The sequence below is a fragment of the Papaver somniferum genome, chromosome 4, assembly GCF_003573695.1.
Source record: "Papaver somniferum cultivar HN1 chromosome 4, ASM357369v1, whole genome shotgun sequence".
NCBI lineage: Eukaryota > Viridiplantae > Streptophyta > Magnoliopsida > Ranunculales > Papaveraceae > Papaver > Papaver somniferum.
In genome coordinates this window covers 104,803,248-104,875,336 of record NC_039361.1, presented here as the reverse complement: position 1 = coordinate 104,875,336, position 72,089 = coordinate 104,803,248, and the positions used below count along the sequence as shown (strand labels likewise).

General features: G+C 37.7%; 3 protein-coding genes across 3 annotated transcripts; all 3 read left to right on the top strand.

Annotated features, from left to right (window-relative positions):
* The first annotated feature begins 28,783 nt into the window (after positions 1-28,783).
* On the top strand, positions 28,784-29,497 carry LOC113272930. The gene has a single exon (XM_026522715.1). The coding sequence runs from the start codon at positions 28,784-28,786 to the stop codon at positions 29,495-29,497; it is 714 nt and encodes a 237-aa protein (XP_026378500.1).
* A 1,923-nt stretch (positions 29,498-31,420) lies between these two features.
* Positions 31,421-38,140, top strand: LOC113276240 (ABC transporter B family member 28). The gene is made up of 16 exons (XM_026525817.1): positions 31,421-31,944; positions 32,022-32,209; positions 32,788-32,811; positions 33,927-34,028; positions 34,142-34,232; positions 34,805-34,905; positions 35,061-35,111; positions 35,191-35,319; positions 35,459-35,521; positions 35,595-35,874; positions 36,387-36,535; positions 36,624-36,713; positions 36,848-36,982; positions 37,063-37,119; positions 37,200-37,256; positions 37,525-38,140. The coding sequence occupies exons 1-16, from the start codon at positions 31,521-31,523 to the stop codon at positions 37,762-37,764; spliced, it is 2,181 nt and encodes a 726-aa protein (XP_026381602.1). The 5' UTR covers positions 31,421-31,520; the 3' UTR covers positions 37,765-38,140.
* A 1,331-nt stretch (positions 38,141-39,471) lies between these two features.
* LOC113274134 (ABC transporter B family member 28-like) lies at positions 39,472-44,279 on the top strand. The gene is made up of 12 exons (XM_026523617.1): positions 39,472-39,839; positions 40,647-40,670; positions 40,799-40,900; positions 41,016-41,106; positions 41,368-41,468; positions 41,605-41,655; positions 41,735-41,863; positions 42,005-42,067; positions 42,141-42,420; positions 42,962-43,110; positions 43,199-43,288; positions 43,416-44,279. Exons 1-12 carry the CDS (start codon positions 39,813-39,815, stop codon positions 43,509-43,511), a joined length of 1,203 nt encoding a protein of 400 aa, XP_026379402.1. The 5' UTR covers positions 39,472-39,812; the 3' UTR covers positions 43,512-44,279.
* The last annotated feature ends 27,810 nt before the right edge of the window (positions 44,280-72,089 follow it).

Below are 72,089 nucleotides of genomic sequence, written 5' to 3'. Positions count from 1 at the left end.
TCCTCTTACGAACCAATTCTTCAGCAGTCGGTTCCCTAATCACAGTAGGACGAGCCCAACCCAAGTACCACCTCATGTATTTCTCACTAGCTTCATGACCAGTGGTCACCTCGTCCAAAAGACTCACATCGATTTTACATCCACGTCTGTTGTCCCAATGTTGTTGAACTGGCGCTGGATCGTAAGAGACGTTAATAGTTTTTTGGGACGTGGTGCATTCATCCATGTTCACAGTAAAGAACGACTTTTCTTCATCGAAATGAGGTTCTTCTTGGACGTAACCCAATTGTCGGATTACCCGATGTGGATCGTACATTGAATATCCATCATACATAGTCATCAAGGGTCCATAGTATAATGCAACTTCATCTCTCCTTTGGATTAAACCTTGATTTCTAGCATATCGATACGGATCAAATAACACATCATCCGCAGTCAATTTTTCGATGGCGATTCGGAGTTTGATAAGATTTTGCGGCATGTCCTTATCCTGAGTACCTTTAAAACTGTACCTTTGCGCTCTTGGCTTATGAATCGCAACATTCACATCCACTTTGACGTAGGAGTTGGCTTTGAACAAGGAAAGGAAGTGCTCATATATCCAAACCTATGCAAAAAATAAAAAGTTTAGTAAAAATCTTATCTTACGAGAATTTTGCAAATATAAATGATTTAGACAATAAAATTACCTGGAAGAGACATGTATTTTCGTTAACTTGCTTAGTGGGTGACCTAGAACATTTTGTCAACTCATTGTTCAAGAAGGCGACCACCGCAATACCCCAAGAATACTCACGCATCTTATCTAAGGGATCCAATAGTTGCAAGTAACTGGCCTCGACCAAGCTTCCGGAACTGTCGGGGAAGATACATTTGCCTAGGACGTGTATCAAATAAGCTGACGCGGTAGCATTGATTCGCACCGGATTCACCCTTCCTTCCTTATGAAATATTTTCTTTGTCTACCATAATTTGTCCCTCAACTTCTTCAGATTAAACTTCTTGCTTAGACGACCATCCTTCATCTCAAGAACAGACTCCGTCTCAATCTGATTCCAACCGAACAATTTCTGGCTCAATGCGTAAATATCCTTGAAATGAAACTTATTATCGAATCCCTAACTGACTGTTTTTCCCTCAACCTCGAGGCCTAGAATTTTATGAGCATCATCGGGAGTTACCGCCATCTCACCGAATGGGAATAACATTGTATCAGTCTCTCCGTAGAACCTCTCACAGAATGCAGATACGGTAACTTTATCATGCTCAATATTCGAACTCTCCACCATAGACCACAACCCGGAGTTCTTGACAATCACATTCACCTCCTCATATTCCTTGTCAAGATCCCAAGTATTAGTCACTGAACACGAATCTTGGCGCCTCATGAGACGGACCGCATGCTTGTGATCCTGAATACCAAAAATACAAAATGAAAAGAAATACAAACACTTGAAGCAAATTTAAGATAGTTACACACTTGAATAAAGAACAAAGACGGATTGAGATTACTTACCATAGTATTATGGATCGTACATGCCCATGAGTCTTTGTATCCAAAAAGAACTTTTCCACCATCTCTTGGGGTCCCCCTTGGAAGCTCACCCTTTTTCAGTGTAAGTATCAAGTGACGGGGAGGCATGTGAGAATCAGTTGGTTTAGTGATCACCCTCTTCTTTGTTCCGGTTTCAGTTGAAGTTGAAGCTTCGGTTTGTTGAACAATAGATAGAGTTTGTTCTCCTTCTTCTTCTTCTTCCACTGCCTCTTTAATAATTTCTTCTTCGATTTCCTTACCTTTATCTCCATTACCATCATCATCATCATCATCATCATCATCACCTCCTCTAACATTAGGCATGTCTTGATCACCATCATCATCATCATTGTTACCTCCTCCAGCAGCCGGAGTGCTTTCATCAACATCATCATCATCACCTCTTCTACCAGATGAAATTGATTGGTCTTCATCTGGAATCTCGTCTGAACCACTGGGTTCCGATGGTGGTCCAGAATCATTAGGTACACGAATCAAAAGCGTTCCCGGCACAACATATGCTCCTCGATGTGTTGAAGTCAAGAGCTTATCACCAACACGAGGAGGTCTTGAAGGAGGACTAAGAGCTTTCATATCTTTCTTGTTTTCCTTTTCCAACCTGAACAATTAAGGAAAAAAAATTACAGGTCGGCAGGGTCGACATATATAACCTATCCGGCGGAACAATGGCCAGAAGGTTCGATATCTAAATTACATGTTTGCTAAAGAGCAGTCGGCAGGGTAGCATTCAAATAGCCTGCCAGCTTATAACAAATATACTACACAGGAGATACAAAGATTTTCCACATTACAGGTCGGCAAGGTACATTACCCATACATTTACGGCCAACCAACAGCCGGCATGGTTGTATCCAAACACCATTCCGGTTTTAAAAAATTCAAGGCATCAGGAACCAATGCTTCCAAAACAAGTTATAACATGCCGGCAGGGTAAAAAATAATAACATGCCGGCTTCATTAAACAAAAACTGCCGCCGGCAAGGTTGCAGGTTGAATAACCTGCAGACCCTGTGGAAGCAGTTACAAATATTAAACGGCCGGCAAGATATTCAACCTAAGATTTTGCCGGCAAAACCCAAACTATGAAAAGCCGGCAAGGTCGATAACATAATACCTTGCCGGCGTCGCAACTGCCAATTCATATTTTCGATTTTTCTGACCTAATTTGACATGCAAACATCAAATAGAAGTACTATAGTGAGTTTAAATAAGCCCTTACTTTCTTAAGCGCACCATTTCTCGTGTTTCAGCGGCTGCGAATTCTCCTTCTTCGACAGTTATTTTCTTCACTTTCTTTTGAACCAAACTTGCAATTCCAGGGTTATACTCATTGGATTTTCGATTAGCTTCTGTCATATGAGTTCTCTTCTGCCGTGGTGGATCCATTGATGAAGATTAATCGGAGTTTTCGAATCGACGATTTCAATGACCCCTCACTGATTTTACCCCAATTAATCTGGGTATACCCCAATCTCGCCATGCTTAAAAAGTCTTGGTCTTTTGGGGGCTTTCTAGTGTCACCAAATAGTAATTGAGACACCCCCATCAAATATTTATATAAATACTAATATGACCCCTCACTGATTTTAGATAATAAACTTGATTAATAGCACTAATCATGATTAGCTAATCAACACTAATTCATTTCTTTAAGTTAAGTGTTGAAGATGAAAATAATTCATTTCTTTAAGTTAAGTGTTGAAGATGAAAATCAAAACCAAAAAATCAGAGGGAAGAGAAGAAGAAGAAGAAGAAGAAGAGGAAAAAAAATGAAAATCAGTGATTCAAGAAAAACTTTTGATGTAGGTGAACCCTCATCTTCAAAATACGATAACATATTATTATCCATCAACAACGATCAGTTCTTTGCTGATTTTTCAAAAAATCATGAAATTATTTCACAAACTCAAAATGACCCTTATGAACCTTACAATGATTTCGAAGGACCAACCCAAGAAGAACAAGAAATCGAAGAAACAATTGCTCAAGATTACCAGGTATACCTCTATTCTAACTCTTATTTCAGTTTGTAAGCTCAGAGTTACAAGAAGTTTTGATTTTTTCCTTCCTAAAACCCTAGGTTTCCAGCCGCCAGGTCCAATCACGGCTGGGAAACCATGAACTCCCATCCGTTAGTCATTATAACGACTCACTATCGATGAACGCCTAGCCGTTATTAGCATGTTACGGATGGGACGATAAATACTCCTGGCCGTAAATAAAAAATTACGGCCAGGTTTTTTCTACGTGCATGGGAAGCATTTAATACTGTCGGTGGTGGTTAAGTTTCCTGTCCGAAAATATTAAATGCTATTTAATGTTGTCGGCGCCGGTTGGGTTACCCATCCGTAAATTGTTTTACCGCTCGTTTTTTAGGTCGTAAGCTGACTCATCCAGTTACAGGACAATTTACGTCCTGCAATTCCTGGAGGTAACCATTTTAAGGTTAGGAGTAATACTTTTCGACCCAGCCGTTGTTGTTATGACGACTGGAATATCACTTGTCGACCCAGCCGTATACTATTTGACGGATGGAATATCACTTGTAGAACCAGCCGTATACTCCTTGTCGGATGAAATATCACTCGTAGACCCAGCCGTTTCTATGTGTTTAAATTTCTATTGTGAATAATTATGTGACATTTTTCATTCTATTATAGATTGTACCGTACATTCCAGTGGAAGACCAAGAGGTGGTTATTGAAGAGCAAGACGAGTTTATGCAAGATCAACCCCAACCTGTGCAAGTTTCCGAGGGCACAAGTGCTCACTATGTAAACAACTATGAGTGGAAAGATAAGGAAGATGCAAAGAAGTGGGCTCAATCACAATGGCTGAAAAAGATGTGCATCTTAGCACAAAATAAACAAGTTATATTCAATAGCTTTCAAATGGTTTGCGAGCGTAGTGGAAAGTATGAGAGCCACTGGAAAAAGGGTAGTGAGTATAAACCAAAAACCGCGAGGAAGAAGGGAGTATATAATACAAAGAAGACCGGGTGCCCTTTTAAGCTTAAATTTAAATTTAATGACGACAAGAAAATGTGGTATATGGAAAAAGTCATCTCGGGTTATCATAATCACCCTATTCCGGAGAGTTTGATCAACCATCCATATTAGGCAAGACTCAACCCTTTAGAAAAGGATTTAGTACGCGTGTTGAGTAAAAGACGCACAAGACCTATTGATATTCTTAGTGGCGTGAAGGTGTTAAACCCCCAAAACTCATCCTCATTGTCAACTATCTATAACGAAAGAGAAAAATTTAGAAAAGAGTCGTGGGAAGAGAGAGTGCTTATGCAACAATTATTGTTTTTGTTTGAGGAGGCAAAGTACTCTACTGCCTATGAAACGAATGAAGAAAATGAAGTGGAATATCTTTTCGTCCCGAATCCGGAATGTGTACAATTGGCAAGATGCTTTCATCAAATTCTCTTTATGGATTGCACGTATAAAACTAACAAGTACAACATGCCGATATTGAACTTTGTTGGGAAAACGTCTACCTAGTCGAAATTTACCGTTGTGTTTTGTTTCTTGAAAGACGAGACGAAGGAAAGTTATTTGTGGGCATTGCAAAAGGTGAAGTTATTGTATCAAGAAGGTTATACTCCACAGGTGTTGATTACGGATAAGGAGCAAGCATTGATGTGGGACATACCACGTGTTTTCCCCTACGCACGTTTCATAAATGGAACAATGTGCAAACTAATTGCAAGATGGTTATATGGCCAGCAAAGAAGACCGAGATGGAGAGGATTAAAAATCTACCGTTTGAGATACAACAAGAAGAGAAAGAAAAGTTTGAGATCAATGACAATAGCCGAGGTGCTTTGGACGGATTTTCAAGGTTATTGGGAAAAACTAATATGGTCGCTCACGGAACCATCATATTTCCTAAGGGAGCGTTTTGTAATGAAAAATGGCCAACCTACCCGGATGTTATAACATATTTGAAGAACGAGTCATTGGATTCCCACAATCAAAAGTTTGTTAATGCATGGGTAAATCGTTATGGATATTATGACAATCAAGCCACAAGCACGGTGGATTCGGCTCACTATCGATTCAAGAGTAAGTTAAATGGTTGTGATGGTGGATTCGTTGTTGTTTTTGAAGATATGGTTGAGTATTTCAAGCGTGATCTCGATAAAATTAAAGGGGATTTTGAAAAGAGCCGATCTAGACTCGTTACCGACTACCGGGATAGCCCTTGGCTCCGGGGAATAAGTTTATATGTTTCTCAATGGGCAATCCTAAAAAATATAACGGAAGTGGAGGCTTGGGAGGAACACAATTTTCCACCGAGAATGATATGTAATTGTCCCATTAAGTGGGCTTTGGGGCTCCCATGTAGGGATGCGGTAGCAAATTATCCCACGAGGATGATTCCGATTGAAGATATAGATCCATTTTGGAAACAACTAACACTTAAAGATTCATCACCAAATCAAGGACTTGGGGAAGTGTTTTGCGACACGGAGGTACACAAGGAACTTTTTGATAAGTATGCTTCTTTACTACCGGCGCAAAGACAACTTTGGTTGTATGAATTGCGGAGATTCAACCGTCCATTCACTAGAGAAGATATTTTAGAACCTAATAAGGGGCTGGGAAAGGGTAGGACTTCGAACAAAACAAAAAAGAAACATGAAAGGGCAGAAGCTAAGAGAAAGGTTCAAGAAGGTCCACAATTGACTCCTTCAATGCGAAGAGATCCTTCGGCTTATGAGAAGTTGAACGAATTTAACAAACTTAAACGAAAGGAAATGTAAAAAGGCGGACCAAGTGGAGCTAGTGAAATTAAGGGAAAACGCTGCAAGAAGAATGTGGTTGTTGCATCCCAAGAAAGTTCAAAAAGAAAAGTTGATAGTGGAGTCAAAATCAAAGACCCGGTTGTTCCATTACAACAAGGTTCAACAACAAAAGAAGCTAGTAGTGTCCAAAGAAAAGTTGGTGGTGCGGTTGGTATTAAGCAATTAGCGAGAAGCCGAGGTAATGATGTCAAAGGAAAAGCACAGATAGTCGAACCATCGCTAATCACCCCACAAAGAGTTTTTAGTAACCTTGATGGTGAGAAAGAGACGGTCTTCTTGGATGTAGGTACGATGAAATCACCCCCTACAGATGAGGAAAGTAATTATATCCGACCTACTTACACGATATACAAAAATTACATGCACTTTTTACCACATCTTATTCATAACTACGTCAAGTCCACCGACGATCTTGAGGGCGACGGAAATTGTGGTTACCATGTGTTCGTAGATCAACTTGGACCTTTTGAGAAGGCAAAAGAATGGGGTGACGACCAAATTACTCATGTTAGGCAAAAGTGTTTACTTGAACTACGTGGTTTCCCCGATTTCTACAAACCAATGATGATATTCGAAAGAAATGACACGGAGGCGATGCTAAACGAGGAGTTCAAAGCATTTGAACGGCGTTTAATGGGAAACAAGTGTTTGACAAGTGAATATTGGATGAGAATTCCAATATGTGGATATCTACTCGCCAACACATTCCATTGGTTATTCATTCCATCTCATATGCAGATAGTGTTACATACGCACCAATAAGACGTGTTTTTACCGAAGAATAATCTACGAAGATAGTCATCATGGGGTTCGTGAACATGAACCATTATATCGGCCTCCAATTGAAAGATGGATGCCCATTACCTCCATTAAGGAAGGTAGACAGATGTGACGGCGAAATACCAATGAGTTGGTGTCATAGGTTCGAGGAAAGATTTCAATTGTGTGATGCATTACAGTTACCGATGGATGGCCCATTATGTGTACTAATGAGTTCCGATGAGGATGAGTATGAGTAAATATGGTGTGAAGGTATATGATAACAATGTTTTTGTAGGGTGGTGATTAAATGATAATATGATAACAATGTGGTGAACCTATGTATTTTGAATCATTCATTATGTATGAAGAATCTAGTTTTACTCTTATATGGGTTTGTAATGAAAATATGATAAAGTTATGTGGTTATTTAGAGGTATTTACGGCCAGGTCATACACTGACGTGACCTAGACGTAATGACCCAAGTGAGCTATTCGTAGAATCCAATCTGGGAAACCTAACCGAAAACCCGGTAACGGCTAGGAATGCAACCCATATTTTGGGTAATGTAAAATTTACGAATCGTAATCCTGGCCGTAACTCTTCCTATAATACCAGTTTCAGATTTTACTAAGTTACGGCTGAGACACCAAACCGTAAAACCGATTTCGGATAGGTTTCCTGCCCGTAATTCTGGGTACTGTCAGTTTTACGGCTGGTAATCCTGGCCGTAACTACTCATGTAATATCAGTTTCAGATATTACTTAGTTACGGCTGAGACACCAAACCGTAAAGCTGATTTCGGCTGGGATTCCTTCCCGTAATTCTGGGTACGGCTGGTAATCCTGGCCGTTAACACAACTTATGGATGATAATCCTAGTCGTTAAAAAGTTAGCACAACTTACGGCTGGTAATCCTGGCCGTAATTTTCCCTGGAATGTTAGTATCTTAAACAAGAATCTGATAAATTAAGAAAGAATTAAAACACTATTATCCATTCATTCAAGGTTAATGAAAAGTAACTCTGAAAAGTAAATCACCAAATCTATAACCTTAAACATGCTAAAAGTCTGCATAAACATAAGATGGAATGACTTAAACAAGTACATAACCTACAATCATCCACTACGACCAACAATCGAAGGAACATCTTCAGAAGATGATGAAGAACTGTCGGGAGTTTAGGAAAGACTAATCCAATCATCCTCGTTGTTAGTATAGAGATCATCCTTCGCTGGATTATGTAACTCCATAAGCCTGAGAATCAGTGTTCTTTGTTCCTCGCAATACAAACATAAAACCTCCTCAATATTACGTCTCAGTCCCCTGGCAATCCACTTAGCTCTCTTGACCTATTTTCACATCATTCAATTAATAGTGGTACATAATTTGTGAAACGTATACCAAAAAAAGAATCATATACTTAGCCTACGTACCATCATCGTAGCAATATCACACATTGGTAGTTCCTGGGGTTCTTTCTCCTTTTCAGGGATCCTAAAAATGATGAAAAACACATCAGAAGATATGATTACGGATTGGAAATAACAGATAACCCATCCGTTATAAACTTTATCGGCTGGGAAAGTGATACCCCATAACCGTAAAAATAGCCTCGGCTTAGAAATATGCGGACGACCGAACCGTAAATAAAGTATCGGCTAGAAAATACAAATAACGGTTAGGAAAATTTATTTACGGTTAGGAAACTCCCAACCGAAACACTCATAACTCAATTTTACTCTGTAAACACAGGACGACTTAAGGCTGGGAAAGTCTCGTCAGTAATGTATTTCACGGTTGGCTTCTCAAATTTTCCTAACCGCAAGAGACAATAACGGCTGGGAGTTCTTGATGTCCCAACCGTTAGGTAAACATTACGGCCAGGACGATATGATATCCCAGCCGTAAACGCTTCAGAAAACCATTTTTGGAAACCCTAAATCGATGATCAAACCTATTTTTTCAATCTAATGGAAAAATAACTGCTGGGTTTTTCGATTCTTACCTAGTAGGAGTCATTTTTGGAGGATTCACGGGTGTTTGAACAGATTGGTTCATAGCAGGATTCGAAGGTGTTTGAAGAGATTGGTTCACCACATCAACATGAAAAGGAACATCAATAACTTATCCTGATTCAGAATCTGAGTTCAATTGGCCCGATCTTGTCACTCTTGATCTTGCTGCCATCTTGAGAATCAATGGGGAAGAGAGGGAGGTATTATTAGGTTTTTGAGAGTTTTTTGAGAAGAAGAAGAATAGAGAAAATGAATGGATTTTGATGTTTGGTTTTGATTTAAGATTAAGATTAGGATTATGTTTTGATTTTAAATTATTTATTTACAAAGGGAAAATTTGATCTTTCAATCACTTAAGTCTCCCCTTGTCTATAATTTTCCTACCCAAAGCAATTAAGCCCCCAAAAAGGTCAACCCTTTAAGCCCCAACAATAGGGTTCTTTTATAATTTTATACTCAAGCTGAATTTTGAAGTCAAAAAGACATGATGACTATAAGACGGTGTTATGATATATACAAGAATCAGGGATAAAATGGCATGATTCCTATTAGGGGTACCTACTAGGGAGAGTAATTTCGGATAAGGCAAACAAAAAAGTGTATTGTCTCCAATTTGTTGCTTAGCAAAATAGGTTTGAAAATAGCAATATTACAAACAAAAAAAGTTTGCTTTTGTTGCTTCCTGGAACCAATCTCCAATTTGTTGTCAACCTAACTTATAACATATCTGGAGAAAGACTTTAATAAACAAATTTGTATCACACAGAAAAGTCTACAAAGATAGATAAATCTGTCTCCCACAGATAAACCTAAAAGTTTTGTTCTGTATTTTGATAAAAATCAAGGTGAACAAGAACCAATTGATAAACCGGACTTATATTCCCGAAGAACAACCTAGTATTATCAATCACCTCACAATAATCTAAATCGTATGGTAGCGAAACTAGATATTGCGGAATCACAAATGATGAGACGAAGATATTTGTGATTTGTTTTTATCTTGCCCTGTCGGAGATATAATCTCAAGTCAATTATTCCAGTTGAACTCGTATGATAGAAAATGGTAAGATCAGATCGCTCAACTACAAGAGAAGTAGTTTCATCTAGCTTCACAATCCCAATGAAGTCTTCCAGTCGTTAATCGACAGGGTCTCGAGAAGAAACCTACGATTAAAGGAGAATCGACTCTAGCAAACCAACTAGTATCACACATGAGGTGTGGGGATTATTTTTGCACAGTTGCTAGACGTCTCCTTATTTAGTTTTCAAATCAGGGTTTGCAATCCAAGTTACCTTGGTAACAAAGCATTCAATAGTCATTGTTAGATGAAAAACCTAATTTATCCAAGATAATATCTTTCAACCGTTAGATCGAAACTTAGCTTGTCATACACACAAATGAAATGTATTCATTTAGGTTTGATTAACCGTACCTAAACGTGTACATTGGTTGGTTCACAAATGGTTGACCGATGGTTAGCCATATGAGTGCTTTCATATCAACCGTATTCATCTTTCTCATAACTAGTTCAAATGACCCATAAGAACTAGTTCAAGAGATGTTCAATTGCTTAGGTCTTTATACATAGACACAATTGAAATAAAATCGTTTTGATTCATTTGAATCAGTTCATGAACAATATACCCACGGTTTGCAAAGATTGCATTCCTTATAATTTATTGTTTTAAGTCCATGAACTACCGATTTGAGAAATAACCAACTTCGGTATGCGCACGGGTATGCGTACCTTAGCTACCGGATTTTGAGTTGGTTTTAGTTTCCAAACTCAGCAGACTTTTTCGGGTGAAAAAGTTATGTCAGTACGCGTACGGGTACACGTACCTAAGGTTACTGGTTTTTGAGTTCGTAAACTTCAAACCCAGCAGAATTTCACGGACGTGAACTTCCGCCAGTATGCGTATAGGTACGCATACCCAACCTGTCTCCTTAACCAATACCACATGCACACATATGCACGCACTTGGTTTCCGGCACATGGATTTATACACTAATGTGCGAACACACTAAATGCTTACATCCATAGATGGTTACATATTCTCAACTCTACATTTCAATCATTGAAACATTCTTCTATAGTGTTATAACAGTCGTTAGACATAAAGAATCGACTATCGTCATCAAAGCTATTTTCAAGATTGAAACGTCATCATGACTTCCGTCACGGGTAAAGATGAAGATGGTTAAAGAAAAATCTTGCCAACACGTCTAGATGTCCTTAGCTATGAGCCAAACATCCTGACTGTTGATCCCAAAGAAGACTTTAAAATTAGTTAATAGTGTTTTTTCCAGAACTGAACCAGACTTACTTGTCACTGGTGAATTAACTCTCACACAACAAAGGTGTATTCTACAAAAAGTTTTTAATATTGAAAGATCTTCTATTTATAGTGTTATCAGCAAGGCTTGTATGGTAAACAAGAAAACCAATTTCGAAAGTGCTCAAAGATATGCAATTAATACAATTCCGGAAATTGATATGTTTTCGATTAAATTAACACACAATGTTCTAATAAAATCTTTAAAATATATTCCAATTAATAATATATGAGAAATCCTATTAGTAGAAAACTAATATCAGGTTCGAAAATGTACATTGCTAAATTAGAAATAAACTAGTTGTTTGCAATCTTCTGGGAAAGAAAAGCACATCAGGTTCGAAAATGTTTCTCAAGATATTAATTAGGATCTAGTCTTTAGTATCAAATGAATAAATACGAACAATAATATGTTTGAGTTATGGAACTTTCCATTCAACTTGCTCACCTTTCGAAATCTAAATATACATAGTGCAAAATGGATATTTCGGAATCCAACCTGGATCCTTTTAAAGTCTGAAATTACCACTATATATGCATATCTAGTTTCTCGAAATTTCAACTATAATCTATGACAAGAGTTATATTAGTATTATGTCGAACTGCAAATGAATAGGAAAGTATACTATGTAAATTAATAGAATAAGGTGTAGAAACAACTAATGTATATCCTTCATTTGTCTCTCAGATTATAAGAATTATCAAGTTATATAAACAACTAAAGCCACGTAAAACAAACTTCGTGTGTTATGTTTTCTGATACGTATTGATCTATGTACCTTAGTGACTATTATTATAGAGGCGAAATTCAAAATTATAATAGACGAAAACTAGAAAAAAACACACACTAGAAACCAGATTCGAAGAAAATATCTTCTCTAGATTATGAACAGTTGGAGATGCTTGTGAATAATCTTTCATACCCTACACCTATTTCAGAACTTTAGCGTTTCTTGCCGCAGTAGTGGCGGAGCAGGGACGTAAACGGTTTAAGTCTATTTATAAATCATGTTGCATGATGAACAAACTTTAGCCTCTGTTTTCTTGCTTTAGTTTGTTGCCTTAATTATGTAAGATTGCGTCTTACTTTTCGAAAAATGTATACTTAGTATACACTCTCTAAAAAGTCCCAAATGTCTTGAGAGTGTGGCGTTTGAGGCGATTGAGAGTTTCGAATTCTAAGAAAAGGTAATTTACAAGAACAACTAATGTGGAAGCACTTCCATGGATGTGAATCACACCGTGTTGGTTACGGAATATGTCGTTAAAAATAATAGAATGCAACATTAGATGATCAAGAATTCCTGGGGAGACAAAGGGAATTTTAAACTGGAGATAGGAAGGAACATGTGTGGTATTGCCACTTGTTCATCCTACTGTATTGTTGCTTAGACAATCAAATCTCCTGCTCCTAAGAGAGCTTAGAAGCTTACTTATGTATAGTCAGATGTTTGTAGAGAATAATGTACAACTCCATGTTTGGCAAAATATTTAAAAAAAATGTTCGTATAACTTGACGATTACTTCATTGTGAGTTGATGGTCAATCACCCTCAATAAATTCTCTCACCGGGATATCATTTTTAGAATAAACTATTTCCTATATGGTGTAATTGTTTTGTGTTTTTCTTTTAAGTTTTTAAATCATATATCGTTTTGGTTTCGCATATGATTTTATTTTATTTTATCTTTAATCTTTTTTTTTTCTAATTTATTTCTTATTAATGTTTCATTGATGTATGACCGATATCAATTTTTCATTCATGCTAATATATTGGTGGTAGAAAGATATGATAAATTAATGTACATTGTGGTAGTTTTGTTCCAATTAAGATTGTCAATCGTAGAATCCTCTTAAAACTTATTTTGACGGTAAAATGTATGTCTGAAAATCTATTTCATATGTGTATATATATATATACACAGGTGTGTGTGAGTAAAACTAATATGTGATACATGTGATATCACATATAAAAATACAAGCTTTCTAGTTGTTAAATAGTCTAGAATAACCTTTAGTTATATGATATTCTAGAGAGAATCTAAAAATACGAGCATTAATCAAATCAAGAATTTGATTCTAAAAATACAGAATCGAAAATTTCAACAATGAGCATCTAAATATAGATTTCATTGCACAATCACAAATTTCATTCTAAATAGAAAAAAGTAATAAAACAATAAATTGTATACCTTTATATTATTTCTTGGAAAGTATGAGTTTCCAGTTTCCTGAATCTTTCTTTCTTCTCTCTATGGCGTTCATGTTGTGTTATGTGAGGACCACAAGAATTCAGTTAAAAAATCAATGCAAAACAAAGACAAAGACAAGAGAAGAAAGCAGAAGAAGAAAGAGAAATAGATAAAAAGGAAAAAGAAAAAGATAAAGTTATGTTCCTGACTCACTTAGTGTTTTTTCTTGTCCGTCGTCATTTTCATTTCAATGGACACTAGTTTTTTATCGAGATTGCTAGAGGTCTACCACCTTATTACACCCCTATGTGGCAATGACGTGGGGCATCAAAATGGAGAGAGAAAATTAAAAGTGGAAAATAAATCGGGTGAGAGTAAAAGTGTTAATCGAGACACATGGAAAGGCAAAAGTCAAATTTTTAATAATTATTTATTAGGAAAAAATTTCTTAATAGTTTATACCATTAAGATCTAGAAATTTGTATAACAACATCTCTTATTTTTATCTCTTTCACAGCAAAAATGGAAGAAAACCCTTTGGAATCCGTAAGAGAAGGTAAGTTACATTATTCTAAATAATTAGTTTAAATACTAGTAAATTTAGTAAGTTTATCCTAACTAGACAATTTTTAAGCTTAAAAGATTGTATAGAACCTATAAGATTTATTTTTGAGAATATATTGACAGAGAGATTACAAGCCTTTGTTATTGTTGAAATTCGGTTCGTATTACAGTTCATGTACTTACTAGTTATTACTTGGATATTGATTTTTGAGATCATCCAAGTTAAACTTGTTTCTACACCAGGTATCAGATCTTTATTGTTGTTTTGTTCTGCTAATTGTGGCAAGTTTGTCCATATAGGTTTCCAAATTTAAATTTTGGTGGTGTGCCATTTACGCCCTCTTTTTCAATTGGTATGAGAAAGCAGGAAAACACCGAAAAGACGTATTTGTCTGTGTTTGTAAAGATCATAAAACTGTCATAATAGGAAATTGTTTTAAGAAGCTCGGTTTGTTAACTTATAACGTATGCCAGTATTTCAAATGTATTTTTCAGAGATTTCTTTCTAAGATATCAACATGTTATATCCCTCTAGATGCTCTTTGTTCAACTAAAGTTTCAGACTTGATTCTTGATGAAAAAAAATCTTTAAGAAAAGAATAAGTTTACTCAAAAAAGAAAAAGTCAAGAATCTATCAGTCAAAAGTATTAGGCTTCGTCATCTCAAAATATTGTCTTCAAATCTGTCTAAAGAATGCGAAAAAGGAAGATCTATAGGGTCTCTTTAATGCCTTCAAAATTACTCTTGAAATCTTGCATCTTCTTGCTCATCTAAAAACAAGTTGGATTCCTTGAGAAGTTCTGACTCTGAGAAACATTGTTATTAATGTGGAAAGTTTGGTCACCTCAAGAATTCTTGTATACTATTTAAAATGAGTATTTAAGTACTTTGATAGAGAATTCTCCAACTGTAACGACCCGTCCCTCCACCGATATTGTCCCCACTTAGCCACTGCGGTTATCCGGCAGTCTGGGAGATTTTAAACGACAATACTCTGCGGTAATCCAAGAGCAACTTCCCGGATGGTCACCCATCCCTGGATTACTCCCGACCGAGCACGCTTAACTGCAGAGTTTTCTGCCAACTGCGGAGCCAATTGTGCTGAAAAGGCCTCGGTGTTAGGAAATGACAAATCATTACTTACATTCCATTCGGACAACCACTGCCGAAATCGGGGTATTCCAATACCACCATCTTAAATTGGAGTCGTCCTCGGCTCCAGAATATATATACAAGCCTAGATCTCCGACGTTTCCCTTCCCTCATGAGAAGCACTTGGACCAACCCCGTCCAGTGTACCTTCCCACCCTCGACATGTGACCCGTCTTCGTCTCTGATACCATTTGTAACGACCCGTACCTCGACTGATATTGTCCCCACTTAGCCACTGCGGTTATCCGGTAGTGTGGGATTTTTCAACGGGCATCTCTGCAGTAATCCAACAACAACTTCCCGGGAGGTCACCCATCCCTGGATTACTTCCGCCCGAGCACGCTTAATTGCAGACAAACCATTACCTATATTTCATTCCATCGGCGAACCACTGCCCAAATCGGGGTATTACAATACCAACACCTTAAATTAGAGTCGTCCTCGGCTCTGGAATATATTTTCAAGCCCAGATCTCCGACATTCCCTGCCCCTCATGAGAATCACCTGGACCAATCCCTTCCAACATACCTTCCCACCCTCGGCAGATGACCCATCGTCGGCTTTGATACCATTTGTAACGACCCGTCCCTCCACCGATACTGTCCCCACTTAGCCACTGTTGTTATCCGGTAGTGTGGGGTTTTTCAACGACACTACTCTGCGGTAATCCAGCAACAACTTCCCGGATGGTCACCCATCCCTGGATTACTCCCGCCCGAGCATGCTTAACGGCAGAGTTTTCTGCCAACTTCGGAGCCAATTGTGATGAAATGGCCTCGGTGTTAGGAAATGACAAATAATTACCTACATTCCATTCGGCCAACCACTGCCGAAATTGAGGTATTACACCAACAAATATCATAATGCAATCGATTGATTACATCTTCATCAAATAGAGAACTGAATGGATAAAACCAAGATTGGTCAGAAAAACTCATATTTTCCACCCAAACCTACAAGAGATGATGATTATCATCCTGAGATTATTCGCAAGAATTTACTTTCTAACCCACCTTCTTGGTAACAAGTTGTTGGATTACTCCATCATGTATATATCTTGAGATAAGACAAGTGTACAAATAAAAGGTAACTTTTAATCTCTTGTGATTTATTTAGGTTTGTATTGTTAATCTACTTTTTTGTTTTATCAGATGCAGCTGATGGGATCCTAGTTTTAATTAGATATTTTACTAGGTCGTTAAAGGATTGTAAAAATTTCTTGATGTAGAAACAATAATAGTTCATTTTAATCTGTTGAGCCTTTTTCCACTAAGATTCAATTGTTAGTAAAACCAATGAGGTAGCCATGATTGTTTTCTACGCACCCTATCTGATAAATAAGAAATCAATTATTATTTTGAGTTTGATGCTACCACATCACTTTCCTGAATCCAAAAAATTCTAATGACTCTGTGAAGGTATCAACTCATTTTATGCTCTTGGTAAAATTTCTCTCTAGCCTATCTAACTTCTAAGAAAGAGACAAGAATAGGATCCATGAGAAATTTTACACGACTAGCTACAGATAAATTTTATGCTCTTACAAAATTTCTAATCACAATATTGATATTTAAACTTAAGAATCTTTACCTGACGAAATTTAAATTTAAAATTACATGTAACATTAAACATCTTGGTTTAACTTTTTCTAAGGAATAATTAAAACCAAGTAATTTATCACTACAAATTGTCGAGTTTTACTCTTCAATTTGAGAATTTCTCTATACAAGTATCAGCGATGTCATTCTAATTTAATTTGAAAATTATTATGATTTAGAAGTTTTTTTCAAAATAACTTCTTAAGGTTCCACAACTTGCTAAAAAGGCGCATCCCTTATTATGATTTAGAAATAACGAACTACAACGACAACATCATCCTTCTTCTTCTTGAGTTAGTAATACTGACTTGAACTGTTTTATTCCTAACGTATCGTTCAAGTTGTGCTATATTGAAAACATAACTGCGAAGCTATGTATGGATGTATTACTCTAGTAAAGAGACATGATCATATGATCATAGTATTTTAGACTACGAAGTATAACACTTATCTTATGAACTTCGTGGATATGACATCGACACAATCTTATGAATGTTGTTATGATTATGTGAATGGGTTGTTAGAGCATAGCTCGGTCAACCTCGCATGCGTTGTTATATCAAGCATGTTTATCAATGTTGGTGATCAAAACTATAAAGTTTTGATTTCTAGCCTACTAGCTAAGTCTCGGACTAGGATAGGAAAAGTGTAGTTGAGCTCAGGAATTTAAGGTGATTCAACGACAATAACGAAGATATACATCAAGGAACCGTGGAACTTCATCAACAAAAAGGTATGTGAAGGCTTGAACTTATCTATCACTCGAAAGTCTATCTATTATTCTCCTACTTATTATGAGACAAAAGTCGTATGCTATATAAACTAGATCATATACACTTGATATTTCGAGCTGAGTATTCACTGCTTATATTTTACTCGAAATCATGTGTTGGTAAAGCGTTTCGCTTTGATCAGGTTTATCTTCACCTAGTGACGAAAGTCATGAAAGTTTCAATCACTTTGAGAATTGCTCTGACGTGAATCGGTCTGTGAATAACGGCTACATAGCGTCCTCTGAGAATGTCTCAATGATTGAAATGAGAGTTTAGATTATATAACCATGTATTCCTTGAACCGAATTTTTCGAACTTTGTTGATCAAGAGAAATTGGTAGGACTGTGGAATTGGCTTGCCAAGTCCGCGAACCCAGTCCGCAGACTCAGTCCGCGAACTGACGGAAGTTCTCGACCGAGAATTTCTGCTGGGATTTCCAAAACTCGTTTGTGTGCTAAGTCCGCGAACTAGCGGAAGTTCTCGACCCGAGAATTTCTGCTGAGTTTGGAAAACTCAACCGATTAACTTAAGTCCGCGAACTTGTTTATGAACTTAAGAGGTTATGATCTAAAGATGTGCTCTGAACATGAAACATTAATTATTAAGGAATGCTTTATGCAAACCATGGCTATAATGTTCATGAGTCGATTCCAATCGAATCGAATCATCTTGCTTCAATTGTGTCTTGTGTAGTTACATAAGATCTCATAGCAATTGAACAACTCTTAACTAGTTCATTTGAGTCAATTGAACTAGTTATTGTGAAGAAGAACATGATTAATATGAGATGCTCATATGGTTGACCTTTTGGGTTATCATGTTGAACCAACATACGTGTACTCGTTTGGGCATGGTTTTCTCAAACCCAGTAAGCGTGTACCCAAGTGTGTGTGGCAAGCTATGTCTTTCGATCTAACGGTTGAGAGATATTGGTTTGAATCTAAATCAGGTTTTCATCTAACGGTGGATAGAGTTTTCTTTGTCCCTAAGGAAAAACCATGATTTGAAAGTATATATATAGGAGACATATAGCATTGAGCAAACCTAATACCCACACGTCTGTGTGCTACTAGTGCGCTCGCTAGAGTCGATCTCCATTAACTCTTGAGTTTCTTCTCTAAACTCGAGTTAACGACTTAAAAACTTCGTTGGGATTGTGAAGCCAGACCGGTACTACTTTTATTGTAGTTATGTGATCTGATCTTGCATCTTCTATCGTACGAGTACAATCGATTGATTGGCTTGAGATCGTGAGAGTTCTCCGATAGGAAAGATAAAGAAGTCACAAACATCTTCGTCTCAATGTTTGTGATTCCTCGACAATCCGCTTGTGCAGTCAAGAAGGATTGTAGAGAGGTGATTGATTAATCTAGGCTGTTCTTCGGGAATATAAGTCCGGATTATCAATTGGTTCATGTTACCTTGATTTTATATCTAAAGAAGGAACAAAATCTAGGGTTTATCTGTGGGAGACAGATTTATCCTTTTGATAGACTTTTTTGTGTGAGAAAGATTCGTTTATTATCAAGTCTGTGATTTTGGGTTGCAGCAACTCTTAGTTGTGGGCGAGATCAGCTAAGGGAATTAAGTACGCAGTGTCCTGCTGGGATCAGAGGCGAAGGAGTACAACTGTACCTTGTATCAGTGGGATATTGGTAGGGGTTCAATTATATATCAGTCCGAAGTTAGTTTGCAGTAGGCTAGTGTCTGTAGCGGCTAAATACAGTGTGTATTCAATCTGGACTAGGTCCCGGGGTTTTTCTGCATTTGCGGTTTCCTCTTTAACAAAATTCCTGGTGTCTGTGTTATTTCTTTTCCGCAATATATTTTATATAATAGAAATAATACATGTTGTGCGTTTGTGATCATCAATTGGAAATCCAACCTTTGGTTTTTGATTGATATTGATTGATCCTTGAACATTGGTCTTTGGTACCGTCCAAGTTATCTCTCTTTGATAAAGACTCGCAGATTTCTATTTGCTTGAGTAAATATCAAATCGAGAGATTGAGATAATAACTTCTTGAGATACTTTTATCTAGATTGAGTATGACTGTCTAGTTGATTCTCTAGCAAAGTATTTTGGAGTTAGTCCATACAGATTGCTAAAGCGAAATATTGGGTGGTGTTGTTAGACCCCCGCTTTTTCATGGGTAATTATAATTCCCCAAGTTCCGGACCAGGGTCAAACCCGTATGGAGATCCGAACTCAAAGCGTTACGAGTCGGAACGAGACTTATGCATATATTTATTCTTTCTTTTTCTTTTATACCAAACATAGTTGAAAATTTTATGCATAAGTTGAAGCATATTAAACATCGTTCAAAATATTTTCAACTAAACATTTTTTTTTAAATTCAATTTACGCTTCAAGCAATACAAGAATACAATCAATCATTAAGCTACTCATTTCTAGCTTCCACTTCCAACTTCCATAAATCTGCAAGGAATGTCAATTTGGGGCGAGATGACAGCTCAATAGAATGCATTCCCTTTCTCAAAATATATCAAAACATGTCAATCAATCAAACAGAATATGTACATCAAGAGTATATGGTGCAACTTCAAGGATTTAATCATATTTTTGTTCATTAACTATACTCACAATCTATCAAGTCTTCTTAAATGCATGAGTATCCTCGGTTCATGCTCTGCCTCTCCGTGTATCCTCGACACAGGACCGCCAACCTCATTGCACGAGTATCCTTGGGTCGTGCCCCACCTATCCGTGTATCCTCGGTACGGGCACCTCCATTCAAACAAGTATATCCATTCATTTATAAATCCACACTATTGTTGCACGAGTATCCTTGGGTCGTGCCCCACCTATCCATATATCCTCGGTAAGGGCACTGCCATGCGAACTAACATATCCAATTGTTTATAAAAATGATTTTATCATACGATATACATCTTGATATTCCAAACCATTTCATCAACAAGTTATAAGTTCACAACCCAACTAACGATGTAATTCTTTTAAGAATTTAAACAAATACACTAACTTCAGAATTTTATTTTATAAGGTTCATAATGATAACTTGATCCGATCGTCTTCAAACTTTAGATGTACATTCCTGACATTTATCTATAACATATATCCAAATTACACAAAAAACTAACGGTTTAAACAAAAGATATGATTTTTACGAAGTCAATATAAAACTAGGCAGATTACACGTTATTACCAAACAATTCATGATTAATTCATAATAACCTTAAATTGAGAAAATCCAAAGCACAACTAAAGATGTCATACATGGCTACAACTTTCGTCAATATTTCAAATCATTATGAAATCATTAAAATTTCCTAAACATACCAAAACCAAAGAAAAGAGAAGCTGTCCAGAATTTGAGAAACTATCACCCATATTAATACAAATATTCAAAGGTGAATTTACGGTGGATTATTCTCAAATTTTAACCAGAGATACCCGATCGTGTTATATATCAAAATAACAATCTTGATCATAAATCCAATATACATAGTTATGCAAATAAATTTCTGAAACCTAATAATACAAAACCATACAAGAAAACACACGAAGAAAAAGAACACCAAAAGAGAAAGGGTCTAGCATTCTACCTTAATTTCATTAAATATCTACTGATTTTCTTAATCCTTCTTCTCCAAAAATCTTTAACTCCATCTTCCTCTCTTAGATTTCTCTCTAATTTATGTTTGTTACCCCCATTTGTTTTCTCCCTCTTTCCTTTCTAAGCCATACACTAGTTCCCATTATTAATACTACTCCTATTAATAATAATACATCATATTTATTATTTATTTGTATTTTCTTTTCATTAATTTCCTATTAATCACAATATTTATTTTATTATTTAGTATCTATTCTATTTCCATCGGAACTTTTAGCATTTCTAGTACTATCAACCAACCTAGGCTAAGGCCAAGTAATAACAACCTAACCACAAGTTTACTCCAATCCGAAACAGTGAATAAAAATATAAAATATTACAGTAATGGTGAAGATTTCATCTTAGGAAACAATGTTTTATATTTGTTTAAAGGAAGTACATTCATGAACTTATTTTATGAATCGAAATGGAAATCGCTAGGCTTATTGGTATGGCTATTCATTGCAAATCTTTGGATTACCAATATGTGTGAGATGGTAGAACCGATCGTAATGTTGTTATGTATCTTGGCACAACTAATCACAATGCCTGACTTATGATTTGGTATGACTAGTTTTGATTAATTAGTGTAACCGATCTTAAGTAATCACCTGAGATGGTATGATCGATATTTGTCATTGGTGTGACCGATCCTAGTAATTGGTGTGACCGATCACGGAGTGTTGTGTAATCGATCCTTGTAATTGGTGTAACCGGTCCTAGTAATTGGTGTAACCAATCCTGGTAATTGGTGTAACTGATCCAAGTGACTGGTGTTAGCGATCACAAGCAATACCATGAGTATATGGTAACCGGTCCTGGTAATTGATGTAACCGTTCCTGATAACTGATGTAACTGGTCCTGGTAAATTGTGTGACCGATCACAAGTGTTTCCATATTAGGGTATAACCGATCCTAGTGATTGGTAAAATCGATTGAACCCATGGATGTGATTTGATATTTGATCAATCACATAGTAGTCTTGGAATACAGGTGAACCAATTCTAAACTTGTTTGGAAGTGTGGTATAACCAATTCCACGAGTGTACATATGAAAGATGATTTACAGAGAAAAGATGTCAACATAATTTGAACACGTACAATAACTCTTATCATTTAATGTTCAAAGATATTCCTTAGTACTCAAAGAGATCTTGTACCGAAATTAATTAAGAATCTTTTAGTTAAGGTTTTTGGTTGTATATGCTTTTAATGACCATCAATTAAATGCATATCTATAGAGAATAAAAATTAGTAATGTGCAATATTAAATTTTAAAAATCCTTAGAAAAATGGATATTGTTAAACAAGAAAATTTTCCTCTTAAAAAATTGACAAAAAAGTATCTGATAGATTTCAGGAAACTGAGGAACAAAAAAGGAATCATAGGTATAATCTCTTGTAAATTTGGAAATCATCAAAAGTACTATTCCCTCCATCCCAGCTTATTTGAAGGTTTAGGATTTATTTTTAATTCCAAAATAGATGAAGGTTTTCATATTCTTTTTCTTCATTTTTTTCCCGATTTGTTCCTGCATTAAAATCTGACCACTAGAAACAAGGAATAAAAAACTAGGAGATTTATATATTTTAAGAATTATTATTAAGAGATACATTTTGAACTATTTTAATCTGTCATAGTTTTCTTAATCTCCATAAAAACATCTAAACCTTCAACTAAACGGGGACTGTGGGAATAAATATCATACAAAACAAGATCTTGAATATACCCGCACCTTCCTAACCTCCAAGGTCACTTTCAACGCACATGTAAATTATATAAACAAAAGGTTATAACAACTAAAACTCTTCTTAAGGAAGCTTAACAAGTTTGTCAAAAATAAAGATACTTTGTATAAAAATGGGAATACCGTACATGAGAATTTCTATTCTAGTCAAACATATTTTCCATGAAACCGTTTAACCCATACTTGTGGAAGTTCAAACGTGATAAAAAAAATGCATGAGAGCCTTTGCATTCAAATCAAGCCATACTTGGATGAATTTATATGTTGGTCGCAAAGTGCTTTTGTTCCTGGTAGCCAAATATTAGACAACATCGTTATTGCAAAAGAATTATTTCATTCCATGAACAATTCAAGAGCAGTTAATGGACACTTTGCACTAAAGGTGGATATGGTCAAGGCATATGATCGTGTAAAATAGAGATTTCTTGGTGATATGTTATATGTTATGGGAATTGCTGGAAAAGCTCACTCATTAATCATGGCATGTGTAATAACTACTTTATTCTCGATCAACATCAATGGCTCTCCCCAAGGATTCTTCAAGAGTGAAAGAGGAATTCGACAAGGATGCCCCTTATCCCCATCCTTATTCATTATCTTCTCTCAGGGTCTCTGAATTCTGATGAATTAGTTTGAATCTCAAGGATTATATCAAGCTTATAAAATCAACAGGTGGGGCCTACAATTAAACATTTGATGTTCGCTGATGATCTGTTCTTATTTGGTGAGCATTCCAGAATTAATGTACTTAATCTGAAGAAATTACTGGATTAGTATGCATCATTATCGGGTCAAATGACAAACTACAATAAATCTGCAATATATTTCAGCAAAGGATCTCCGACCTAAGAAGACAAACGGCAATTCAAGACTTGGGAGTTAGAGAAATGGTTTATGATGATAAGTATCAGGGGATTTTTCCTTTAAAATGAGATTATAGAATTGCAAGCTATGATTATCTTGTGGATAAATTCAATTCCAGGTTGCCAGGATGGAGATTTCATAATACAAATATGGCAGGTAGAACTATTTTATTAAAAACTAGTCTCTCCTCAATTCCGATATACTGCATGGGAATTTTCCTTCTACCTAGTGATTGGTAAAATCGATTGAACCCATGGATGTGATTTGATATTTGATCAATCACATAGTAGTCTCGGAATACAGGTGAACCAATTCTAAACTTGTTTGGAAGTGTGGTATAACCAATTCCAAGAATGTACATATGAAAGATGATTTACAGAGAAAAGATGTCAACATACTTTGAACACGTACAATAACTCTTATCATTTAATGTTCAAAGATATTCCTTAGTACTCAAGGAGATCTTGTACCGAAATTAATTAAGAATCTTTTAATTAAGGTTTTTGGTTATATATGCTTTTAATGACCATCAATTAAATGCATATCTCTAGAGAATGAAAATTAGTAATGTGCAATATTAAATTTTCAAAATCCTTATAAAAATGGATATTGTCGAACAAGAAAATTTTCCTCTTAAAAAATTGACAAAAAAGTATCTGATAGATTTCAGGAAACTGAGGAACAAAAAAGGAATCATAGGTATAATCTCTTGTAAATTTGGAAATCATCAAAAGTACTATTCCCTCCATCCCAACTTATTTGAAGGTTTAGGGTTTATTTTTAATTCCAAAATAGCTGAAGGTTTTCATATTCTTTTTCTTCATTTTTTTCCCGATTTGTTCCTGCATTAAAATCTGACCACTAGAAACAAGGAATAAAAAACTAGGAGATTTATATATTTTAAGAATTATTATTAAGAGATACATTCTGAACTGTTTTAATCTGTCATAGTTTTCTTAATCTCCATAAAAACATCTAAACCTTCAACTAAACGGGGACTGTGGGAATAAATATCATACAAAACAAGATCTTGAATATACTCGCACCTTCCGTAACCTCCAAGGTCACTTTCAACGCACATGTAAATTATACAAACAAAAGGTTATAACAACTAAAACTCTTCTTAAGGAAGCTTAACAAGTTTGTCAAAAATAAAGATACTTTGTATAAAAATGGGAATAACGTACATGAGAATTTCTATTCTAGTCAAACATATTTTCCATGAAACCGTTTAACCCATACTTGTGGAAGTTCAAACGTGATAAAAAAAATGCATGAGAGCCTTTGCATTCAAATCAAGCCATACTTGGATGAATTTATATGTTGGTCGCAAAGTGCTTTTGTTACTGGTAGCCAGATATTAGACAACATCGTTATTGCAAAAGAATTACTTCATTCCATGAACAATTCAAGAGCATTTAATGGACACTTTGCACTAAAGGTGGATATGGTCAAGGCATATGATCGTGTAAAATAGAGATTTCTTGGTGATATGTTATATGTTATGGGAATTGCTGGAAAAGCTCACTCATTAATCATGGCATGTGTAATAACTACTTCATTCTCGATCAACATCAATGGCTCTCCCCAAGGATTCTTCAAGAGTGAAAGAGGAATTCGACAAGGATGCCCCTTATCCCCATCCTTATTCATTATCTTCTCTCAGGGTCTCTCAATTCTGATGAATTAGTTTGAATCTCAAGGATTATATCAAGCTTATAAAATCAACAGGTGGGGCCTACAATTACACATTTGATGTTCGCTGATGATCTGTTCTTATTTGGTGAGCATTCCAGAATTAATGTACTTAATCTGAAGAAATTACTGGATTAGTATGCATCATTATCGGGTCAAATGACAAACTACAATAAATCTGCAATATATTTCAGCAAAGGATCTCCGACCTAAGAAGACAAACGGCAATTCAAGACTTGGGAGTTAGAGAAATGGTTTATGATGATAAGTATCAGGGGATTTTTCCTTTAAAATGAGATTATAGAATTGCAAGCTATGATTATCTTGTGGATAAATTCAATTCCAGGTTGCCAGGATGGAGATTTCATAATACAAATATGGCAGGTAGAACTATTTTATGAAAAACTAGTCTCTCCTCAATTCCGATGTACTGCATGGGAATTTTCCTTCTACCAAGTGATTGGTAAAATCGATTGAACCCATGGATGTGATTTGATATTTGATCAATCACATAGTAGTCTCGGAATACAGGTGAACCAATTCTAAACTTGTTTGGAAGTGTGGTATAACCAATTCCAAGAATGTATATATGAAAGATGATTTACAGAGAAAATATGTCAACATACTTTGAACACGTACAATAACTCTTATCATTTAATGTTCAAAGATATTCCTTAGTACTCAAGGAGATCTTGTACCGAAATTAATTAAGAATCTTTTAATTAAGGTTTTTGGTTATATATGCTTTTAATGACCATCAATTAAATGCATATCTCTAGAGAATAAAAATTAGTAATGTGCAATATTAAATTTTCAAAATCCTTATAAAAATGGATATTGTCGAACAAGAAAATTTTCCTCTTAAAAAATTGACAAAAAAGTATCTGATAGATTTCAGGAAACTGAGGAACAAAAAAGGAATCATAGGTATAATCTCTTGTAAATTTGGAAATCATCAAAAGTACTATTCCCTCCATCCCAACTTATTTGAAGGTTTAGGGTTTATTTTTAATTCCAAAATAGATGAAGGTTTTCATATTCTTTTTCTTCATTTTTTTCCCGATTTGTTCCTGCATTAAAATCTGACCACTAGAAACAAGGAATAAAAAACTAGGATATTTATATATTTTAAGAATTATTATTAAGAGATACATTCTGAACTGTTTTAATATGTCATAGTTTTCTTAATCTCCATAAAAACATCTAAACCTTCAACTAAACGGGGACTGTGGGAATAAATATCATACAAAATAAGATCTTGAATATACTCGCACCTTCCGTAACCTCCAAGGTCACTTTCAACGCACATGTAAATTATACAAACAAAAGGTTATAACAACTAAAACTCTTCTTAAGGAAGCTTAACAAGTTTGTCAAAAATAAATATACTTTGTATAAAAATGGGAATACCGTACATGAGAATTTCTATTCTAGTCAAACATATTTTCCATGAAACCGTTTAACCCATACTTGTGGAAGTTCAAACGTGATAAAAAAAATGCATGAGAGACTTTGCATTCAAATCAAGCCATACTTGGATGAATTTATATGTTGGTCGCAAAGTGCTTTTGTTCCTGGTAGCCAGATATTAGACAACATCGTTATTGCAAAAGAATTACTTCATTCCATGAACAATTCAAGAGCATTTAATGGACACTTTGCACTAAAGGTGGATATGGTCAAGGCATATGATCGTGTAAAATAGAGATTTCTTGGTGATATGTTACATGTTATGGGAATTGCTGGAAAAGCTCACTCATTAATCATGGCCTGTGTAATAACTACTTCATTCTCGATCAACATCAATGGCTCTCCCCAAGAATTCTTCAAGAGTGAAAGAGGAATTCGACAAGGATGCCCCTTATCCCCATCCTTATTCATTATCTTCTCTCAGGGTCTCTGAATTCTGATGAATTAGTTTGAATCTCAAGGATTATATCAAGGTTATAAAATCAACAGGTGGGGCCTACAATTACACATTTGATGTTCGCTGATGATCTGTTCTTCTTTGGTGAGCATTCCAGAATTAATGTACTTAATCTGAAGAAATTACTGGATCAGTATGCATCATTATCGGGTCAAATGACAAACTACAATAAATCTGCAATATATTTCAGCAAAGGATCTCCGACCTAAGAAGACAAACGACAATTCAAGACTTGGGAGTTAGAGAAATGGTTTATGATGATAAGTATCTGGGGATTTTTCCTTTAAAATGAGATTATAGAATTGCAAGATATGATTATCTTGTGGATAAATCCAATTCCAGGTTGCCAGGATGGAGATTTCATAATACAAATATGGCAGGTAGAACTATTTTATTAAAAACTAGTCTCTCCTCAATTCCGATACACTGCATGGGAATTTGCCTTCTCCTTAAAGGTGTTACACAAGAAATTGATAAGATAATGAGGTTTTTTTGGTGGGGGCACAACACTGATGAGAAAAAATTACACTTCTTCAATTGGTCGAAGGTTTTCTTAAGTAAAGAAGATGGTGGACTGGGGATTCGAAACTTGGAACTTATGAACATAGCATTGGTATGTAAATTATCCTGGAGATTTTTGGAGAATGAAGATGATGTGTGGGTGAAGCTTTTGGCTGCAAAGTACATTCATGATGATTCATTCTGGACAACTTCAGGACCAACTATTTGTTCCTCGATTTGGCACAGTTTATTGGAAGTAAGGAAGTATTTACCGAATAATGTAATCTGGCAGATCTCGAATGGTATGGATGTTAAAATTTGGGATAACCCTTGGGTTCCTCAAATAATGGACCATATTATTAATAAACCAGCAGATTTATAGATTCATATCCAGAAGGTGTCTGATTTAATCTTACCCAATTCTGGAGATTGGATCCTTGGGGTTATTGGAACATATTTTTTCTCCTGAGGTAGTCGGCAACATCACTTCTATCTATCTAAGTCATGATCATATATCTAAGGATGTATTGGTGTGGAAATGTACTCCATCAGGTAAATTCTCAATAAAATCTTGTTGCAAGCAACTTATATGAAATCTGCCTACTTCATCTGAGTTTAGTGCATTTCCGTGGAAGAAACTATGGTCGTTTGGTTTCATCATTCCCAAAATTTTAATTTTCGTGTGGAAGATCTTGAACAATGTATATCTGTTACATCAAATATAGCCAGATTTGTTCCTAACACTTATACAACATGTACGCTGTGTGGCCAAGAAGATGAATCGGTAATTCATTTACTATTTTTCTGTGCAAGAGCAAAACTGGTATTTGATGCTGCAGATCTGGGTTCTGATTTATCAGTTCAAGATATTATTGTTATGGCAATAGTCAGGGATTGTATTGAAGACGACTCAACGAAGGAATTTGTAAAAAGAATGTGCACTCTGTGGAATATCTGGAAAACTAGGAATAATATCCTTTTTTCCCAGGGAAAATTTTCAATCAGCCACACTTTGAAGAATATTAACAAAGATTTCGAGCTATGTATGGAAAACTTCAAGGAAAACAATGTTATTCATGATAATGCAGTGCAGACGTGGTCTCCTCCAAACCAGCACTTTATTAAGATAGATGTAGATGATGCATTTATCCCAAATAATGGAGTGGAGGGTGCTATAGCTCAAGATTGCAATGGAAGATTCCTGGGATGTGCGTCGAGAACCTTTGACTGCACCTCTTCTCTTTTGGCTGAAACAATCGCATGCGGACTAGGTATGGAACTTGGTTTGAGACATAACTTTCCAAAAGTCATCATTGAGGGAGATGCAGCTAATGTGACTGCATGCTATCCTTAGGGAGTCTAGAGATATTCCATGGTCTATTCGTTCTGAGGTTCTGAGAATTAAAGACTATGCGGGTTTATTTGATGATATCAAATTTGAGCATGTTCGCAAGAGAGCAAATCATCTGGCACACGAATTATGCCAACATGCTTTTCATGATAATGTAAATAATTGATGGAATACTAATTCTCCACCCCTTTGTATCTCTGCAAACCTCAATTTTGAGGTAGTTCAATAAAAGTTGGGATCTTTTTGAGCCCTTTTCCCCCTTCAAAAAAAAATCTATTATAACCTTTCCTGGTTTGCCCATAAGAATGCAAACGAGACTGTAATTCTTGGAGGCAGATGCCGATGCCTAATAAGCAAGAAGGAAACTGTTATGCTTTCAAGAATACCTGAATTATACGATGTCGTATATATTCGTAGAATGAAAGATAATTTTCTTTTGTAAGTCAAATATTCGATAAATGTTATAAAGTCATCTTTAATCCAAAACCTGGCGAAATTGGGGTATACCCATTTTTTTCCCATCCAAAATAGTGTGCTAAGGGGTGTATAAAAGATGCTAAAATACCAAATTATCCTTACTATTATACCCTGCCGGCCGATTGATGACCCAAATGATTTTCAAAACTCAATCAAAAATCAATGAAAACCAAAGCAACACATTTTTGATTGAATGCATTCAATCAAAAATCAATTAAAAAAAAAGGCCACGCGATTTTGAATTGGGTATGATTTCATACCCAAACTCAAACTGTTTACAAATTTATAAACAGTTTGAGATTGGTTATGAAATCATACCCAATTTCAAACCCTGTATGATTCAAACGTCGGAAGGGTATTTGTTTGTGGAACTTGCCAACTAGTTTCAGCCGGCAGGGTCTTTTTTTGGCGAGCTTGCCGACTTTTCATCTCTGAAATTAGTATTTTACAGGGTCGGCATGGTATTCATCCTTGTACCTTGCCGACTATATTTCAGTCGGCAGGTTATGAAGTTAATACCTTGCCGACTAACCATGCATTTGCAACACCTTTCTCTGTATTCAAACAATCCTATAGTCGGCATGGTATTTTTTATCGACCTTGCCGACTTTAATGTAGCCAGCGAGGTAAAAAATCAATAAGATGCCTACTAGTGAAACATTTACAACCGTCTCCTGTGTGTCAAAAATAATAAAGTCGGCATCTTCTTCATTCACCGACCTTGCCGGCGGGATTTAGTCGGCATGTTCTTCATCTGGAAACCTTGCCGGCCAGATATAGTCGGCATGGTCTTCATTCGTCGACCCTGCCGACTTTTCATAGTTTCAGAACTGAAAGTGTTGATTTCTTCTTTAATTTTGAGTATGATTTCACACATCAGCTTTGCAATTCCCTTTTTAGAAGTGTTTGGGTAGTATGTTTTTATTTCCGTCGAAAAAAAATTCTCAAAACAAATTTTTTTCATCAAAAATCTTTCCACATGAGTTTAATCAAAAACAAAATTTGATAACTTAAATTCATAAGTTTTAATTAATTCATCTAAACTCAATTAATTAGCCTAATCAGAATTTTTAGTGTTAATTAAACGAGGGCATATTAACCATTTAGAAAATACAAGGTTAAGGGGTGGCTTCTTTTACTTCAAATGTCTTGAGTTTTGTCTTATTGGGTATACCCAATTAATATGGATATACCCCAATCTCGCCAGGATCCAAAAGACCGCAATATTGAAAAATAACTTCCAAAGTGATTTTTGTATAATGCATGAAATATAAATAACTGTCATCTTTTACGCATTTTCAGTCCAATTTTTACTGTAACTTAACCGTCGAGTCAGTCATTACATGAATGGTTGTTGGTTGAATTTACCGCCGCCCATTCTTTTTCATTTTGACACACCATGTTTATACGGTACGGTGTGTTACACTAAGGGGATTTGCTCTCCACGCAGCCTTTGGCTATAATCCTGGCACGTATTTGGTTGGCTGTTATGGTACCAGCAACTTAAACGCGCCAAAAATCTTCTCGTCTCTCTTTTCCAGCAGTTGCCATGGCATATGCGACTGCAAATCTTCTTCATTTCTCAACCCCTCGTATCCAATTCAGAAACCCTTATTCTTCAAGAACCCTAAAAATTGTCAACTTAGTATCACCTTTACCATCATCATCATTTTCAATTTCACCCCGGCAACAATTGAAGTTATTTCGACCTAATTTCACCAACTCTGGAAGAAAAAGATTTCATTTCTCCACAGAAGCTTATGTAGCTGCTCCAGCTTCTGATTCAAACATCAACAGTGAACCAAAACCAGAAGAATCAAATTCTTCTTCATCAGATACTAATCGTTCTCCAAATGTTATCAGTTGGGGTCTTATTTGGACTCTTATGCTTCGGCATAAACTCCGCCTTGCGATATCGATTGCTACTCTCATTGGTTGCACTACTTGTACTCTTTCTATGCCAATCTTTTCAGGTATGCATGAATTACTCAATTTCTTGTTATCGGTGTTTCGGGTTCTTAGTAACTCAAGGTGTTTGTTAATTTGACAGGACAATTTTTTGAAGTACTAATTGGAGCGAGGCCGGAGCCTTTGTGGAAGTTGCTTAGTAGAATTGGAGTTCTTTACATTATGGAGCCAATTTTCACTATTTGTTTTGTAATAAACATGACTACTATTTGGGAGAATGTGATGATAGCATTGAGAGGCCGCGTTTTTCGAAGAATTTTGATTCAGAAGGTAATCTCTCCTATGTCCCATGGTTATATAGAATTTGATACTTTCGAATGTAATAAGATGAAGGAACTACAGTGTGGGACAAATGGGGAAGTCCAAAATTAATACCTTCAGTACATAGCCGATTGCATAGTTTATATTGTCAGGGTTCAGTCAGTGTATGAAGCTCTTCTTGGTTTTTCTTGCATCATAATATTGTATCACTGAGTTCTATATTTACTAGGATGTGGAGGTCTTATTTCGTATTGAACTTCAGTTTGCTTGGGGTTCCAGTGGTGCGTTATGTTGATTGAATCACGCCTTTATGTTTCCCATCAATATAAGTCATTTCAGTGGGTTGGTTATTACCATAACGATGGTGCTAGAGTTCCTTTTGCCCATAATTTGTTACCTAGTAATTGGTTAGTGGCTGGGAGGTAGTCTACATAAATAATGGGTTGTTAAGTTTTAAATTGTTTCTGAAAAGAAGGCATCAATATGAGTTATCACTCATTTTTGCAGAATATCTTACAGTAATTATGCTGGAAACGTCTATTCGGGTTGTCTGATATATGATTTTGTTCTTTTATGTCCAATTGCAGGCAGAGTTTTTCGATCGGTACAAGGTATGAACAAGACATTTTTTTTTATTTTTTTTTGTACCCAATAGCCTCTATAAATAAAAGTGTTTATATTTTTTATTTTCCTGTCATATGTTGTGTAGCAAATTGGAAAATGCACAGGTCCTCAGTTTAATTCTACTTTGTTACTTAGTAATGTCAAGGATGAACAATGTAAGGAAATTTCTTGTTTGTTTTACTATAAATCTTCTTAGCCGTTCTCCAATCATTGTTGTGAAGATGCATGTTTCAGACACCTAAACCTTTGCTGAGCTCTTTAGATGTGTGTCTAGAATAACTGTGTCGTGCATAATTTCTGCAGCCAACATGATTATGCTCTTCTTACTCTGTCACCAGCTTAGTAGGTTGTTTTGCATTCAGTCGTCAGTAGGTTAGCACATATGGACAAGCTAGGTCAACTTGAATATTTAATCCCACTTCCTAAACTATTATCTATTGCGGGCATAAGTTACGCTTCACATAATTTATCAGTTCATAAAACTTTTCATTTCTTTTGCAACGGGACTTGCAGCTCATTCATTAATGACGACACAAATCAATATGATTATAGTTCTCCAAGGAAGTAAGGAAATTTTGTAACACTTAAAAACCGAATAAAGAAAATTAAAACTGTGGTTAGGGTGTTTGTTGTAGTCTTGTGGGCTCAAAGGTAGCCTATAACACAAAATTAATTAACAACTACATTTTCTTTATATATGTATAAGAAACCATGAAACTACTTCCAACCTAACCCTCATATGATCTCTCTCAGCTCTCTCTCACTATTCTATAAAACATCCTATGAACTGCCTTTACTAACCAAATAATTATATAAAATAAAGTGAGGAAATGTAAATCAGTGCATGTTTATCAACCTAATTTCGCTTGCACAAAAGTATTGCTCAAATCACTATAAATTGAGTGCTCAACTGCTCATGTAACAGATATACATCTGATTGTCACGGAGTGGCTCCTATGCTGTGTGTGACCCGTTGCCGTTATATCTATTCCATTTGTTTTTCGCATCTATTCAAAATGTCTCGATGATAAATCTGTTTTTATGTAGTACCATCAGATATTACCAGTGACCTTTAAATGACTTGATTTCTTAACTTGTACAGGTTGGTGAACTGACTGGGTTGATAACATCTGATTTGGGTTCAGTAAAAGATGTCGTTAGCGAAAACACTTCACGTGATCGAGGTTTTAGGGCACTTTCTGAGGCAAGCTATTCTACACTATTTAAAAGTGAGATTTATGTTGCTGAATATTTAGTACTTAGATTTCAGTTTTTATAGTTGAAATCTCTAACTTCTGGTGCTCCTTATTCTCACAGGTTGGAGGTACAATATGCATTCTTTTTGCCCTATCTCCCCAACTTGCTCCACTTCTCGGTCTACTGACGCTTTCTGTGTCATTTTTTGCTGGTAAACACTTACTTTTGATTCTTGGTGTTGTTTCTTTGTTTGTTCATGAGACCATTACTTTCATATCATAGTTGTGGTAAAGTTGCTTGATTCAGTAATTTTAAGTGTGTAAGGAACTGATCGGTTAAGTGGATGATATAAGATACCCTAGCTTTCATGTATCCCTATCTTAACCTAATAAAGCTGCGTATATGCTTGTTCAGCTTTCTTAGGTCTGTTTGATTACATTTAGGGAATAACATATCCCTCCCAAACTTCGTCAATATCATCAACAATTTCATGTGGGAGATGTACTAGCTCTTGGTGTTGTTGTTATTTTTTCCAGTTTGCTTGTCACGGAGACAATCTTTTCTTGATGAGGAACTCTAGTATAAGTATCAGTGTACTTTTCAGGTTTCTTCAACAAAAAATTGAGTTATTACTTTCTAAATGAATAAATATCTCATTTCTCATTTCTGCCACTGTGCCACACCATTCACTTTTCCCCCACAAATGTTCATGCATGCCACTCTTACTCTTGTTATTCCTTTCTATGGGCAACTATTAACATAAGCATATCTTATGTTTACAAGCTATATACAAGAGGTCAACTATACCTGTCTTCAAAGCACATGGGAAGGCCCAAGCATCGATATCCGACTGCGCAAGTGAAACCTTTTCAGCTATTCGCACTGTAAGTTTTAATATAGTGGTCGAGGGAGTGTCTTGCTTTCTAGTCGAATATCCCACCTCTCTAAGTGTTTGGTAACAAATTGCAGTGTGTTAAAGTAAACTTCTTGAATGACAATTATTCCAAAATTGGTTTCTTCACTGTTTTCTTTGCTATAGGTCAGATCCTTCAGTGGTGAAAAGCGTCAAATGTCAATGTTTGGAAGTCAAGTAAGTTACTGATCCCTTACTATCTAATATACTGAAGTCTCCTCAAAGTGTTAGCTGTCTAAAATGTGAAGTTCGGCAGATTCTAGGTTATCAGGCTAGTGGCATAAAGCTTGGAACTTTCAAATCAGCAAATGAGGCTGTGACAAGAGTTGTGATCTACATATCTTTGTTGGCTCTATATTGTCTTGGTGGAAGCAAAGTAAAGGCGGTGAGGACATCTTTTATGTAGCACGTTTTTTTTTTATGATTGTTTATCATGCTGATTATCACAATCTCTCGTATTATTATGGCCATAACTTCTTCGAATGACAGAGAAAACTGAAGCATTTTAAGTATATTATTTGCAGGGTGAATTATCTGTTGGAGTCATGGCGTCTTTTATTGGATACACGTTCACTTTGACTTTTGCTGTAAGTCAATTTATCATTCTAATTCTATTTTCACCTTCTAATCTGCTATCTTATATCAGGAAAACTGTTTCAGGTTCAAGGGTTGGTTAACACATTTGGCGACCTACGTGCAACTTTTGCTGCTGTGGAGCGGATCAATTCTGTCTTATCTGGGACAGAAATTGATGAATCCCTTGCTTATGGCTTAGAAAGAGAACTCCATAAAAAAGAAGGCTCTAGTGGGAATCTTGAATTATTCTACGATAATGATTTCACTGAGAAAAATGTAGCTCTAAATGAGCATTACATGTCAGCGCTGAAGTCATCTGGTAATGGGTGTGGTGTAGCTTGGAACGGCGATATTAGTCTTGAAGGTATCTTGAATTTGGTTTTACACATTTCCCGAGATGCATATATCCTACTCATCTGAGTCTCTTAGTATCTGAATTTGTGTTTCATTTGGTCCTTTCTTAATTACATAGAACCAACAGATAAACACAAAAAATGACACTCAGTTTATTGTGTTTACAACTTCCTCTACATCATGACACCCAGGCCAGAAACAACAATGAGGTCATTTTACGGAATGACACTCATTTGCTCTCCCAATCACTTTGGTTCGCGATAGGGAGTTTAGAGATTCTTGAGGACACTGTTCGATACTTTGCTGAGCTACCCTGTAGCTTGGTCAAATCATTTGTCTATTACACCAATTTTAAAAAACCGACCAAATTTTTATCTATTTATTTGTTGGTAGCTAGTTCCACTACATAAAGATCTTGGGTGTCTGTTTCTTGTCAAAAATTGGATTTTTCGTTCAATGCATGTAGGCGTGTAGCCTCTAATTTTGTATCTTTTTACTAACTCAGACTGTATTCTTTTGTAGATGTTCACTTCTCTTATCCTTTGAGGCCTGATGTTGAAGTCTTAAACGGTATTAACCTAACACTTAAATGTGGTACCATAACTGCTCTGGTGGGCTCCAGTGGTGCAGGGAAAAGTACAATCGTTCAACTATTGGCTCGTTTCTATGAGGTTTAGATTTCCCTTTCCTTCTGAATTTCCATTTTACATAAAACGGTGAAAATGGTTTACTGTATCATCTGTGTCTTATCTTTAACAGCCAACCAAAGGTCGCATAACTGTAGCAGGAGAGGATGTAAGAACCTTTAATAAGACTGAATGGGCTCGTGCAGTCTCTATAGTGAATCAGGTAACTTCCTCGGCACCTACCTTTTTCTAATCATAGCATTCGATGTTTTGGACTTTCAGTCGCCTATTCATTGCTTTGGAAGTTACTGTTAAAACTCATGTATATTCATTGTACTATCCTACAATTTGATGCAGGAACCTGTCCTCTTCTCGGTTTCTGTTGGAGAAAACATTGCTTACGGCCTTCCAGATGATGACGTTTCCAAAGAGGATGTGATAAAAGCAGCCAAGGCTGCAAATGCACATGACTTCATTATTTCCCTTCCACAGGTTTCTTCTCTTTGGATTTTTCACCATTGTTCTTCAGTATTTTCATGCGTTAATACTTCCCTTTAATTTTGTTTTCCAAGGGTTACGATACACAAGTAGGTGAACGTGGAGGCTTGCTGAGTGGAGGGCAGAGACAGGTAAAATAGATTTTTTTTTTTTCTTTCATCTCCGATTTGATGACATGGATCATATGGTATTTAACTTACCTAATTTGCAGAGAATAGCCATTGCTAGAGCTCTACTCAAGGATGCACCAATTTTGATACTGGACGAGGTATGCTCTTATGCTACTTAATCTGTGTAGGAATTGTATTTCTTGATTCATGATGTGCTATTGTTGTTCGACCCTTCACTGAATGATTGATGGAGGCTAGGTGCATGGTCAGAAGAGAAATGATGTTGACCGTTTTAGCTCCTGGTCTTCTTGACCGATGTAGTACTCTGTAAATTCTATTTTCATAACCAGGAGTTCGACAATTTTCTTGCACTACTCTTTTCTTTTCAATTTTTTCTTTCTTTAATATAAATTTTTTTCAACTCAGGCCACCAGTGCTTTAGACACTGTAAGTGAGCGCTTGGTCCAGGATGCTCTTAACTTATTGATGAAGGGGAGAACCACACTGGTGATTGCTCATCGATTAAGCACTGTTCAGAACGCCCACCAGATTGCTCTCTGTTCTGATGGGAAAATCGCAGAGTTGGGTACTCACTTTCAGTTATTGGCAAAGAAGAAGGGTTTGTACGCATCGTTGGTTGGGACTCAACGCCTTGCATTTGAGTGACTGGAAATGACAGTCTCTCTCTTTTCTGCTGCGACGAGCATATCTGCAAGTCTGCAAACGCAAGCCTAAAAGTGTGTTGCAAGTGTTCTTTGTTATTTGGGTTCAATTCTGTATAATATTCCATAGTCATAGTCAACAGTACCATCCTATTCTATGCACCACAAAATACTACACTGTAAAAGATATTATCATGACAAGTTTCATGCTTGCAAAGTTTTACTTGACAGAACAAAAGATAGAAAAGAAGAAAAAGAAAAAAAACAGTTAAGTTCCTCGATTCATGTAAAGTTGTCAGAGATCTTGCATTTGATTCATGTAAACTTAAATGCTAAACATACTAGCATATCTAAAGCTGCTAGTACTTGTTTTCTGAACACACTGATGTCTAGGCCAGTATTGGCAGCTGTTAACCAAGTATTTAGACTCAGGTAAATTCAGATTCGCTCTTCCCCCAGCGAAGCAAGGTGTATTTGTTCTTTAGACCACCATAGATTATTGACACTAGTTTTCTCCAGTTCATTACATCCACCAGAACATCAGTGATATCCCTGTGAATGCAAGTGATTTAAAAGCAATGCATGTTATTGGCCAGGTTTACAGGTACATAGAATAAGGTATTTAAACAATAAAAAATGAAAGTCAAACTTTCCCTCGTTTTTCAGTATTTGCTAGAAAAGGGATGGGAAGCTGATGGACAGAGAGATTTGCTCTTGTGGTACCAGCAAAGTTAACATAAACGGGCCAAGATTTTCTTGTCTCTCTTTTCTTGCAGTTGCCATGGCATGTGCAACTGCAAATTTTCTTCATTCCTCAACCCAACTTAGATACTCTCATTCTTCAAGAACCAAAACACTAAAAATTGTGAACTTATCATCATCATCATCATCATTTTCATTCTCACCCATCATCACTCACCAACAACTCAAGTTATTTCTGCCTAATGTATCTAAACCTTCAAGAACATATAGTTTTTCTAGAGATACTTATGTAGCTTTTTCTGATCTTAATAATCACAATGAGAGTGAACCAAAATCTTTTTCAGATGCTAGTCGATCTCCCAATGTTATTAGTTGGGTTCTTGTTTGGAGTCTTGTGCTTCGGCATAAACTACGCCTCGTGATATCGGTTGCTTCTCTCATTGGTTGCACTGCTTGTACCCTTTCTATGCCCATCTTTTCTGGTATGTATATGAGTTCCCCATTGCCTCTCTATTGATCATATTTTTGGCGTTTTAGACTCTTAGCTCATTGTTAATTCTATAGGTCAATTTTTTGAAGTCCTCATTGGAGCAAGGCCAGAACCTTTATGGAAGTTGCTTAGTAAAATTGGAGTTCTTTATATTATGGAGCCAATTTTCACTATCTGTTTCGTTGTGAACATGACTACTGTTTGGGAGAATGTGATGATAGCGTTAAGAGGCCGCGTTTTTAAAAGAATTATGATTCAAAAGGTAAATATAATGAAATTTTATGTAATTGCAAGTGACTTGTGTATCTGAGTCAAGTCAGATGCCAAACCATTTGTTTTTTAATTTCTGTCAGATCTAATTTTATGCCACTAACTCATATATTTTTGAGTCAGATATGACTCAAAAAACATTGAGTCACTTCAGATGAGCCTGGTGATTTCGGTCAGTCAGATTTGGATTAGTCGGATCCGGGCGGCTCAGCTGCGGAAAATAAAATAAAATACGGATGTCTTTAAATTTCGTCCTCCTCTCCTCACTCTCTCTTCCACAGTCACCACCACCACCCACCTCCACCTCTTTCAATTTCATCTCTCTACTGAATGTCAGCACCACCACCACCAAGAACACCACATTTTACCAAGAACCCCAATTTCAGTTCCAATTCCAACCAAATACGACTTCCATCCGCAATGCTTAGTACTCTATTTTCGATTCTCAGTTCATACAGCTCATCACATAAATTACAGGCATGTGTTTCTCCACATTCTCTCTTATTATAGTACGATGGATTTCAAACCAGCAGATATAAAATCACTCACAACCTTAACTGGAATTACAACTACCTTAACTGTTTGGGTTAATGCCCAAGAGAATACCCTTGTTCCCTGTAAGTTGAAGTTCTTAGCCACACAGTTTATCTGTCTAACTAGGAGAATGTAGAACTGTTTCACTTTTATCTCTTTTGGATTGTAACCTGTCACGTCCTGTACCCATGAACATAGTTGTAGACACAAAATATTATATGTAGTGCATAATGTTTTGCGCCTTTGGTTATTTGCTAGGTGTGGAGAAGAAAGAAAATGTGGTAAACTCTATGAAGAAACAAAATGTGGCTTAGTGTATTGTTATTTGTTCATTTTTTGTTGCAATTGAAAACTTGCTTTGGCAGCCATTTTTTTCTTTAATTTTTAAAGGAAATAGGCAACCATTTTCCTGTTCCACATATAAATCATGAAGCAGAACCAAAGGAATTATTAAATCATAAGGTAGGACTAGACCATCTTGAGCGAGGGTACTGTTTTCTCGCAGTTGGATACTTAACGTAATTATTAGCTTAAACCAAGTCAAGATCGCGTACATGGAAAGTACTGGCAGCTTTTTGACCGGAATGACAGGCATATCGTGGTGCGGGCACTGGTTTTTGATGCCCCATCGCCGGTTCAGGTTTCACTAGTTACCATAAAGATAATGTTGGAGTTTCCTTTTGTCCAAATTCCCTAACTAACTCGCTAGTGGCTTGGGAGGTATAGTCTACAGAAGTAATGCATTTTGTTTTGAAGGTTTAGAACTCTTTTTGAACATGATGGCATCTATATGATTTATCACTCATTTTTTTTTGCAGAATATCTTATAGTAATTATATTTTTTGAAACACCTATTAGATTTGTGACTGTTCTTTTATGTCCTATTTCAGGCGGAGTTTTTCGATCAGTACAAGGTATGAACACAATACTAAAATGACCTCTATGAATAAAAACTGTTTATATTTTCTATTCTTAGATAGAGAACATCTGTTTAAGATATCACAAGTGACCTTTAGAAAACTTGTTTTCTTCACTTATACAGGTTGGTGAATTGACTGGGTTGATAACATCTGATTTGGGTTCACTAAAAGATGTTGTGACCGAAAATACCTCACGTATTCGTGGTTTTAGGGCTCTTTCTGAGGCAAGCTATTCTACACTATTCAAAAAGTGAGAATTATCTTGCCGATTATACAGTTCGTAGTTTCGGATTTTAATAGTTTAAGTCTCTAACTTCTGGTGCTCCTTTATTCTTACAGGTTGGAGGTACAATATGCATTCTTTTTGCACTATCTCCCCAACTTGCTCCAGTTCTTGGGCTACTGACGCTTTCTGTGACATATTTTGCTGGTAAACATTTTTGTTTGATTCTTGAATTCAGTTGTTTCTTTGTTTGTTCATGAGATCATTACTTTCATATCATAGCTGCAGTAAAGTTGCTTGATTCAGTATTCTTGATGTTGTAAACAACTGCTTGGGAGATGTATTAGCTCGTGCCTTTGTTGTTCTTTCTTCCATTTTACTTGTCGGGGGCACAATCTGTTTCTTCTTCTTTTCCATTGTTCCTTATCATGGGTTACTATTAACACAAGCATATTTTATGTTCACAAGCTATATACAAGAGGTCAACTATACCCGTCTTCAAAGCACATGGGAAGGCCCAAGCATCTATATCTAACTGTGCAAATGAAACCTTTTCAGCTATTCGTACTGTAAGTTTCCATATACTGCTCGACTGAGTGGCTGAGTGCATGCCTCAGTTCTTAGTGCAGTGTGTTAAAGTAATCTTCTTGAATTCCAGCTTACCCAAATTGAGTTTCTTTCTTTCTTTTTTTTTTTTGCTTGTAGGTTAGATCATTTAGTGGTGAAAAGCGTCAAATGTCAATGTTTGGAAGTCAAGTAAGTTACTGGTCCCTTGCAATATAAAATCCTGAAGTCTCCTCGAAGTGCTAAATGTCTAATATGAGAAGTTCGGCAGATTCTGGGTTATCGGACTAGTGGCGTAAAACTTGGAACTCATAAATCGGCCAACGAGGCTGTGACAAGAGTTGTCAACTACATATCTCTGTTGGCATTATATTGTCTTGGCGGAAGCAAAGTTAAGGCGGTGAGGACATCTATTGTCTAGCACATCTTTTATTGTCTTGTTGCTAATTGTCATGTTGGTTATCACAATCTCTCGTATTATTGCGTCCATAGCTTCTTGGAGTGAATGATAACTGAGGCATTTTAAATATGCTATTTGCAGGGTGAATTATCTGTTGGAGTCATGGCGTCTTTTATTGGATACACGTTCACTTTGATTTTTGCTGTAAGTCAATTTATCATTCTAATTCTATTTTCACCTTCTAATCTGCTATCTTATATCAGGAAAACTGTTTCAGGTTCAAGGGTTGGTTAACACATTTGGCGACCTACGTGCAACTTTTGCTGCTGTGGAGCGGATCAATTCTGTCTTATCTGGGACAGAAATTGATGAATCCCTTGCTTATGGCTTAGAAAGAGAACTCCATAAAAAAGAAGGCTCTAGTGGGAATCTTGAATTATTCTACGATAATGATTTCACTGAGAAAAATGTAGCTCTAAATGAGCATTACATGTCAGCGCTGAATTCATCTGGTAATGGGTGTGGTGTAGCTTGGAACGGCGATATTAGTCTTGAAGGTATCTTGAATTTGGTTTTACACATTTCCCGAGATGCATATATCCTACTCAGCTGAGTCTCTTAGTATCTGAATTTGTGTTTCATTTTGGTCCTTTCTTAATTCTATGGAACTAGCAGATAAACACAATAAAATGACCTGTGTTGTTTACAACTTCCTCTTAATCATGACACCCTTGCCAGAAAAAACAATGAGATCATTTACCAGATGACACTCATTTACCCTCTCAATCTCGTTGGTTGCAAGTAGGGAGTTTGGAGATTCTCGAGGACACTTTTCGATACTTTGCTAAATAACTCTTCTGGCTTGGTCGAATCATTTGTCCATGATAGCAATTTTAAAAAGCAGACTATATTTAGGATCTAATGACTGAAAAGTTTATGTATTTATTTGTTGGTAGCCAGTTCCACTATGCATACAGGAGATCTTGAGTATCTGTTTCTTGTTAGAAATTTGATTTTTCGTTCAATGCATGTAAGCAGGTAGCCTTTTTAATTTTGATTTCTAATCTTTTTACTAACTCAGGTTGTGTTGTTTTATAGATGTTTACTTCTCTTATCCTTTAAGGCCTGATGTTGAAGTCTTAAACGGTATTAACCTAACACTTAAATGTGGTACCGTAACTGCTCTGGTAGGTTCAAGTGGTTCAGGGAAAAGTACAATCGTTCAACCATTGGCTCGTTTCTACGAGGTTTAGATTTCCCTTTCCTTTTGATTTTCCATTTTACATAAAAGGGTGAAAATGGTTTACTGTATATTCCGTGTCTTCTCTTTGACAGCCAACCGGAGGTCGCATAACTGCAGCAGGAGAGGATGTGCAAACCTTTAATAAGAATGAATGGGCTCGCATAGTCTCTATAGTGAATCAGGTTACTTCCTCAGCACTCATCTTTTTCTAATTATAACATCTGATGTTTCAGACTTTCCGTCGTCTATTTATTGCTTTGGAAGTTAGTTAAAACTTATGTATATTCCCTATCCTACAATTTGATGCAGGAACCTATCCTCTTCTCGGTTTCTGTTGGAGAAAACATTGCTTATGGCCTTCCAGATGATAACGTTTCCAAAGAGGATGTGATTGATGGTGGGTAGGAGCATGATCAGAAGGGAAATGGTGTTGACCGTTTTAACTCCCACCTGCTGCGTCAGTGGCTGGTGTTGGTCTTCTTGACCCATGTTGAACGTGTGTCCATAGAACTAGTACTCTATAAATTCCATTTTCATAACCAGCAGTTTGTCAATTTTCTTGCATTACTCTTTTCTTTTCAATATTTCCTTGAATATAAAAATTTATTTTAACTCAGGCCACCAGTGCGTTAGACACAGTTCAGAATGCTCACCAGATAACTCTCTGTTCTGATGGGAAAATCGCAGAGCTGGGGACTCATTTTCAGTTGTTGGCAAAGAAGAAGGGTTTATATGCATCATTGGTTGGGACACAGCGACTTGCATTTGAGTGACTCCAAACAACAATCTCTCTCTTCTGCTGCAACGAGCATAATTGCAAGAGCAACTGTGTAAGCCTAAAAGTATGCTGCAAGTGTTCTTTGTTATTTTGTTCAATTCTGTATAATATACAGTGATAGGCATTCTTATACACCACACAATCTACACTGAAAAAGATATTATCATGACAAGTTTCATGCTTCAAATTTTTACTTGATAGAAAAAAATAGAGAGAAAAGAATAAGCAGAAAAAAAAATGTTACTCAGGTTCATGTATAATTGTCGAGATCTTGCATTTGATTCATGTAAACTTATATCATAAACACACTGTATCAGAAGTCCTAATACTTGTTTACTGAGCACAGTGATCATATCTAATCATGTATAGGCCTGTGTTGACAGGGTGTGATAAAATTTGGGACCTTTTCAGATGGTAACCACAGACTTGTTTGTTTTTTTTGCTTACTCAGCGTCTGGATCTGACTCGGCCCAACTTATTTGGTTTTTACCACGACCCCAAGGTTTCCATTATTATTGGCCCTATGTTAAAAAATCTGGCTCAAAGACCCGAAATTTTAGCTTAACTCAACTAACCAAATATCTGCGAACCCTGTTTTAGGGCATACAAGAAAATTTCAGGGCATACTGAATAAAGACAAGAACGGGTTGGAAATAGTAAATCCAATAGCCCCTTAACCAAATATTTTTAGTAAGGACAAATTTACCCTTTTTGTATTAGTGTTAATAATAATGAATATTTTTGATTAGTATTCAATGTAAATGATTAGTGATTAGGATAATTAAGTTATAAAAGTTTGTGTTGATGATAATTTTTGGGGAAGAAAAAAATAATTAGGTTTTTTGGAGAGAAGAAGAAGGGGAAGTGAGGAAAAACTTGTATTTTTATGAGCCAAATCCAGAAGATGAATACAACGATGAGAAACCCAATGCTAACAGTACACAAGTATACTTCCAGATTATGTTTAATTTCATTTGTGTATGTTGAAATCATCAAAAAATCAATTTTTTTCACCCAAGTTCGTTGTATACCACTGAAGATGAAGCTTACTCGAAATACAATAGTTATTGGCCGAACTTATAGTTTGTAACTTCCGACCTACTTACTAGTTAAATGTTCGGCTAATAAGAAATTTTCATTACAAGCCGAACCTTGTCTTGAGAGTTAGGTTCGGTTTTTACTCTAAATATCGTATCAGCCGAACCATATATTTTTCCAAGTTCGGCTCATATTCAAAAAAATCATATCTGCCGAACATGTTACTGATTTTCCATAGAACACTTAAATTCATACACATTTAGGGGTTAGGCTTTTTGTTACATATATTTTCTATTGTGCAGCCTTTTCATAGGATGAATCAAACAAAATAAGTGGAAATTACTAAGTGTTAAGAAAGTGAAGTCTATTGATGGAGAATACCAAGGTCCAAATTCAACTCATTAAAATCAAGGAGATCTTATCTTCAACTTCAAGAGAATGAAAAGACAAACACAACTCAAAAAGAATGAGGTCATTCCGACATCGGACGAAAAAGTTATATGGCCAGAACAAGATCGAAAGACTTGAGTCTGCAGAGAGAAGGTTCGGCTGATAACTCATCATCATGAGCTAGCCGAACCTAGAGCCTGCAAATCAATATTTTCGAAGTATTTACAGAGAGATATTCGGCTTGAAAGTGATTTAATCGAGGAAGCCGAACCTGACAAACACCTGGGGTAAATTTCACTTCTCAGGTTCGGCCGGAAGGTTGGCAAGGTATTAGCCGAACCTGACACTGTTCTGAGACATATTTGAACAACAGATTGACTTTTATCTCAAGAAAATACGATCCTGGAAGAATTATAAAGCCTAACTTTGAGATCTTTATATAAGAAGACATCCCAAGCCTTAGGAAGTGAGCCAAATCTCGACGACGAATACGTCGATGAGGAACCTAATGCTACAAATACACATGTATAGTTAAAAATAAAGTTGTGGTTCGTCTCATTTACTTAATATCGAATCATCCGAACCATATATCTTTTAGGTTCGGCTTGTATATTGAATATAATATTAGTCGAACACCTACTGGATTTTTTAAAAAAAAGTTAATTTAATACACATTTTGGGGTTCGCTAAAAACTGATATTTACTGTTTAACCGAACTGTTCATAGACACTTTCAGGGTGAAATTTTAAGAGTAGTCCGACTTAAAACTCAATTATAAGCCGAACCAGCTACTGTAACCGTCAAAAACCCTAAATTTTTTAGTAATTTAACCCATTCAATCGATGAAAAACAACAAATAAGAGATTGGGTTTGTGGGAAATAACTTCTTATCCTCATTTCAGGAGTTGGAGCTTCAAATGGTTGAATTTCCGATTCAATTATAAAGTTCAATTTAATCGACGATTAAATTTTCACGAATCGATAATTAATTACGGTGATGGAAAAAAATTCTGAGAGAGAAGGGAGGTGGTTCGTCCGGAGGAAGAAGAAGAGATGTTTAAGAGAGAAACTTATTTTGTTTTTTGATTTTAGGTTCAAGAGTATATAGGTAATTGAACTACCTAATATACACCCCTTGTAAGGTGACCTAGGATCGGAAAACTATTTTGTATGCCTTGAAATTTTTTGGTATGCCTTAAAACAAGGTTCTTTCTTATCTACAGCGGCCGGCCCCAAGTTAATGCCAATGTCGCTAGTTAGTTAAGCCTCTTTGGCCATGTGGGAAGGTGCATCTTATTATTTCCATGAACATCCAACACTTCAGCCGTCGTTATCTCTCAAAGAACTTGGTGTAAAAATTGTAAATTGTCTGAGCCCAAGTTCGAACTGGGACCTTTAGTAACCACTCCATAGGGTGGAAGCCAGGACCTAAATGTATGGGTCAATTTTTTTTTTCCTTTTTTTCGGAGACTAAAAAAAAATATGGAAATTGGTACAGAGAAAAATACGGTTTAGTCCAAAAATCAATCCAGAGATACAGTTTAGTCCAGTACGAGTCAATTAGGTATAGATTAGTCCAAAAATATGGGAAGTACACAAATAACCCTTATTATTATTATTTAGTCCAAATATTTGCAATTTAGTCCACACTGACTCATGATGATGTCAGCAATTTTGAATAATATAAAAAATAATTTATCTTTTGAACCGCTCGTCCAAAATCGACAAACTTTACATATTTGAAAAGCATTTTACGAGAGCTACAAAAAGAGTACCCATATGACTATATAATTTTCATTTTTAATTTTTTTAATTTACATTGGTGTGTACAATTATGTACAACGCTGCAAAGATCCAAAAAATCCAGAATCCATGATAGCCAAACTGCACCCTAATCCACACAGACGGAGAAAAATACCAACCACGCCGAACTCTAGTTGGATAACATTCAGATTTGCAGAGGTAAGTTTAGCAGATAACCTGCATCGAGGACAAACCAATGAACATAAGAAATCGCAGCTTGAAAAGAAAGTGATTATCCTTTCACCAACATTCGCATAAGAAAACAAAGCAAGAAAACGATCAAAATAAAAAGTTATTCAGTTTATGATCAGAGACATAATCCATGTGGGCATTACTACACAAACTTAATATGGCTTCGAAACATACCAGTACAGTGATTCATTGCACTTTACCAAAAAAGAGATTACTAAGATACATAACAGGCCAATCATACTCACACCCAGACCTACTTTTTCATGAGAAGTATATTGGTGCATCAATATATTCATCCTTGTGAAACATTCCTAAAACTGATCCTTCTTTTTCATTGAAAATACAATGGTGCACCAATGTGTACACCCCTGCAAAACATGCATAAAATCGATCATTCATATTCACACTCGGGCACACTTTTGCATGGGAATCATACAGGTGCACCAATGTGTACACCCCTGCAAAATATGCAGAAAAACGATCATTCATAACCACTCACAAACCTACTTTTACATGAGAATTACAGAGGTGCACCAATACGTATACCGCTTCAAAACATGCATGAAGCTAATCATTCACAACCCCACACAAACCTATTTTTTAATGGGAGTTACTTCCCACAGGTGCACCAATATGTACACCGTTGTAAAACAAGGGATACATACTTTTTCATAAGATTTACACATGTGCACCAATATGTACACCCCTGTAAAACATGCACAACACCAATCATTCATATTAACAAATAATAATCAACAAGTGTACAACTATATACACATTAGCTATCTACATGTGTACAATTATGTACGCATTAAGAATTAATATGTTATTTCATTAAATGAAGGTTGTACTTATCAAATTCAACTAAGAAAGACTAAAGCACACAATCATTTTATCAGTTAGGACCAATATTAAGGTAGGAATCATCAATGGAACCAAAGTATACAACTAGAACAAATACCTTGCACCATGTTGCATCATCTTGGGCTTGGGCTGCAAGCATAGCAACATAAGTTGGGGACTCATCTTTATCATCTTTGACCTTCACTACACCTGCAATTGGGATAAATAAAAAGGTTGAGAACTTGAGATACTAACATCGGTATCATTTTTGTTATTTTTTTCTAAATATAGGCAGTTTGCTTCTCAACATTTTTATCGACCCCAAAACTATTTTGTAGGCAATGCTCTGATTTGCGGTTTATAATAAATACTAACCAATGTCTAGAAAATCTCAGAGGAAGAAAATCTATTACTATTACAAAATGTAGGGGCGAACCTGATCTGTAACTTCTATTAAGTCCATTTCTGGAAGAAAAAAAAAGACAAATGGACGAATGGACGAATGAATCTACACTTATTTATCCCAATTAATTAATACAAGCATACAATAACACGAGGTAATATATCTGCAAGAAGTCGTAAAGATCGTTACGATACCCATTTCATCACGAGGAAGGCCAAGTTTTTCATATGTAAAACTAAAAATAGTCCACGTGGAATATACAAGAAATCATATAAGTGGTGTACAAGCATATACACCTCTTATAATAAGGACAAAAAAAGTGCACTTCTATGTACATCGCATATAGATGGTGTACATGAAAATACATCTATATTGTAGAAACTGCAAGCTTACTTAGCAAGTCTATTTTGATGGCTTACCTTGTTTCTCGTGGCTAGAGAGGAGACAAGATTAATCTTGCGAAAACAAAAATGGGTTTGTGATGGTGACGGTGGATTAATAGTATGCACCAACTTGTATAGGGAAGCAAGTGGCGTTCAAAAGGTTAATGCAAGACGTTAGAATCCTAAAAAAAAAAAAAAAAAAAAAAAACTCGGATAAAAGATCTATGGAATTTATGGAATCCCAGGACTACGTATCCGTGAGTGTTAAATTAAAAATCCTGGAGAAGTTAGGGCATGGCTTGAACTGAAACTACTGGATTAAAGCGGAAATGGTCATTATGGTCGTCCTACAGCTCTATACAAGTTAAAAAGAGGAGGCTCAATGTACGTACGTGTTTTCCATTCTCATGTTTATTGAATCATATCGTTCTTATGTTTATTACTCTCTCCGTTTTTTTATTACTATGAGGATTGATTTATGAAGAGCTTATTTTTTTATTACTCTCTCCGTTTCTAAAAAAGACGTGCTATCACTTTTTCATTTTAGCCTAAAAATAAGCCAAACTGAAAAAGCAATAGTAACTCTTTTTCAGAAACGAAGAGAATATTTTTCATTTTTTCATTTTAGCCTAAAAATAGGCCAAACTGAAAAAGTAATAGTAAATCTTTTTCAGAAACGGGGAAATATTTTTTATGAAGGGTTTTAATGAGAAACTGAGAACGATCCCAAATCCCAAATGATTCACCATGTTTCTGATTTTCAGGTTAAGTAAGTGAAATTTAAAGCATGATAATTCTTAGGATGAATGATAGATCCCCAGCTTCAAATGTATCCCCACCAATAGTAATTGTAGCTGTTCTTCCTCCAATAATTCTCGTTTCGTTCGTTCTTTCTTTTTTTTTTTGAAAAGGCTGTTCCGTTCAAATATATGAATTTCACCAATTATATTTTGATCTTCTAAATACTTTCTAAGGATTTCAAAAATTCATCTTCTAATCCATGAAAACAGATAGAAAAAAAAATTCAAAGGGAGAGGATTTTATGTTATGGGAAAATCACTTTCCTCAACAACTAAACTACAAAGACCTCTTACTCGTTTAAGAATAGTTTGATCAATTTGTTTTTTATACCCAAATCTTCCAAGATCTGCTCATACTTTTGGAAAAATATGTTGATATTGTTTATATTGATGAGACCAATTCAACTCAATCATCAATTGTGAAATTCAATTGTGCTTCCTAATTAGCCGTCGGATTTGTCGCATGAATCCTCCAAAAGCTTTGTAACTTTGGCCTTGTGAATATTACTTACCAAAAAGTGAGAAAAACTGCCCTTATGCCGTCCCTGTTAATATCCACGGTCATTAGGAGGGGTGGTCCGTCAATCCGTAGATTCAGTCTCTTCAGAGACAGACTCATGATGAGTTGCTCTACCACTGACTGAATTTCTTGGATTGGCATCGGCTGAAGAAACTACATACAATTAAACCTCTATAATTTAATAGCTTTGGGACCACTAAATTTTATTTATTCAAAAGATATTAAATTATCGATAAATTAATAATTTATCAATTATTCTTGTCAAACAAGTGATCTAGAGAATATTAAATTAATAATTTATTATTTTAAAGATAAATTAATAATATACTAATTTAGAGAATATTTCCTATTGATAAAGTCAATAAATAGGATTTGACTCATTTAATTTGGACGATTTGGAATTTGAAGTATTCTACTATCACACTACAACGGTTTTCGTTGCAATATAATAATTGGAAGGCCTCAAAGATGGGTATATTTAAGTGCAAAATGCTCCCCGGCAACGGCGCCAAAAACTTGATAGGCTTCTAAAAGGTCCTAAAAATTATCCCCGGCCAAAAACTTGGTGGACCCGGAGATATGTATAAAATTAAGCGCAATGAAACGCGGGCCTACAGTAATACCGCAAGTGCACGGTCGTCGGTTGTAGCTCGTGCAAGTACGGGTCGATCCACAGAGATTGGGAGTGTTTGGAGTGCGTGTAGCTATTTGGGTTCCTAAATTGCTGTTGGGCTTTGAATATTCTTTGAAATGGGTTGAACTGAGCTTGGGCTCAGTTGGTCTTTGAAGTGTAAATGGGCTTGTGATTGAAGTTGGCTTTGGCCTTATTCCTAAGAATGAACTGGGCTTAGTCTTTTGAGTTAGGCTTTTGGGTTAAGTCCACAGTTGACTGAATTGGGCTTTTAGCCTTAACCTAAACTGTGGTTGGGCCTTAATGAACTTGGGCTTTGGTCTTAAACTTAGGCTTGGGCTCAGTTGTACAAACAATAGACAGTGGGCTTAGAACTGAGAACTAGGCCTTGAACTGGACTGATGGGCTTTTGCTTGGCTGCAGGCTTGGCAGCAACAACAGCAGCAGCAGCAACAACAGCAGAGGCAACACAGAGAAGGCACCAGCAGCAGCACAAGGCAAAGATGGAAGCAGCAGCAGGGGAAAGAAAAGGCAGCTGCAGCAACAGCAAAAGAAAGCAGCAACAGTGCAAAGGAAGGCAACAAGAATAACAAGTAGCAGCACTGCAAGTGCACAGCAGCAGTGCAAGGCAAGTGCAAGAGAGCAATGCAGCAGTAGTGCAGCAGCAGACAACAGCAACAGCAGCAGTGGGGGAAGGAAAGCAAAACAGTGGCCAAAGGCCAAAGATGGAAGCAAACCAGAGAGGCAACAGAGTTGCAGGAACAGCAAAAACTAAACAGATTAAAAACTAAACAGCAACAAAACAGTGAACAAAAACAAAACAAAATGGAGCAAAGTGAAAGTGACACAAAGGCAATTAGCCTAAGGCAGGGGGGATGGTGAAGCTAACATGGAGCAAAACTAAGGCAAGAATACAGGCATACTAAAAGAATGGGAAGAGAATTAGCTTGCTATGAGCACTAATTTCTCCCAATGCTCAATCAACAGTGCAACCTAAGCATACACAAATAGAATGGAAAGATAATCAGCTTGCTATGAGCACTGATTTCTTCCATTGCACAATCAGTTCAATGCTTCAAAGGTATCTAGCCTAGCATTCCATCAAACTAACAGCAAATTAAACACATTAACATTACACAAACATCAACAAGAACATAACAAATTAACAGGATATGAAACCAAGCACATTAACAGTAACTTAAACAGGATATGAAAATACATGAAATTAAAACTAACACACATGAACAGAAATGAGTTTGAGCTGAAATTGAAAATTAACAGGACATGAAAGTCCTGGATGCCGGCTAATCCAAGCATACCTTTACAACACACCCACAACCCTCAATTTATAGTCCACAGACACAATTAGGGTTTTACCCAAAAAAATCCCCAAATTGAAAACAGTACAATTAGGGTTTGGTTTTACCTAATTCACCTAATTCAATCATACCCATATCCCTACTCTAGCTTCCCTATGCTCTCCCTAACAGAAAATTAGGGTTCTTTAATAAATTCCCCCAAATCAGAAAATTTAGGGTTTGGTAATTCTTACCCATAGTGATGTGATTACACGCTACTGACTTCGACCCACGCCTCTAATTGTTCTCCTGATGTTATCCACGCCTCCAATTGCAACTCTATTTCACCTAATTTGTCAATTTCACCTCTAGGGTTCCTGACATGGGAGAGGCGTGAAATTGAGTGATTAGGAGGACATAGAGTTGGTGAAAGGGGAAGTAATGATGTGGGTTAGGGTTGTTGAGTGATTTGAGAGCTCGTATTGAGCTGGTGGTGGTGGCAGATGGAGTGGGTGGCGGAGCAGGTGGTGGTCATGGGGTTTGCAGTGAAGAAGAGGGGAGGAAGAAGAAGGAGCCCGATAGAAAATAGGTTAGGGTTTGTTTGGTTTTTGGGTATAGGTATTAGGTTTTTAGAGTGTTGAGCGGCTTCATCAAATTTTGATGTTTTGTGACTCTGAGCTGCGGGATGCGAAGATGGTTGGTAGATCTAACGGTGAGATGAGAGATGAATCGATACAACCGTTGGATTTTGAAACACAACGAAGTCAACGGTGGTAGATGATGTTAGGTACTGTAGTGTTAAGCGGAAGTATCGAGATTTGATGCGCAGGCAAAGGAGCGACCGTAGGATCTAAATGTGATCTAATCTGAAGGCTTGGAATTTAGGCACTATGGTGTTTTGCAGGGACTTCAGATTTTGATGCACGATGAAGAAGCGACCATTGGATGATGAGATGGATCCAATCTAACGGCTGAGAATGGAGGCGGGTATGGATATAGAAAATGGGTTTGGGTAAGGGTTTTGGGCCTTGGGTATGCCAAGCCCATATCTTCTTTAAGAACAACTTTCTTCTTCTTGAGCCCATTTCCAGCTTTTTGGACGTGCGCTCCATTCTTTGCGGCTTCCTTGCGTAATTTCTCCCGGCTTTTCACCACTTTTCTTCTCTTTTTGCTCCGCAAGTCATCCGAACTTTATTTATTACCTAAAAAATGCAAAATTAAGTAAGAAAAATATTTATTCTTGAAAACAATGAAAATACAGAATATGGGATAAAATGTAGAATTAATGCATAAAAGATGAGTTAAATGCCAACAAAAAGGGATAAATATATACATTATTTGGCACTCATCAAATACCCCCAAACCTGAATTTTACTTGTCCTCAAGTAAAACAAAACTAAGGAAATCCTAACTATACCACTGTCGCTGGTCTCTCGAATGCATTTAGCATATGCACTAAGCCTTTTAAACCACTAAGTGTCCCTAGTGGACGAGTTGAAGTCTCGTGAAGGTTTGCTTAGAACGTACCTACAAAGTTCTAGGTCAAAATATAAGCTCAGATTCCATCAAATGTGACATGTGCAAAACAGTTAAGCTCCCAGCAAAATGGAGATGTCAATCTAGCTATCGAAGGCACAATCCTAGCACTGATAACAAATAAAGACATGTGATAAGAGTGTAAAGTGTATCTACACATGTGTAAAGAAAGATCTGAAGTTATGACTACTAATCACCAAGAGATAGTTTCTCAGGCTAAGAACTGAGGTCGAAATCTAGCTAGCTGTCCGGACTTTACGAGAATTGTGAATGAGTTGGAGGTATTTCACAATTACTCGCGTTGTACATCAATGGCATACACCCTCCTTGCTTATTACAATAAAACACAAAAGATGACTCTTATTTACATTGACAATTCTCTTTTTATTTTTGGAACAAGAGATGATGGAATATTTGATTTTTTTTTTATTTTTTTTTTCACAAGGAAACACTTTTGATACATAACAAAAAGAAACAAAAGATTAAATGACACTTTGCAAGAGGTAGCCCTTTTTGATGCACCCAGTTAAATTCGATGGTTGTCTTTCTTAATGTAACCTCCACCTTCTATCCCAACCAACCAAAGAACAAGCTAGTCAAGTTTCGTTCAGTATTCTAAAGTGATTGGCAATCGTAACTTCCTATCAAACACCTTGAAGATCGAGGCCAAACATGTATTGGTAGATCGTGCGCGTGCAAATTTCTTATCACTATGTGAATTGTGCTAGAATCAGGGTGCCTAAATATCTAGACTAAGACTCCTAATAAAAATACATATTTGCACAAGAGTCAACATTTCAAGGTAAATGAGCTCCATTTTTTATGATTTTTCATTTTTTAATTTTTTTGAATTTTGATTTTTGAATTTTGATTTTTTTTGGAATTTTTCAATTTTTTCAAAAAGATGGAGTTTTGTTTTCAATTATAGCATATTATGGTGGCATCTACTCTATACCCCCAAACCTAAACTAAACATTGTCCTCAATGTTTCAAAATATGGAAAGAATTAAAATGCAACATATGGAAAGGGACATGCTGAGTAGAGTAAAAGGAGAGAGAATACCCGATTTCGGCGAAAGCAGAATTAAAACTCCGTTATCCAAGGCAAAACTCCAACATATTCGGAGTCACAATGGATGAGCACAAAATAAAAGGAAATTTAACTAACACATTATCTACAAGAAAATTTGGTTTTTAAAAATTGGGAGCAAAAGAAATTTTTTTTTTTTTTTTTGAAAAAGAAAATGAAATTTGGTTTTTGAATGGGAGCACGCCCACTGTTGTCCTCTAATGGAATGGAAGGCTGCGCACGAAACACTAAGTTTTAACTTTGAAAGTTGAATTTGGCCCAGTTGGTTAAGGCCCGACGTTTGTTTGAAAACTTTGGTTTCGAGGTCCACTCTTGAGTGGAAACAAGCCCACAATCGGTTACAAGCTCAGCTGGGTTTAAACCCAGAATACAAAATACAAGTCCAATGGAAGAATTTAAACAAGCCCACGCAAAATAAATACAAGCCCACAAATTAAACAACAAGCCCACAAATAAATTATTACAAACCCAACAGAAAATAAGAGAAGCCCAAAAATTGGCTTCAATATTACATGCCCACAATTAAAAAATTGGAAGCCCACAATTCGGGTTCTCTTAAATGGGTTACCTTTTAAGCACAGCCCAGCTGCTCTGATATTGTTGCAAAAACCCAGTTGGGTTTTGGTTCTTTTCCTTGGTGGCGTCCCAGCAGAGGAAAAACAGGTTCAGAACAGCAGGTCCAACAACAAATGAAGTGAAGCAGATGCAGATGCAAATGCTATGCAGTGAAATGCAAAAATAGCTAATAAAACTACAAGAAAAACACAACACCAATCCCCGGCAACGGCGCCAAAAACTTGGTAGGCTTCTAAAAGGTCCTAAAAATTATCCCCGGCCAAAAACTTGGTGGGCCCGGAGATATGTATAAAATTAAGCGCAATAAAAACGGGGGCCTACAGTAATACCGCAAGTGCACGGTTGTCGGTTGTAGCTCGTGCAAATACGGGTCGATCCACAGAGATCGGGTGTGTTTTGGAGTGTTTCTAGCTAATTGGGTTCCTAAATTGCTATTGGGCTATGAAGCCTTTTGGCTTAAATTGGGCTTTGAGTACTAATGGGTTTGATAACAATAAAATGAACTGAGCTTGGGCTCAGTTATCTTTGAAGTGTAAATGGGCTTTGGCCTTAAACTTAGGCTTTTGATTAAGCCCACAGTTGATTGAATTGGGCTTTGAGTCTTAAACCTTGTTTTGGGCTTTTGGGCTCAATGGGCTTTGGAAAGGCAAGAGGAAGAAAACAGCAGAAAACAGTAGCAGCATAAGCAATGAATGCAGCAAGCAACAGAATGCACAAGCAATAAGAAGCAGAAAACAGTGCAATCAGCAAGCAACAGAAAACAGTGCAAGATGAATGCACAAGCAACAGAATGCAGCAAGCAGCAGAAAACAGTAGCAGCATAAGCAATTAAGACTGCACAGCAGCTGCAGGGCAAAAGCAACAGCAACAGCAGCAGAAGTGGCAGAGAAGGCAATGCAGCAGCTGCACAAGCAGTGCACAACAGCACAAGGCCAAGAAGAAGGAAAGGCAGTTAACAGGAAAAGAAGTAGCAACAGGGGAAGAAAAGGCAGCACAATGCAGCAGTGCAATGCAGCAAGGCAAGTGCACAGCAGCAGTGCAAGGCAAGTGAAAAAGATGGCAGTGAACAAAACAGTGAAGACAATAAAGAAAACAAGCAGAGAACAATGCAAGAACTAAACAAAGCGAATACTAGACAGCAAAGAAAGATAACAAAACAAACCAAGGCCTAAGGCCAAGGGCAGGGATGTGGAGAAGCTAACAGAGCAAAGCTAAGGCATTCTTCTAGAGTGGGAAGAGAACTAGCTTGCTCATTGTCACTAGTGAGCACTAGTTTCTCCCCACTACTCAATCAAATCAGTGCAACCTAAGCATACAAAAGGAATGGCAAGATAATCAGCTTGCTATGAGCACTGATTTCTTCCATTACACAATCAGTTCAATGCTTCAAAGGTATCTAGCCTAGCATTCCATCAAACTAACAGTGAATTAAACATAACAGGAACATTAACAAAGGAAAAAGCAATCAAAGGAACTTATCAACACAATGCATCAAAACAAGCACATTAACAAGGTAAACACTAACAGGATTAACATTAACAGGAACAACTTTAACCTAACATGATAAATTAACACTAACAGGGAACAACAGGATTAACATTAACATTAACAGAACATAGTAAACATGAACATAAATGAAATTGAACTGAAATTAAAAACATTAACAGGACATGAAAGTCCTGGATGCTGGCTATTCCAAGCATAAAGTTTTACAACACACCCACAAGGCTATTTATAGTCCACAACACAATTAGGGTTCTACCCATTTTCCCAAAATAACAGTAGGCTAGGGTTTGTGATTACTCACCCAATTTGACACAACCACTCCATTTTGATGTCGACCCATGCTTCTATTTTTTCTCCTGTATCACCTCCATGCATCAATTGCTTCTCTAGCACACGTTAATCCATCAACCCATAACCTAGGGTTTAGGTTAGGTAATAAGTTGATGGGATAAAGGGCTAGAATGATGGGGGAAGCTTTCAATCACGTGTAGGATGATGACGGAGGTGGCATGGTGGTGTAGCTGGTGGAGTTGGTGGCGTAGCTGGTGGCGTCGGCAGGGTTGGTGTTTGGTGGAGTTGCAGACGAGGTCGAGAGAAAGAAGAAGAAAGAAGAGAAGAATGGGTCGAGTTTAGGGTATAGGTATAGGTTGCTAGAGTGTTAAGCGAATCCATCGAGTCTTGATGTTCTGTGACTCTGAGCTGCGAGATGCGAAGATGGTAGGTAGATCGGATGGTGATGCGGAGGCAAGCGAGGAGCGACCGTCGGATGAAGGGATACAACGAAACGAACGGTGCTAGATTAGGTTAGGTGCTGTAGTGTAAGGCGGGGATATCAAACATTGATGAACAGCAAGGGAGCAACCGTTGGATTCAACTACCATCTAATCTGAAGGCTTGGAATTTCAGCGCTGTGGTGTTTGGCAGAGACTTCAGATTTTGATGCTCTATGAAGGAGCGACCATCGGATGCTTCTGAGAACTGATCTGATGGCTGAGAACGGAGGCGTTTTTGTGTGTAGAAAATGAGGTTGTGCGCACCATTCTTCGCGGCTTCCTTGCGTGATTTCTCCCGGCTTTTCACTACTTTTCTGCTCTTTTTGCTCCGCGACTCATCCGAACTTTATTTATTACCTAAAAATGCAAAATTAATTAATAAAAATATTTATTCTTGAAAACAATGAAAATACAGAATATGGGATAAAATGTAGAATTAATGCACAAAAGATGAGTTAAATGCGAACAAAAAGGGATAAATATATACAATATTTGGCACTCATCAATAATGCAACTCCAGGTCTTATGAGTGCATTAAGAATTATTAGGGATGAAATACAATTAGATTTGAACTTCAAATAAAAACAAACAACTATTGATTCATATTTTCCTAAAGTGTGATATGTATAAGAAACTTTTTAATTTTCTTATTAGTAATTATTAATTTTATATAATATTTGAGACCTAAAAAATACTTAAGGGAGATTTTTGAAACATATTAAATTATTATATTATCGAAATTATTATTTTTGCACTATAGGCTGGAGAAGGGACTAAATTTTTTATTATTTTAGCGAGTATTAATTTATAGAGGTTCTACTGTAGTTGTTATTATTAAAAGTACATATATCATAAGCTTTGACAGTGTCAAAAGTGATTGCAGGAATTAAAAAACTAGGAGCCTGACCATTTCAAGAAACTGTATTGATTGAGCTTCTTCTCTTTTTTGCCAACAAGTCTGCCACCTTGTTTGCTCTTCTTTATACGTAATGAAAACCTAAAAACGAAACTAGGTGAGCTGCTAATGTTTTGACTTCTTATAATATTGCTAAGCCTTGCCACTGAACAAATGATTCCTTTCCTTGAAGATACCAAATTGTAGGATGATTGCGTCATTTTATCACCAGATTTTGTTTGTTGTTTGTGTTGTCCCATTGATTTGCTCGTAGCAAAGCTACAACTTATACCTCTTCAGTTAAGAAGGTCTTGCAGCTTCCCATTTCTGCTGCTTGAAATGTGCCTGTCCAATTACGAAGAATAAAACCAAAATCAACATTAGTAATCTCAAATAACCAGGAAGCTTCGCAGTTCAGTTTGTTTGTATTTGTAGCTGGTAATTTCCGGCAAATATTGAGCTTCTGAATAGTACATCTAGTTTCAGTTATCAGCTAGTTTCAGTGATTTCCTTTTGAACCACACAAAATACACAATACTGCACCAATTTTGGCTATCTGGAATACTTTGGTGGAACAAGAATTTTATGTAATCAAAATCAAACCGGTATAATTTTATTAGTTGAAAGAGAACATCCCAGGTATGTATTTAACTAGTTAAATAGAACATATATATTCATGTTTATTTTTATAGATTGTATATTTATGAAGAACCAATCGGTTATTAGAATTATAAGGAGAACTATAATCAATTTATTTTTATTTTTATTTTTAATCAAAGAAATCTTTTCATTAATAGAATTCAAGGTTACATTAGGTTTAAAAAGGATTAGAAAATATGAAGAGACATCATGAATGAATAAGAACTGACAACATCAATGGAATAATGGTTTTTCTCTGAATTAAATTCCAACCATTGTGTTTGTTTTTCTTCCTCATAAAGAAATGCTCCTAAAGATGGAATGATTTGCTCAAATTTCTTAGGACTTGTGATGACCATCCTCAAGAATACCATCGATAAACACTCCGATAAAGTTTTCATCGCCGGATAATCCAAAGATGATGATTCCGTTACCGGAGACAAAAATGATGAAAATATCGTCGTTAGAAAGCATCTCTAGTGATCTCAAAATCGATAGTAACAAAGAACGACTATTAAAGCCGAGATAAACCGTTCTACCAAACGATAAAAGAAAACCACAAAAAAACCTAGATAAATCAAAGAACTAGATAAAAGCAAGTAAAAGAAATAAAAAAACTTTTCAAATCCGATCAAAAAGGACCAAATCTGAACAAGATCTGTTACCGTTGTTGGGGGATTTTTTTCCTTTGTGGAAGGAGCGAAAAGAGGTGAGAGAAAAATACAGCGTGTTGGTAATCTATCCGTTCCCGTATTGATACAAGTAAATGGAATTTTTTTCATTTTACGCTTCTGCCTAAACTTTTAAGGGAATATTATATTCAGGTTACCCAACTTCAGTGGAATCACGATGCATATTTTAGACCATCCACGAACCCATGGACGTACAGGTGATTCGAAGAACTGTGCGATACCACTTATGATCATGGTTCTTCCGAAATTTATCCTCTTTATTTAGAGGGATGCAAAAAAAAAAAAAAAAAAAAAAAAAAAAAAAAAAAAAAAAAAAAAAGGCTAATGATGAGGTCGATTATTGAGACATTGTATATCTATGAGCCAAGGTGATCGGTTCCATCAACTATGGGTGAACGGTCGGTGAAATATGTGGATTTGGTGTCACCCCAGTCTAATCAATCTACATGGAAGATGCTCGACTTATGAAGATTCAGTTGCATAAGGCTGCAAGAGTATTGCGATATATACTAACCAACATGTATAACAACTAGGTTGGTGATTAGGTTTTCTAAAATTTGAATTTGACAACAAATTCTGAGAATTGAATTTAAGGCATTTAAGTTGATTATGAATCATATTCACTCTTTTGTTTGTGTTTTGTTCTGTGAAGATGGTTACAAAATTCTCCGGAATATAGCTCGGGCTAAATTATGTGGTTTCTAAGTTTAGGGTTCCCTAACTAACGCATAGGGATATTTTTAAAAATTCTCTAAGACTTGGGGATCAAGGATGTATCTACTATATATGGTGAGTAGTATTCATCCTCTTGGCAATCCTTGTTAGAGCATAACTCGGTTGAACCCACCAAGCGTTGGTATGTCAAGTTTGGTTGTCATATTTTAGTGAACCAAAAATCATTTAAAGAGTTGCTTGATTATTTATTAGAGTCAGCTTCGTATATGTTAGCTAGAAAGTTATTAGGATATGAGACATACAAGTATTACTCGAAGACTTGAAGAATGTGAAGAAGTAAAGAGCTACATCGACGACATCATCCTTCCTATTGAGGTTAGTAATATTTTAACTTGAACTGTTTCATTCCTAACGTATCTTTCAAGTCGTGTTATTGTGAACACAATTATGTCGAGGCCATCCAAGTGTTCACAAACAATATTCGCATACGTCCTAATCCTAGAATTGTACATCGTATGCGTAACGGGGTGATTATATCGATTCATCGACTCAAAGCCTTCGGGCTTGTCATTGTCTAGTCGAATATTATCATAAATAGTGTTCGTGTAAGGAAACAAATCAAGAAACAAGTATAAATATAAAGCATATGAAGTTTAACGCGGAATGTAAGATGCATGAATGTAAATGAGACAAATTTACGTGGTTCGGCACTAAGGCCTACGTCCACGGGGTTTGGTGTTTCACTATGTACAGAATGATTACAAAGATAGTCGAATGACTTTAGAATATACATGGGTCTGCGGAAGTAGGTGGATTACTTACTCTTCCTATTTCTCTCTCATATATTCTCCTTTAATTGCTCTCCAAAATGGTCTTCCCCTTCTCTCTTATTGGAGAGCGGTATTTATAGGGAGAGAACGTGGGTCCCATCTCTGAAGTGCTTGTGCTTTGTGCCTATTACGCATAGGTCTTCGGTATATGCCGCGGCCTGAGCTTGAACACGAAGGGTTATCCTCGCTTCTTCCACGAGCTGATCGACACGTGTATATCTCTTTGGTATTTAATGCGGGAAGATGGATGTCTGCTCGTGTCAGACAAGTGTCTCTTTGTCTGGTCACATCTGTGCCAGCCAAAATTCCTCTCGGCCGTTGATCTGGGATCTTCCTCGGGATTGGGTGCGTTAATACCCAAGGGGTATTATCTGGTGCTTCTCTGAGCCATCATACCTCTGTGGTCCTCTGTCCCTGACAGTCAGATCTGCTGACCGATGGCATCTTCTGATGAAATGCTTGCTATCATGTTTTGATGTCTCGATTCACATGCCTTCCACGTGTCTCTTTCTATACACGTGGAGGATGATGAGAGGTGTACATACAATTTGCCCCTCTTCTTCTAACTTGGGCGTATTTTGCAATTTTGAAGAAGAATGATAGTCCTACACGTTTCCCACTTTGCATTAACTTCTCCCGTAACTGCTCCTTGGTACGAGGAGCAGTTATTGTCTTCTCTAGCTTCATAAATAGGAAAGAGAATGTGAAAAAAACTTTTATCCTCTTCTTGTCAGTGTTCATTCTCTTCTTGTTCTCTTGTTCTTGTTCTTTAATCATTTACTATCACCGTCCTTGTGAGGAATATAACATTCAATTTTTCTGTTTCTTTCTTCTGCTTCTTTCGTTCTTGATCGTTGCTGCCCCTGTATCTGTCGATATCTCCGATCCTCCTTTCTTCCACTGCAGTTAGTGCTTGTCGTCCTCTTTTATACATGTATGGGATTTTCTTATCAGTTGTTCACCATTTTTTTATCTGTATATTTATCCGTTTGTCTCCTGCTGCTGTGCTCTTGGTTTTGTGATGAAGATCATACATGTCGAAGCATATATGCTTGCCCCTGTTCTTTGTTACAGCGTCTGTGAGTCTGTGTATGAGTATTATCCCTGGAGTCGGATGGAGTATTTTTTAGTTTCTTAGGGTTTTTTCATGTTTATCCGGATGAACCTTCAATTATGGGTTTTTTGATCTTTAGTGATCTCCTCGTATTCTTCTCTAAACTGTTTTTGTGTTTCCTTGTAGATATGTCTGATCGTCCGCGGGTTCCTTACCAAACTCCGTCGTCTAGTCCGCCAAGATCCCCTCCGCGTAGAGGTCCTGATAGATCTCCACTTGGGGAAGGTCCTCACAAGTCTTCGCAATATGATCCTCGGGGTCATAAGGTTTCTTCTTCCTCCGGTGTGAAGATTATGCCTTCTAAAAAAGGGGATATGCCGAAGGGTCCTTCCGGGTCTAGGTATGCTGTTAACCGCGCCCCTTCTCGTCCTCGTGAAGATTCTAAGAGTACGCAGGCTCCTCCTCGTGATGACTCTAGGAGTACGCGGGCTCCTCATCCTCGTAATGAAGTGGTGGAAGCTCCGCCCCTTCGTTCAGTGGCTCTTCCTTCAGTGCCTCCGCAGAAATCTCTGCCGCCTCCTCCCGCGGCTTCTTTCAAAGGGAAGTACTCCAAGGGTACTATATCGAGAGCTGATCCGTCTACAAATCTTCCTTCTAAAAGGAAAGCTTCGGAATTGGGTCCTACTTCTGATTCCGCAGACGAAGAAAAAACTGTCCCCGTGATACGCAACATTTCAGTTGGTAAGAAGAAGGTCACTTTCAAGCATATTGATCTTGAGATGTTCAAGGAAAAACATGAACTCCAAGCTTTTGAGGTTCGCTTCTATGCTCCTGACGATGATATCACCTACGAGCTCCTTGCTAATTATCAGTTTGACGAGTTTCATCTGTTGACTACGGTTGGATCCTTCGAGGCGGGTCTCATGTTTCCCTTATATAAGTCGGGTGACTCCTTTTATTATGACGTGTTGGCTAGTCGCGAAGGCTCTTCTACGAACACTCATAATCGTTCTGTGTCACAATTATCTGGGAATTATCTTCGTTCACTGAAGGAATGTTATCTGCGGATCAAGGGAGAGACTACAATGACCTGCTATGTTCCAAATCCTGCTGAGAGAGAGTGGTACACTCCTCAGAACTTTAACAGTTCTTTTGGAGATTATGTCAACAGCAGAAACCGTAAGACGTGGAGTGTTAGTCTTCGTAATATTGCTGCTCCCCGTGGTGAAATTCGTCTCTTGAGTGAGGTGAGTGATGCCAAGCTGAAGTATGTTCCTGGTACTGAGGGATATGCTAAACGGAAACTCTTACCTTCTCGTGAAAAGATTAAGCGTGACCATGATTATGAATGGCATGCTACTGTTATTGAAGTAGTTGGTCCTTGGGCTTACGGATGGATTCCGGGTCCCCGTGGTTGGCGTCCTTCTGAAAATAGCAAGCCTCGTGAAACTCCTCCTGCTCGTTATGGAGATTTCTATCCTTGGCGTCCTAATTTCGCGGGCATGAATTTTCCTTATGCTCTTGATGTCGTTGATGGAGATGAGGAGGATGGCTCTGGTGCTATCCATCCATCAAAGAGTACTGCTGCTGCCAAGGTATAGTTTCTTCTTATATTCTCTATCTTTTTGCCCCTTTTTCCTTGCTTGAAATAATTTTCATTTTTGAAGTGAGGGAAAAAAAGCTTTGTGGGATGTATACTGGTTTGTAGGTGTCGAAGAAGAAGAAACTTGGACCCAAGCAATCTTCTACTGCGGTTATCAGTGAGGCTGAGGGTTATGAGGAGGTTACGAGTCCCGTAAACCAAGGGTATGGTGAGGATGAAGAAATGTCCAACGGAGAAGAGCGTACCGACACTTCTTATCCTGACGAAGGTGGTAATGAGAAGAGGTTGCCGCGGGTGGTGATGGTGAAAGTTGCCGCGGGTGGTGATCTTGAAGAAGAAGTTGCCGCGTGGTGATGGTGACGAAGAAGTTGCCGCGGGTGGTATGGTGAGGCTGAGGGTAATGTTACCGTCGGTGGTACTGGTGGGAGTGGATCTGCCCCTGTTGGTGATGACATTGTTGGTGTGGGTACTTTGCCCGTAATTTCCCCAGAATTCTCTTTCGGTAGGATATATTCCGCGGGGAATCCTTCGATGTGACTGCTGCCATGGGTCTTGCCGAGGACTTCTCATTGCTTTCCCCACATGATGATTGGGATGTGCTTGGGGACCTTGGAAAAGAATACCACTGATCGCAAGCTGAGAACGCAGGTGGCATGCTGAGGGTGGTAATGTCGAGACTTGCGCGGGTGAGGAGATAACCGCCAAGGGGAAGTCTGCGGTTGAGTCTCCTTCCGAGGATTTTCTTTCTCGCTAATGCCTGAAGGTGAAGATGCCATTTTGGCTTGGCTAAAGAAAAGAACCTGATGTTCGTCCCTAACCCTGCCCCCGTGGTCACTGGTGAGAAGAATTCCGACGCTTATACTCGTCGAATGATGCAACTGTCTTCTGAAGCCCGCGTTGCTGAGATGTGGGAGAAGGATCTTAGAGCTTCGGAAGCTAATTTAGTGGTTGACCCTCCCTCATCTGTTGCTGATATGATGGCCATAGCTGATGGGTACCAGTACGGTTTTCCCCAGCAGCGTGTTTTAGAGGTAAATCCTTGTACTCTTTTTTGATATCCGCGCATTGTGTTCTTCGTGATATCTGATTCCTTTGGTATAATAATGTTTGTTGTTTGTGACGTAGATGATGAGGAGCGAACATTGTAACCATGTTCTATACCAGTTCTTTAAAGCAAAGTCTTTAAAGTTGGAGGCCAAGCTTCGTCATAGGGAAGAGGAACTGTCTGCGGCTGAAGCGGAAATAAATGAACTGAGGGGCCGTCTGAAGAAAAAGAACAGCTGGGAATGCTGAGGAGAGTCTTCGTTCAGAGCTTGCTATAGTCCGCAATGAATTGGAGCAGACTCGTAGAAGTGTCTCGTCCTTCACAGGTTTGTATTTTACGGATTTTTCACTCCTTGTGATTCCCTATCTGTATTTTGGTGTTCTGTCTGAGTCTCCCCACCCTATCTTCAGTGGGTGGAGTCCCCGAGTTGATATGGCTTCGGAAAGAAAGGGAACGACAGAAATCCCGTATTGCAGAGTTGGTGGGTAAGTTGAAGAGTGAAGCCGTAAAGTGGAATGCTCGTGCTGATGAGCACAACGCCTTAACAGCTGAGTGGCGTGAAAAGCGAACACTGATGGTTGATATGCAAAATAAGTACAATCATGACCGTTGTTTGTTTAATGGTACGCTGCTATGGACGCGTGACAACCTGCGTGATGCTCGAGAACATGCTTCAGACTTAGAGGCTAGAGTGCGCTTTTTAGAAGGAGAGTTACAACAGGCTCGTTCTTTCTTAGGCCCTGGGGTTAGGGATATATGTGCGTCTTTCCGAGGAAAGATAATGCTAGGGCCGAGGTTGGTGCACTTAGTAAAGCCCTAGCAGCGTCTCGAGCGGATGTTGCTCGCCAAGTGGAGTCTGAAAGAGATCTTGAGATGAATGTGTATCGACTTCATAAAAGGATGGGGGAGGTGAATGATGAAGTCAACCATCTTCGTCACTTGGATTCGATGAAGCAGGTAGATTTAGACGCCAGTCAATTTGCTCTTACGAACCTTCAAACGGATTATAAGAAACTATCCACCGAATATGACTTTCTTGATGAGGCTCGGGACGCAGTTGTCAATGAGTATGAGGAGGCTTCGGCTAATGTCGAAGGTATAACCTCGTTTTATCGAGTGTGATTCTGTTATTTCTTCGTTTTAACCCCTTGGTATTTTTTTTTTAGCACTCGAGGGACAGCTTCACGCAGCAAATGATGAGCTTAAAAAGACTCAATCTGCCTTAGTGCAGCAGGAAGGACAAACCAATTTTTCAAAGGGTTGGCCGCGTCTCGTGAGGAAGCAGCGGAGATTGCCTCCAAAGAGGCGGAACGCCTATCTGTATTGTTCTCAAGCCCATCAGCGGACCGTGTTATCACTTATAAGGCTCGATGTCAGTTGGCTGAAGAGACCAACAAAGTCCTGGATAAGATTGAACTTGGCCTTAAAGTCGAACATGGTCTTGTCAAGAACTATCCGCGCCGTCCCCTTCCCGCGCCTTTGCCTGGTTCTTCTGGGCCCTCTTCAGGTGGTAGCGTACCCTCATCTCGCAGAGACAACCCCGTTGATGGAGCTGTATCGTCCAAGTAGATTTCTTTTATTAGTCATAGAAAGTTGATCCTCGTTGATTATATAATTTCGGATCATTTTTTGATGTGTTTCCTGTTTTATCTTATTTGCCGAGTCTTGTAATCAACTCTTTATGAAATGGATCATCCTTTTGGCGTACCTGCGTTATCAATTCATCTTTTTATTTTAAAGTATTGTGAAGTGTTAAACTAGAAATAACTGGTTTTGTAAAAAGTTGAGAGTGTTTGAGTGCGACACCGAAGGTAAATACCTTCGTGATCGTCTTGAGACCTGTCACCCCGCTGGCGAATCCTGGGCCAGAGGATTCCCAAACGGTGGGGGCCGAGGCAGCGTTCTAGGATATGGAATGCTTAATTGAAAATATTTACATGCACCCATTCCGTCGACCCACTGCCTTAAAATTGGTTGGGTATCTCTTTCTGCTGGGTGCCTTCCCCCTGGTCTTACACTCATAGACACTGATAGGGGAGCCCTGAGAGATTGTAGATTAACTACTTTCCCCAATGTTGTTAATAAATTTTGTTTACTTGAAGATTTCCCAAAAACTTGTTTGATTGATAGGTTGAGGCCTGCTACTCCTCGTCCAGAGATAGAAACATGTAAAGCGGTTACGCTGCCTTCTTCTTCTGGTATTCTCCACGCAGATGCAAAGCTGCGCTGCTCCTATGGGTAGTACGGTTTGAGCCATTTAGCATTCCAAGGGTGCCGGAGGACCTCGCCTTTCAGATTGCGAAGATAGTAGGAACCGTTTCCCGCAATGTCGTGTATTATAAAAGGTCCTCCCCACGTAGGTGCTAACTTTCCCCATTTCTTCTCTCGTTGATACTGCGGGATTGTTCTTAGCACATACTGCCCCTCTACAAAATTTCGAAGCTTTACCTTTTTGTTGTACTCCCTCGCTAGTCTCCGTTGATAATTTTCCATCTTCTGCAATGCTGCTTCCCTCCTTTCCTTCCAGGTCGTCCAGTCTCTCTAACATCATGTCTGTTGTGAGATTTTTCTCCCATGCTTCGGTCTTTGTGGTTGGCATGAGGATCTCTGTTGGGATGACTGCTTCAGCTCCATAAGTGAGGAGAAACGGGGATTCCCCAGTGGCAGATCTTCGTGTTGTCCTGTATGCCCATAATACATTGTGTAGTGTTCACACCATCGCCCCTTGTGTTCGTCTAATTGCTTTTTGAGTATAAGGGCGAGGGTCTTGTTGGTAGCTTCCGCTTGTCCGTTGCTTTGAGGGTATATGGGGGTGGACTTGTTTTTCCTTATTTTGAAAGTGTCGAAGAGCATGTCTATGTTTTTCCCCTGTAATTGTTTACCATTATCAGACACGATTTCCGCTGGTATGCCGAACCTGCAAATAATGTTTTGGAATATGAAAGTAAACACGTCCACGTCTCTGATCCTGGCTAAGGCTTTGGCTTCCACCCATTTACTGAAGTAGTCCGTGGCTACTATCAAAAATCGTCTTTTCCCTGATCCTTCGATGAAAGGCCCCACGATATCTATGCCCCATTTTGCGAATGGCCACGGACTATCCACAGAATTCAACGTTGTTGCTGGTGCATGTATCTTTTTGGCAAACGCTGACATTCTTCACATCGTCGGGACATTCTTGCGGCATCTTGTACCATTGTGGGCCAGTAATATCCTTGCATTTTTGCTTTGTCGGCTAGTGATCTCATGCCGCTATGATTTCCTGCGTCACCATAATGGATGTCGTTTAGAATTCGATGCCCCTCTTTCCTGGATAAGAAACGTAGTAACGGCCGAGGAAGATTTCTGTACAGGATTCCATCCCGAAGTCATATCTTCCTACTTTGGAGATATTTTCCTTAGTTTGTGATCCGCGGTAAGGTTCCATCCTTGAGAAATGCATGGATCATCATCTTCAATCATCTGGGCGTCTGAAATCTTCGTCTTGATTTTGCTCTTGAAAGGATATCTTCTTTGTCAAAATCGTCACGGATGTCTTCTCCCTCCTGATCTTCGATATTTTCTTCCACGTATCTGATTTGTGGCAAAGGAAATTGTGTTGCAATCGAGGGTTCGTATACCCTTGTGATTTTGATAGCTTCAATACTCTTGTCCTTCACATGGATGATGTATATGCTAGGGCATCCGCGTGCCTGAGATCCTTCTGCATAAGTGCCGGAACTGATTTCGGAATTTGTGATGCCAATGTTTGGACCAAGGCCATGTAAGCTGAGAGGGTTTCGTCATACACATTGTATTCGATCCCTATTTTCCGTATGACAAGCTCATCACTTGTCAGTCTTACATCGGTTACCCCCCATATCTTATTAAGCGGAGGGCATGTATACTGCGCTCTCTTCGACGATGTTGTTAGTATGCTCTTTGAATTCTAACCTGAGTTCCTGTACGATCCTTTCTCCAGTGGGGTGGTGATGACAGTGCCTATTCCTGCCCCTTCCTTATTTTGGAACCATCGACGAAGACTTCCCATTGTCTTTGACTCGCGGGTTTGAGGACATCAATTGGATCCTTGCTTCTTCATCGGCTTCTGGTATTCCCTTAATCTTCGTCGTTGTCCAGGGGGAGGTCTGCTAAGAACTCCTCCAAAACTTGGGATTTTTGGGAATGTTGAATTTCATGAATGATTTGAATTGGTCCAGTGGGTGTTCCACTTGGAGATTCTGCCTACTTTTTCCCGCGCTTTTGAGGACTGTTTCCAGTGGTGCTTTGCATGGGACGCGGATGAAGTGAGTTAGGAAATAGGTTCTCAGCTTTTGAGTAGCCCACACCAATGCCAGGATAAGTTGTTCGATCTTCGTGTAGTTCCTTTCCGCAGAATTGAGGGTCTTACTGACATAATAGATAGGCTGTTCTATCTTCGTATTGGTTTTGACCAACACTGCGCTAACTGCGTCTTCTGTCGCTGCTATGTACAATGCCAAAACCTCATCAGGATCAGGCTTCTGCAGGATTGGAATTGAAGCCAGGTGTTCCTTGATTCTTTGGAAGGCTTCTTCGCGTTCTGCGGTCCATTCAAACTTACTCCCTTTTTTGAGAATATTGAAAAAATGTTTGCATTTGTCCGAGGATCGGGCAATAAATCTGCCCAAGGCTGCTATGGACTCATTGAGCTTCTGCACTTCTTTTAAATTCTTCGGAGATGGCATTTCTACTATGTCATGAATCTTCGCTGGGTCTACCTCAAAGCCCCTTTTTGTTACCAGATATCCGAGGAATTTCCCTGAGGTGACACCGAAAGTGCATTTTTCTGGATTTACTTTCATGTGATGTTTCCTCATTGCTTCGAAGATATCTCTCAGATCCTGGTGGTGATTTTTGCGCAGCTTACTTTTGACGAGCATGTCATCAACGTAGACTTCTAAGGTACTACCAATCCATGGCCTGAAGATAGCATCGACCATTCTTTGGTACTTTGCCCCTGCGTTTCGAAGTCCAAAGGGCATTCTAGTGTAGCAATAAAGGCCATGTGGGGTGTAGAATGTTGTGTGTAGTTGATATTCTTCTGCCAGGGCTACTTGGTTGTAACCAGAATATCCATCCATGAATGATAGCTCTTCGTATCCTTCCACTGCTTCAACCAACTGATATATGCTTGGCAGGGGATAGTTGTCCTTTGGACATGCCTTGTTGAGGTTAGTAAAGTCGATGCATATCCTAACCCCTCCATTTTTCTTAGGAACGACGACCATGTTGGAGATCCATGTAGGGTATTTGACTTCCTTGATGAACCCTGCTTCTAGTAGTTTCCAAAGTTCTTGTTCCACTGCCTTATGATACTCCGGTGCAACTTTTCTTATTTTCTGCCTGAAAGGTGGCGTGCCTGGTTTGATGCGCAGCTCGTGTTGGATTATTTTCGGATCAATCCCCGGCATATCTCCTAGCTTCCAGGCGAATACATCCGCGTATTCTTTAATTAATTTGGTTAAGGAATCTCCTCTTCTTTCGTCCATTATGGTCCCTACTTTGATCATCTTCGGGTTTTCTTTCGTTCCTATTTTGATTTCTTTTACGGGCTCTACTGGTGTGAACACCCGCTTCGGGTCCCCGAGGACTGGGTCGTTCTTTGATTGTTATTTGGTATGTTTCTTTCCTTCGTTGGCTGCTGAAGTACCTGTCTCTGTGTTTAGGACATTATCATCTTTTGTCAAACCCCTCCCTGTGGTTTCCTTGAGGAACAGATGTATGGCCTTTTCATTCGCAGCTTCTTTATTTTTAATCCTTCGGGTTTTTCGTTGCTCTTCTTGTTCGCTGTTGATACGATCCTGAGTGGTCTGGCACTCTTTTGCAGAGACCCGATCTCCCTTGATTTCCATCACTCCCTCAGGTGTAGGGAATCTGAGATATTGGTAGTAAGTTGCAGCTACTCCTTTGAGTTTATGTAACCACTTTCGTACAATAATGGCGTTATAGGGGGATGAAGCGTCAACCACGCTGAATCGTGTTTCTACTTTCATGGGTCCGGCGTTAACCTGCAACACGATGTCTCCCAATGGATTTGTGGGTGCTCCATTGAATCCGTAGATTGTGTAATAAGAGGTCATTAGTTGTTCATCATGGAGCTTCATCCGTTTGAATGCGTCGTAGAATAGAACGTTCACTGAGCTTCCCCCGTCTATGAGGATCTTTTTGAGGTTACATCCAGCCACTGGTAGTGTGAGGACCAAGGGATCGTTATGATCTTCCATATCTTCTTCGATATCTTCAGCATCGAAGATAATAGGTGCGTCCATCCACTCTTCGTGTTCGTCCACCTCTACGCCATCAATCTTATATAATTCGCAGTGGTCTTCGAACTGCTTCCGTAGCCTCTTTCCTATCTGCGCTGTAAGGGAGGGACCTGCGGCTTCGGAACACGAGATGGTGTTGATTGTGCGGTTTCCCTCTAGAAGTTGGACTTGCTTGATCCGTGTGGATCTATCCTCGGCGACCTCCTTTCGTATGTAATGTTTGAGTTCACCAGCATCAATCAGTTTTTGGATCATTATTTTGAGGTTTTTGCATTTCTCGGTCTGGTGTCCATTGAAGCAGTGATACTCACAGTAATCTTTAGACTTATCGGTTCTTGGGGGCTGTTTTCCCTTAGACCACGGCCACTCCAAATTTTCCCCTCCTTTAATCTCTCGCAAGATCCGAGCATAACTAACATTGAGCTTCGTGTAAACTTGATCTTCGAATTTTCGATCGTCTTTTCGTCAGTCATCTCTTCGTTCCTTCCTATCTTAGTGAGGCCGTTCCACTGAGCTATTTCTTTTGGCCCCGTTGGTTTGTTCTGCGGAATTGGTACGGTGAGACCTCTGCGTGTGTGCCCTTGGGTTCTCGCGCTGGATTTCTTCAAGACGAGCGTACTTTTCAGTAATTATTCGAAGATCTCCCTCTGTCTTAGGCACACTTCCATGAATCTCAACAAATAGTGGACTCATTCGGTCTAAT

What these genes read in the sequence shown, in the direction of transcription:
- LOC113276240 (XM_026525817.1), top strand. Translation starts at nt 31,521, where the DNA reads ATGGCATATGCGACTGCAAATCTTCTTCATTTCTCAACCCCTCGTATC. An exon ending in AGTTTTTCGATCGGTACAAG is followed by an intron (nt 32,812 to 33,926) that starts GTATGAACAAGA and finishes TAACTTGTACAG; the next exon opens with GTTGGTGAACTGACTGGGTT. An exon ending in CCTTTTCAGCTATTCGCACT is followed by an intron (nt 34,906 to 35,060) that starts GTAAGTTTTAAT and finishes TCTTTGCTATAG; the next exon opens with GTCAGATCCTTCAGTGGTGA.
- LOC113274134 (XM_026523617.1), top strand. Translation starts at nt 39,813, where the DNA reads ATGCCCAAGAGAATACCCTTGTTCCCT. An exon ending in CCTTTTCAGCTATTCGTACT is followed by an intron (nt 41,469 to 41,604) that starts GTAAGTTTCCAT and finishes TTTTGCTTGTAG; the next exon opens with GTTAGATCATTTAGTGGTGA. An exon ending in TGTCAATGTTTGGAAGTCAA is followed by an intron (nt 41,656 to 41,734) that starts GTAAGTTACTGG and finishes GAAGTTCGGCAG; the next exon opens with ATTCTGGGTTATCGGACTAG.
- LOC113272930 (XM_026522715.1), top strand. Translation starts at nt 28,784, where the DNA reads ATGGTCGTTTGGTTTCATCATTCCCAAAATTTTAATTTTCGTGTGGAA.